The sequence below is a fragment of the Anopheles nili genome, chromosome 2, assembly GCF_943737925.1.
Source record: "Anopheles nili chromosome 2, idAnoNiliSN_F5_01, whole genome shotgun sequence".
In the NCBI taxonomy this organism is placed as follows: domain Eukaryota; kingdom Metazoa; phylum Arthropoda; class Insecta; order Diptera; family Culicidae; genus Anopheles; species Anopheles nili.
Genome location: NC_071291.1, coordinates 58,576,308 through 58,648,396, shown reverse-complemented (window position 1 = coordinate 58,648,396; position 72,089 = coordinate 58,576,308). Strand labels below are relative to the sequence as shown.

The 72,089-nt window shown below is 43.9% G+C and overlaps 2 protein-coding genes across 2 annotated transcripts in view; both read left to right on the top strand.

The window, feature by feature from the left end:
* Positions 1-30,845: 30,845 nt before the first annotated feature.
* LOC128732182 (transcription factor SOX-1) lies at positions 30,846-51,715 on the top strand. Its single transcript, XM_053825351.1, has 5 exons — positions 30,846-31,158; positions 31,287-31,435; positions 40,608-40,802; positions 40,888-40,970; positions 51,023-51,715. Exons 1-5 carry the CDS (start codon positions 30,932-30,934, stop codon positions 51,713-51,715), a joined length of 1,347 nt encoding a protein of 448 aa, XP_053681326.1. The 5' UTR covers positions 30,846-30,931.
* Positions 51,716-64,759: 13,044 nt separating this feature from the next.
* The window catches only part of LOC128720153 (transcription factor Sox-14), a 7,742-nt gene continuing 412 nt past the window's right edge, over positions 64,760-72,089 (top strand). The window contains exons 1-2 of the mRNA XM_053813807.1: positions 64,760-64,977; positions 72,075-72,089. The exon at positions 72,075-72,089 is cut by the window's right edge and continues 412 nt beyond it. Of these exons, the coding sequence (XP_053669782.1) occupies positions 64,760-64,977; positions 72,075-72,089 (233 nt within the window). The remainder of the gene's footprint in view (positions 64,978-72,074) is intronic.

Genomic DNA, 72,089 nt, shown 5'->3' with positions numbered 1-72,089 from the left:
CGAGGTGCAGCATTTACTAGCCCGGTGGCCTTATTTTGGATGATCCCATTTCGGCACGGCCCGATGAAGGGCAGATCACGCGAAGATCCGTGCAGGGAAGATTTGGCGCCAGACCGAGGGCAAGCTGCTCGGATGCGAATGAAACGATTTTGATTAAAATTTATTAAGATGTAAACAGGGCCAATCCATTTCGCGCCAAGGTGTCCCGATTGTCCCGGCCTTGATGCATTAGCATACTGGCATTTTATTGCTGACTTACCTTCTGGTGGTCTTTCGAATTTATGCACTGCCAGAACCTCCGTCGTATTTGGCGACCCGCGAAGGACCTTCCTCCCGGTGGCTGGTGCCGTGTCGTGGTTTAACGGATTTTAACCGCGTTTTCTTTTCTGCGCTCGCCATTCTGCCAGAACCTTGCAGGGAGATGTTGGTTTGCACGGGACGATGTAATCTTCGCACAGCCCTGCTGTAGTTGGCCGTTGGGAATTAATTTGCGTGCGATTGTGTCACAAATTGGTTGTTGGGTAGCTTAGAGCTGTTTGGTGCCGAAAAAAATGGGTGAGATTTTCAACCGGAAGCGGCTTAAAGCTTTCACTGGAAGCAAAACAAACTATAATTGGCGGTGAAGTGACGTGTGATAAGATGAGAAAGAATGTCCGTTAGAGATCACGTCAGGCTGACAAGCCCACAGGAATTCCCTGCAAATGATGTTGCACGGAAAATGGGTCGCTTATTGGGAGGAATTAGTTGCGAGAGCTTATCAAGGGCTAAGATGCAGCGCTTAACTCAATCGTGTTGTAATTAAAACATTCGTTTTGATATTTGATTGCATTTAAATATGAATGCCAGTATCCGTTGTTATTCTAGTACAATCGAATCTTTTCATAACGGTTTCTAAGCAACGAAGTTTTATCTGAATCCAAGTATGCTGGAATGCTTGACGGTTTTAATTTCTTAAAACTCACTATTTTTTTCGTATACACGCATTGAAAAAGCCCAAAACGAAGTTTTTACTAAGATTGGTTGTGAATTCATCTGCCATAGGCGAGGAAAAAAAACCCAACAAGTATGCTACCGAATCATAACAGTATCGATTCCTTTCTCCTTGAACGTCCAGCTTCTACCCTATTATCGCCACTTTATAAGCTATTACCGAAACCACCAGCGATAATCAAACGGAACTTGAACGTGTAGCTTTTTCGCCCGCACGCCCTGAAAGGGAAGCATTTAAGGACGGTTTTGGAGAGAAAAGCGGGATTAAGTTCGTAAGAGCATTCTGAGGGGAGGCGATCCAACAAATAGCAAACCGTTGACCATTTCATGCATCAGAAATGATGTTGAATGGTCAAAGGAAAATAGCCGTCTTGCAGGGGGACGGAAGGAACATGGGAAAATTGGCATTTCCATGGAAATAGCTGGTTCTGACCGTCACTGGTTAGCGAATTATCTGCCCAGCGTGTCCGTTCGAGTTTTCTTTGGGAATCGAGCATGGAAATCATTACGTATTTTTTCCCTCACGAGCTGCCATATGTATCTTCGTTTTCGTCGGTCGTGTTTTGAAGATCCGGCGTCTCAAGGACAATCCCGTTCTCCACGCTAATATGTTTTCTATTTCGAGCACCAGCGCCGCGAGAGTCTTGGACCTTTTTTTACCCCCAAAAGAAGCCCTTGAGTTGAAGTGGATTTTTTGATTATATTTGGCCACTGGATAACGGCATTATTTGGGGTGCAAATAATAAAAGAGGAGATTTTCTTTTTCGTACGCTTGTGTATTGACATTTTCTCTGGAACAGGTGTGAAGGAGAGCATCGTTGCTTTCTGGTACACTTTTCTGTTGCGATTTTTTTTTTCGTAATATAGCAGGACTTTGCAAGGAAGAACTAATCTTTCCTATCCATCTCAAGCGCCATCGTCCACCCTCGTGTCAGGCGGTTCATGAAGTCCACTCTCGGCCACTCGTTTTCTAGTGCCACAGATAAGAGGATGAGTTTGAATAGCAGTGTGTTTCGACAATAAATGCACAGATTCGTATCAATGTGAATGGCATTCTTTATCAGAATCGAGTGATTACGTGGCACATTTCGGTTTTGTTGGAGAGGCAAAAAAAAATAATTGAAAAATGATGCAGCAACACGAAATATGAATCAGTAGCAGCATTGAGGTTAGAGTCTGAACCTGCTCGCACCATGCAAATTGAAGGAGATTCCCTTTCTTCTCGTTTTTTCACGAGCAGCCGTGAACCCCAAGGGAATATCACGGCCAGGTATCGACCGGTCATAGCATCCATTAGTGAGAAATTGACCAAAAGGCCCTTTTTTTAAGGGATTCCTTTTGTACACCTCCTCACCAGCACGATGATCAGGGTTTTTGCTTTCGGTAAATGGATCTCAGTCCATTTCTACCGCCTTTTTTTTGGCAGTGTCATTTGGCGCATCGAACACCGATCAGACTCCGCAACGGGGCATCGGTTCGATTTGAGGCAAACTTTTCTGCCCCGTTTTGTTGTTGTTTCAGTTTCTGGCCAGCATCCTTTCTTTTCGAAACGCGCACGGCGTGCGCATTATGTGTGAGAGCTTTCGTTTATCGAGGGTTCCGATTCCTTTCTCCGCTCCGGCAATAGAATGGAACTGACCGATGGAGTGCATTCATTGATGAATTTCACACCGTTTTCGGTGGTACGAGGAATTCCTAACAACGCCAACGCGACAGGAAGCTATTTCATTCTAAAAAAACCGGGGCCGGCTACACCGTCCATTCTGCTCGTCATCCCTTTTGCCGTCAGGATGCACGGATCGTTATAACTGAGACCATACCTGTATCGCTTTCGAACATGTGTATCATATATCATTCGGGATGATAGTTTTCTTATTCATGCCGAGCGGTGTCTTTGTGCCGCACGCAGTTTCATTGAATAAATAAAAAAGGACTCAAAGGACCAAACGGAGCCGGTGGAACGTAAAGATCGCTGTGAGGTGTTGAAACTGATTTTTTTTTACTATAACGTATACTCTTTTCTACTTTGTATAAAAGCCATGTTGTACCATTCTGTCTCAGTAAATGACAAGTTATGGGTTTCTCATAGCCTTTGCGCTATTATAGAGGAAAAATTCCATTCATAAAACTCCAAAAGAAACTAGTTATAGAATCAGAAGGTATCAGGAATAATGAATTATGTACGGGTGTATAAAAGCAGTGAGAATGTTGGATGATGTGTTAAATGTTGTATGCACTTGCTTTTTTGGGAGTATTGAGCTACATTAAACAATTCCAATTCTATCTATCTCCTTTTTGGACGACCACTATAATCCAAATTAGAAAACATTCTTTTTTGTAAAAATCGCAAAGAACCATCTGTAAAGTGTCGTTTAGAAATGCTACCATTTGTGGTCTAACGAAGAATATTGACTTGAACAAAATTCGCCTAAAAGACCCTGAAGTGATCCATTTAGCTGAGGAACATCTATCGCAGAATCGCCATAAAATGAATCCCGGCTAATAAGCATGCTAGGCTGCTCATTTTACAGTATTAAACCAGTCATGAAGCAATCATTTCTGAGCTCGCGGTGGGCGCGGAAATATGCAAAACTTTATTATTGTTCACCTTTGTTGCTTCACTTTTTTATTGCCGGTCAATAAAGCGCGCTGCTAGATCGTCGATTCTATATCGATCGGTCTGGAAAACCCGATCAAGGGTGTGGCTTTTCTCCGCAGCAGAGAGCTGTTTTGCATATTGGGTGTCGTAAAATCTAAAGCTTCTTCCACGATCTTGAATTAGCACTACAGGTTGGCTGCTGGTTCAGCATTCGGTTTCCCTCGAGTAGTAGCTTTATGATCAGTTGTTCGGTTCTGTTCTATTCGCATTCCCAGTGGTATGTAGAAATTTTAATGTTTTGATATAGAAGCACCGATCGGTGGAACCGTACGCGATATAAATCGACTGTGCAAATGCTTGTCGATTTTCTTCGGCCAGCCGCAACGATCAGCTGCATCGTAAAATTGGTTAAGCACTTTCCTTGCGATGTACAGTGAGCATAAAAGAAGCAGACGGTAGAATATTTAAAGCAATATGGTACATAGCTGATCTTCGAGAGAAAAGAGACTCATTCTTTCAGCTGTGATTATCCCGTCTGCATCTGTGCCTTTGTCGATCCGGCGATATGTAATCCGGTGTGTAATTTGAATGTGAATGTACCCAGTGTTACGTCTCGGGGCTCGACATTTATGACCCCAGCTAACTTTAGCTCGCGAGAGCGGAGTTACGATCGGTCATGGCACAATATTTATTGCGTGCAATCTGGTGTTTAACGGGGAGAAGTGCTGTAAAAATGTTCTACCACGAACGGACGCGATTGATTTTCACGTTATTGCCGGTTTCCCTTTCGATCGCGCTGTGTCTAGATCGATCCCAATTGCAAGGGATGAAAGATGTGCAAAAACGTTCCGAAACGATAGGACAAAAGCGACAGGGTCTGGCAACATTTCAGGCATATCGACGAGTTTGAGCAATTGATACGCAAATGAAATTAACTGATTCGATTTGCATATGCCAAAACGGGTTCGTTGTGCGTTTTGGTTCGCATTCGAGGTATAATAGGCACCGGTACGAGACGGTATGAATCGGTCGAAGCACGAAAACATCATGCCTTTACGGTGGCGAAATGATAATGTTGCTTTCTACCTACATACGAAATTTACATTCGCGAGGGTTGCAAGAATGAACAACAAGCTTCAATTATATGATTTAACCCTTCCAAATCACCCCTTCACTATCGGGGGTTGTTTTCGTACAAAGAGTCCTGGAGCATCCCTTCGAGTAAGGGTGGATCGTGTTACATCTCAATTTAAAAGTTATTCTCCATGCAAATCAGGTCATGTACATGATGCGGATGATTGGCATACGTGAATCAATGAAAGCAAATTTTCATGCATCATCTGGTTGATTTTTGTAGCCCCTTGATCTAGTTGAAATCGAAACTCATCAATGAAAGTACGAATTCGGTTTGTGTGTGTGTGGCTTACAGCAGCTGTCTTTTGAAAATTCCCTCAAAAGATCATCTTTTGCGCCTTAAAAACTGAAACACAATTTAAAGTAGTGAAAAATAAGATGAATATTTCGCTTCATCTGGAAAACATGTTTTACTGAAGTGGAATAAAATTTAATTGATATCCTATTGATTTATTGAATTTTGCGATTAACATTTTACGATGATCATGCATTAGTCATGATTAGTCATATTGAACTATAATAACTACAAAGCTATTTAATTTAAATTCCAAGCTGGCACAAACCATGCAATTGTTTATTTAGAAACAAATCTGTGTTGATTTTTGCGAATAATTTAACAGCACAAACGGTTTTACCACAACAATTTTAAAGTTTAAATTATTTGATACAAATTAAAAAACATTTTCTACATTTCCCCACACTAGTTAAAATAATCGTATTGAATTTGAATCCTAGTCCCTGCGATGCAGTTTTGATTTACTCAAATTAATATTTGGACATAGTTAACCTTGGTAAAACGTCCGAGAGTAACTCTAACAAATTCAAGGAAAAGATACAATCACAAACTTGTATAAGTTGCATAGCTTAATATGGCCTCGATATTATATCGCTTGACACCATTGCTAGACGCTGCACAAAGAAAAGCCATAAGAGAACAAACAAGAGCATTTCCTTCATTGTGTGAAGGTGTCAAATCGCTGCTCGAATTTCATCCGGCAAAGTTGCAATTTCACTGCATGTCTCGTATTCCAATACTTCGCGTTTCCTTCGCACTACCATAGGACAGATCGCATCAGGAAATCTCATCGATATAAGAAACGAAACCTGAATGCCTGCACAAGAAAACTATGGGCGTTTGCTGATTTTTTGTTCTAGACATTTTTTGTCATTCTTTTTACAAGCGAGCTTTGTCGGATGTTATTTGAGACATGAAAAGCACCTTTGTTTCAAATTACGCACGCTGCATCCATGCGATCCAGGACGAACAAACAGTGATATCGTCTTTGTAGCAGATTGACTATATCAATATCAAGCACGTTTCTTCCCAGCATCCTGTTGGTATCAGGGGTTTTCACGTACGTGGAGGCTGTTCTAAAATTTGCTGAGCTTCTTCATCGTTCTGAAAGATGAGATCGACGAAGCGAGGCGAAAATCTGACAGGGGCAAGATTAGAATGGTTTCTTTTCCATCCATTTTGAACACCTTAAGTCGGCGAACAGTCACCGAAGCTAGGACGTTTACATATCGCACAAAACAGAAGACACAAATGTCCTCACGGTGACCAACGGAGCACGAACACAAAATGATAGAATATTGATGAAGTATGAAATTGTCTTTCCGACAATCCGGACAATTGTCACCCGTAGGTAGATGGATACGTGCGCTTTTGTCGTCGTCCTTTCGGTCACATTGCTTGTCGTTGTTGTTAATACTTGTGTGGTTTGCAGCAGCATTCGTTTGACATTCCCGCATTGTTTCCATATTGACCCACGCCGGTACACCTTTTGCTCAGGGATTAGCTATTGAGCACGACCGGCTTTCCTCATGGTGGGGCTGGAAGAATGCTGTTGCTTTGGCGCAGCGCCGCCCGAACAGCAATATCCCGCGCATTGTTTCGATTCTTGTAGATTGCTTTCACTCCGGCCATCGCTCGAGAGGATCTGTCACGAGAAGAATCGATCTAGCGTCCTATTTAGGAGCACGTCAATCAGTCACGGGCTGGACAATCGATTTCTTATTTCATCTGGAATTGCCAGCGGCACAATCGGGGAATAGAATATCTAATCTTTAAATCTGATGATTGTCCCCTTTGTGGAGCGCTGGCTGTGGTGCAATTGCACGGAACGTATCCTTGGGCGAACTGTTCTCGTTTTTTTTGTGTCCATCTTTGTACAGCGATTTGTGTGAAGAAATCTTGAAGTGAAATTATGATCACAATCCGTATCGGATTTTTGTTCAAAAATATTCAACAGATATCGCAGGGAAATTTTACTCAAAACTGATAGTTTAAAGAAAAGTTTACTTACGTATTCGTAGGCTAAGGCATTAAACTAATTGAAAATAACCGGTGACAAACAAAAACTAGTAATTAATTATGTTATGAGGTAAATTACTTGATGAAAGTCTCGCTGCGTGAAACTACAAATCAACGAATATTTGACACGATTTTCTACAGCTTTCATATTTTATAAGCCAACCAAATTAGAAATGCGCATGTATAAAATTCGGAAAATGTGTTAGAATAGACTCAAGAGAAAGTACAATCAATTGTTATATTAGTTTGTAATTTTCAGTTTCTTAATATTTTTTCAAATATATAACGTTTTCAAAATATTTTTTTTCTACAATTCATTATATTTCTTCATTTTATTCATTACCTCTATAGTATGCCTTATTTGTATCGTACGTTTAATCAATTCATCTGCGTGAATTTCCCATTCTGCTGATTCGAGTAAAATGTGCAGCTATAAATGCTGTTGGTACAAATTCGGTTGCATGCATTTTAAAACACAAACCAGCGCAACAAGCGACGCGAACGAATTATGTCCCATTCTTCAGAAGCTTTTCTTTAGTCGATCATTGAATTATTGATCACTCTTTTCAGCTACACCGCACCGCACCGACAATAGAAAGTTCGTTAACTTTACCAAACCGCCGTGATCTGCTCAAAGGCTCATCGATTAATCAGAAGTTTCTCACGCACCGGTGAAAGTTGTTTCTGGATGCTTTTTTTGCTAAATTAAAATTCATATCTTACATGCAGCGGGACCGTACCCGTTTTTGGGATCACCCCTTTCGCAATGCGCAATCCCGAAAAGCGGCACCTAACTAGTGCACTTCCCATCAGCACCGATTTTCCGACAGTTCTGCCCTTTGGTGCAACAGAATTGCACGCCTTCCGGTCTTGTCACCAGGTGATTGCCAACGTTGCTTGTGGAATTAGGGGAAAGGGAGCAAATGGATGAAAAGGAACAGCGTGTACGTGTGTGTAGAAAAAGAAAACGGAAACAAAAATTGCAATCGACCAGCTCGCATGGACCGTTGCTCGATTGCGCTTCAAAATCGGCTGAAAATGACAATCGCATAAGGATGAAGATTATATTCGTTGCTGGATAAAGCAGAAAGGAAGCTACCAGAAAGAGATTTGTCCCTTCAAAAGGCGTCGTTTTTTTGTTGTTGGCATTACATTGAATGGCTTGAATCAGACATGGATGATAGCGTGCTCTTGTGGGCAATCTTCTTGGTGCAAATGATATGCTTCGTGATGTGATTCTTTGCACAGGCCACCGTTTGCCTCCAGCGAATGTGATCAGCTTCCTGTTTATGCTTCAACGCGCAGCTCCCTTTTTTAAATTCCTCTTCCCGGCTTCCTAATCACGTTCTGGGCAAACGATTGGGCATTCCTTAGTTCCGCTTCTTTGCGCTCATTTCCGACCGGTGGCATAAAACACGCCACGCCATCGGGCGAAGGTGGAAAAGAAAACCCATCCTTTATCTAACGCTCATTCGCTCCATTCAGATCCGTGTGCATTCGATCGTCTATTCACGTGTCGTGCGTTGGAAACGGAGCATTGCGCGGGCGGTACCATGAAAAAGGTGATTTCCTTATTTTTTTTCACTCTCTCTCTTTCCTGCCAGGCCACGCGTTGATGAGCGCGAACACGTCCGCGCGGTGGCGTTCATTATTGGCCTCAGATGGCCGTAAAGTCGGGCTGATTTTTTTATATATGACCATCAACCGATTGGCTTCAGACATTCCGGCGCGGTGTGAATGAGAGTGTGTGATTTAAATAAAGAGCATTCAAGAAGGCAGCCACAAATAAAGCCCATTCAGGTAAGGGCAACAAAAAAAAACAGGCTAGCGCTAGGGGTTTCTTCTCATTTGTTGCATCGGGCGATCCTTGGGGGAAAAAAAAGGGAACAAACAACGATCCCCCGACGCGCGCTGCGGTTTTATTTGATGGGTTTCGTAAGGTTTATTGATAGAGTTTCGGGTGCGTGTATTGGCATTGTGATTATCCTGATGAGCCGCCGAAATGCGGACGAATGTGCATCAAGCGCAGATGGCCAATGCACGACGTTCGGTGCATTCATTAGCGCTGGTAAGCCGTGCGTTAATTAAAAGCAATATCACGCATGATGGGGCGCAGAAAAGAATGATTGATGACTCCATATGGACGGAGCGCATAGTGAACAGACAATGCCAGCCATACACCTGAGGGAAATTTTCTTTCGGCATTGATTCAGTCTGTTAAATGGTTAAGAAACGTTGAGGTTTGGTTTGTGAAGCGTAATTATCACGATGTCAATCGAAATAAAGCAGTTTTGAAGCAGAAAATAAAACAAAAAAACGGTGTATTGCTCAACCATTTCATCAAGCGACCACCTGCGAGATTCCCAACATAGAGGTTAACAATAGCCGTAAAAGCTTTTGTCGTTCATCTTCGTGCTTGCTTGTAACGCTCGAAACTTTCGCACCAAAGTCATCGGCAAAGCTTAGTGGCGATTACATCCAGCTAATCGTTGCTGTGTCCTTTTCCAAAATGTTGCCTAAACCGCTCCAAACCAACAGTTGACAGACGGCGATTTACGGGATTCATTTTGGCCTTCGCAGAAAAGCATCCAGAGCGTTTTCGATTTATTTGTTTTTAATTACGTGCTTTGTCGAAGGCTGCAGATTTTTTTTCACTTTATCTCTCTCACTCTCTCTTTGCTCTCGACGCAAGCATGTGACAATGCAGTTGATTCAAGCTCAATGCCATTCGGCTCAGCTCGTACGCACGTAGGGATGCTTTTTTTTCCCGCGCTAACATCCCTTTCGGAGGCTCATTGTTTCCTTGTTCGTTTCCACTTTACACTGCTCGATGGTTATTTATTTTGTGGACACCCTTGTGGATCTAATCTACCTCTCTTTCTCTCGCCCGCTCTCTGTTCACTCCATTATGCTCTCTCACAGTCGCCCGCTATCCATCGTCCGCGCTGATCCTATTGTAGCTTTTCATGGCGAGCTTTCATTCTTTCACCGTCTGCGATTGTCTGCCCCGTGTGTACTCGAAACCGCTCGTAATCCTTTCACCATTGTCGAACGGCTTTCCCATCGGCAACGTCTAACGAGTTTCGGTTCGGTCTCGCCGATTTGCACTGATTTTTGTGTTGGTTTTTATTTTGCCTTCATTATTTATCACTTGTAATCCTTTAGTTTTGGGGATTAGCCAGCATTTGCTTGCTCAGGGTGCCCGGGAAATCGGAGCTTCTCTTCATCGCAGCTTTCTTTCGGGGTGCTTTGTGGGGCATGTCACCATTCCTTTCTTTCGACCAGCTGGAACCATCTGGAGCAAGCGGATTTTGACTGACCGCAGATCAGTTTGCGAGGCAGCGCTGGCTTAAACGTTTAACTCATTACCTAACTATTTTCCCGCTCGGTTTTTGGGTGTTATTGTAGGTCACCGCCAGCTGGGAAGCGAGGGTGGACCCATTTGAATAATCCCGCCTTTTGGCTCTCCTTGGCCGTGCCAGCAGCAGCGTACATTTGAGCTGGATTCTGATATCCTTACCGAAGGGCTTACCGAAGGAGAAGCAATGTTTTCGCTTTTAAACGACCCTTCGAGATCACACGTGACGCGGTGTGGTAGCGCGTGTAAGTTGTTCGATTCGCTTACACGCCATCGCAAGATAGTGACCCTTTGGGCAAAGCCGATCATGCAAATGAGCAGGCAGGAGGATCACTTCTACCTGCTGTTGGGCGGGCTCTAGCTGAGAGCCGTCAGACAGACTGTCGCCGCGCTGGAGAAGATCGTGCCAGGTGCGTCCGGATGTTGAAATTTCAGGTAAAACACAAACAGCGATGGTTTTTGTTTTAACAGGTGCTCTGTTTTTTCGCGTTCCATTTCGTTTACGCACACTGGGGAAATCTAATTCCGGCTTGCAATATGCAGGGACGTGCATCAATGCGTTTTTTACCATTTAAAAACCTCCCAATTGATGCGCGTTGAAAGAACAGACTCACACAGGGATCACACATCAAATTGCAGCCGGGGAAAGAAACCGATGCTACAAATCGATCCTGCTTCGGCGTGGGGAGCAGTAGAACACTGTACTCGTCGGGAAATAAATAAAAAGAAAACAAAATTACACACAACCCAACCTCGAAGCCTCATGCTGTGAGCGGATCCCATTAATTCAGCGTCTCATCTGGCGCACAACGAATGCGATGACCTTGCGAAAAATCCACTTGCCCAACGGTTCGTAAGTAATTGTTCGTTTCCGAACATCAGGACATCAGCTCGGAAACGAAATAAAAATACATCCAACGCAACGCAACGCAACAATGGCACGCAATAGTGCTACCGTGCGTGGAAGAGGCATTTTTCTACACTCTCGAAAAGGTATGGGCTTTTCTTTGGACCCGAGAAGAGCGAAAGCCCTCTTTTGCGTGGGAGAGGGGTATCAACAATGGCACAATCGATTTTCGGAAGCCACATGCAGCCTGACGGAGAACAGGCAAGGGCCAGGCAAGGGCTAGGAAATAAAATAACATAAAAATGGAGGTTCGAAGTCCTTCTTTTTTGTGAGTTCTTTCAGGCTTTTGTGAATTGTACGGGCTCGTTTCGTGTGGGCTTACTTTGGTATTTGAATTTGGCGGTGTATAAAACATGGTGCTTTGTGTTAGGCAAAGGAAGATAAAATATTCGAATAAAATATCAGAGTTTCGTTTTTATTTGCCGACAACGGTTGAAGAAATAATGAAACCGGACTGAAAAAATAAAATAAAAACTAGTTTTAAAACATTTAGATAATGTTTTAGTAAACGTTAGTCATGCTAATAAACGTTGTATAAAGAGTAAAATTGAAGCTAAATTGTTATTTAGCAACCATGAGCGTTCCTAAACATCCTGATCTCACACAATTCGCCGCCCTGCGGCTGGCAAGTGTTCGACAAAAGCATCGTTTTCGATGCCGCCCAATGCCGGTCTTCTACTGGTGCTCGCTAAATGCCTGGTCCGGACATCTGGCCCGGACGGAGCGTCGAAAGGTTGATCGCGGATGGCCAACGGAAGCCGTTTGCCCCTCGGGGGAACATCATTGTGCGCGGCCGTAGGTGGGAAATAGTTTTAATTGAGTTTCCATTGTTTTGATATCGGCCTTTATCGCGGGTGTGGGTCTAAAGGAATGATACTGCAGTTGTTTGGTTCGATTGTTGCGCGAAATGGAGAATAATCAAATAGGTACAGCAAAAGAACGCCGGTAGCGGCCGGCGAAGAGAACACTAGCGGCCGTTGCGAAGCCAAAGCAGGAAAGACGCCGCACAAACAATGCAAAAGGGAAAAGTCATCACGCAACTTCTGCTCAGTAGCTGCCTCCAGTGCCGATAGAATACTATCGATAAATTGGCTTTTATCGATTTGATTTTCCCCCCGTTTCGGTACGACATCCAGCAGAGACAGCAAAACAGTAGTCGTAGGCATGCCAGATTGAGCTGAAGCCCACCATATGGCAGAGGTGTTCTTTATGTTACGCTTCGGGAAAATAGAGGGAGCAAACGAGATAAAAAAAAATGCTCCTGGGATGTATAAACGATTATTTGAAAGCTCGTACTTGATCATTCTGTTATGTTTTCGTTGGTATAAAATTGAATATAAAATGTATATTGTTAGCAAACCACAAATTAATACCAGAAAAACGTCTTGAAACAATATTTATCATTTTAAATGGAGTTTATTCTTTTATAAATGCGAACTACAATGTCCTGCTGTAGAAAATGTTTTAAACACTCTGGTTTCCGTTACGAGAGAAAGGCAGTAATGATGATACATTTTCAATACACAATGTCGTGTTGAATGTTTCTCATTCATTCAGATCCTGTGAAAGTTTCATTTATCATGAAAGGGCTCAGGCTAAAATCCGGAAACAGATAACCATCGCGAAGAATCACGAGCAACAAATTCAGGTTTGCACTCGACTGTGCACTTCGTACGGCAGGGTGACGAAATTAATAAAGCAGCACAGCGCGAAGAAACGTCGGCAAATGGTTTAAGTGTTTGCTATTAAAAAGGACAAAAGTAAGAAATGAAAAAAAAATGAAATAAAGAACATTACTGAAATGCTGGGTTGCTCTATCGCATGGCTGAAAGTCACCCGTCAACCGAAAAAAAGGAAACCGTTCCTTGCTTGGTTCTCGCCAGCGCGCAGTGGCGGCTTCTGGTCGCCATTAATTAATTACTAGAAAGACCATTTTCCCTGGGCGTCATTTCGCCTGGCGGCACAGCGGTCACTGCGAACGTCCCGGCGACTAAACCGAGAAGTTGCGCACCCCTCATTTTCTGTCGCGCCTCGCTGTGAAAAGGGACGCTCGGTTGGCTGACATTTTGCTGCGATAAAACATTCCCAAAAAGCCATCCAAATGCTTGTTTGAAGTGGTGTATGAATAATTAATTAATTAAAAACCTCAGGTTTTGTGAACGCACGCGTGCGTGCTTCGGTGCTCGTGAATGATCGAGCACACAAAAGGTCCTTTCCAATGGGTGGAAAACTCGACATCATTACAGCACAATAACAATTCGAGACTGGGTGTTTGTGGTTGTACCATTGGTTTGGTCTTTTTTCTAAATTTTGTTATTGTTTTTTTTTGTCGTCATACCATCACCACTGGAAGGAAATAACAAAGCGTGATGGAGGGAACATCAGCGCGATGAAAGATGGATATGTTTCAGTCGTTGTGAAATAATCAATTTTAGGTGACATCGACGGTACGGCTTGGTTTACCTTTAAAATGTTAAGCTCTCTTTAGTTTGAAGCAAAAAAAAAATGAAATTTTGAAAATGTCTAGCAACGGTAAGTAATTGTCGTTAATCATGACCCTTGTACGGTTCTGGTGAAATTGAATTTATGCAACATAATTCGTAGACGAACATTTGTTCACGTGTTCTAGACAATCTGCAAACAAATTATTGCCCGAAAAGTGATCTGTATGAAGCTTCTTATTAACATGTACGAAAGAATTTTCATATATGATAAGAACTCATTTATCACACATATGAATAAATAGCACTCACATAATAGGTCTAAATGGATTAATATAGTAGTTTCCCCTCTCCTGTTAAAATTAAATTATTGTGATTGTACTTTTTGATATACTTAAAAATAATAACATGAAACTCTTGCCATTTTCAAGAAATGCTACGTTTTTTCATTTATATCACATTTATCCCGAGGTCTAAAACCACGAGGGATAGAGAGAAAATCACAACCAACAAATTCGCACGTCGTTTAATCATATAAGAGACTGAGAAACGCAAATGGCAGACAAGGCATAAAAGAAAAAAAAAAGCTGAATGAAGAGAAAATGCGAAAAATCGAAAAAGTTTTATTTGCAATTGTTAAGATGCTGAGTGCTCGCTTGGAAAAAAAAAATAAAACGCAACAAAACGTTACACATACACTCCCTCGGCACAGCTAAGCATCCATACGCCTGCGTCTGGAAGCCAGTAGTGGGAGCCTGATGTTGAAAAAGTGATTTGAAAGGGGCGGCTTTACACGCCATCCTTGCAGGGGTGTTACTTTTTTGTTGCTGAACGAACAAACAAGGATCCGCCGCTGGGGGACGGCAGCTGATAGTGGAGGATAGCAGCATAATGCTCATCATTTTATCGTTCTATTCGCCGGAATAGAATGGAAGTGCTCATATTCGTCTTTGAATGGTAGCTTTCTATTGGTGTCACTGTTACTTCCGCAGACAGCAGCCTGACGGCGATGTGGCAACGAATGGAGAAAGTGATTAATGATAAGAAACAAACTTAACAAGAACCCTGCTGAAGGATATTGTATTGTGTTATTCAATTTTTAAAAGTTTCCAAAGCAGAACATTATGATTTTTAGACCCGTTGTAAGAAAATCCGTTTTGGTTGCGGAATTTATCGACATGACATCTATACCTTGATAAGTTTTCAAAATAAATAAAATACATGCCAAAATCAATCTATTGTAAGGTTTATTTACTGTGAAAATTGCGTTTGTTGATATTAAGAAGCCTTATGTAAGTTTTATTAACGGTTTGTATATTACTGTAACCATCCATACACTATAATATGGATTTCAATATCTCAATGTTAAATTACATAAGCGTTTCTTATTTTTATCTCTGGCGCATGTTTGCATGTATAATTAGAAATATTTTACGACTTATAAAACGAATCCCTCCCATTCGTGAAACTCTTTGCCGCAAGACACGTAGTTCCACGGCGTAGTAACCATTAGCCCTTCCGATGTGGAAATGAACGCCATTTGCATAGAGTTTTATTATTGTCAGTTTTGTTATAATTATTACTTTTATTCCCTCGTAACAATCATCCACTTTCACACAACAAACGCTATTCACTCTCAGTGCCACAATTAACCGTAATTTGCATATGAACCAAAACGTTGGTACGAAAAGGATTCGATATCGAGCCGGGAGACTTTTTTTCGCTCTCTCCAAACCGCTTGATCCTTGATACCCTGCACGAAACGGAAAGTCAACCCTTAAGTGCATCAATTTTGCAGCAAGCACTTCGTGCATTGTGTGCGCACGTGGAAACCATACGCGTTTTGTTGGAAGTTGTATTGTATATTGCCCCTGTTGCTTGGAACACGACGGTGAATACACCGAATTGGTGATAGGTCGTCAAAGTGAGCGGTTCAAGCGCATTTGCAGGTGTTTGATATGGCAGGAGTAACGAAAAGATCATGCTATTGTGGATGTTTGGTTAAAAATATTATTTTTAATTTCAAAAACTATATTTTTAACATTAATGAATTATGACTATCACCTTTTTCATTAGACTTTAATTACTAATTTCATTTTCATTCATCATGACTTTCATCATTCAATTTTCAATTATTTCAGTATTTTATGTATCAAAGCTACAACCTTGATGCATTATTAGTTTCTAAATTAGTGAATAAATATAAGAACCAACTCTAACATGCCTTTGGAGCTGTTAAACTCGACAACAATATAACTTTGTTTGATATATTGTATTGTAACAATTGCTAAGCTCAGGATAACGACATTGCTAGTATGCTGATTCATTCCATTTTATTGCTGACTATTTTTCACGAAAATTGAAATTGATAGCGCCCATCACGGGCAAAGGCTAGAAAACGACGTGGAAATCGATTTCCACCGAAATGGGGCTAAAGGAACGACGAACAATAACGCCAGAATGGAGCCATTATTGATCGCCATCGTTCTCGGTGCCATCCAGGAATGTGCAAACGAGCACAAGTGTACTTTAGCCTTGAATCCATCAAATGATGCAAAACAGTAATCCTTTAATTCTTGCGACATCGGCCATGTCCCAAACGTGCGCTGCAAAACCCCCGTACGTACGCCGTTTCGATTTAAATTCCCTTTTGTCAAGCAGCTTCGATCAGCCTTGGCCGGGGCCATTTCTTTCCGAAACACCAGATGCGCTGTTGCCACATTTGCTACGCGCCACCGTGCCCGCGGTACGAGCCTGCCTGCCTCGTGGAAGCAGAATGTGGAAAAAGACGTCAAATTTTCCCCTCCAGCGACCGGCGTAAAAGCTCGCCTACACGTGACAGCCAGTTTTCTCGTTCGCGCGTGCACGCCACCCGACTCGCGCGCGCTCGCTCGCGTGTTTCTTCAGCGCGACCAACAAAAGACAACGCCTTCTGCGATGGTGCCGTCGACCGCAATCGCCTGCTCCTCGAGACCAAACCCAGCAAGGAAGCCCGTCCGTGCAAACCATCCGCAAGCCAATCGTAGCGTATGAAACAATGCCGCGCGTTTTCGCCCACGGCACATGCGCGCCGTGTTTCTGGTGCTCGTGTGTCCTGGCGTCGTGTGTCCTGGAGAACTCTTGGGCGCACGCGTTCCGCCACTACACGGACGCGTGCCGTTCTGCGGACACCTCTCACCTGTCGTTAAATCTGCGTCGTTGTGTTGGTGCAGAGGCAACGAATAAACAGGTTTCGAACCGCAGTTCAAATCCATCGCCGTCTCCTTTGTGACGGCTAGCTCCATCTCGCTTGGGCGGACTCGTCGACCCCCAAGGCAAATTCACCCTCCAAAAACATCTCCTCCACCAGACCAAACGCTGAAGGGAATTCGAAACATAGCCAAACAGACACACGCACACACAGAACGGCTTCCTCGGAACGGCTTCGGAAACGGCCCACCGGGCAGGGTCAGTGGGCTCGGTCGTAGGGTTTGCTCGGTTCGAGTCCCTGGCCGTTGGCTCCAGCTTTGGGCGCAAAACGGCTCGCAGCAATCCTTATCGCAGCGGCTACCGTACGGTACGACGGGTCACGCAACACATCGAGCTGGGCCAAGGAAAAGCTTTTGCGATCGCTCGACTACTCGTTCGTGGGGGTGGCAAATCGATTGTGCGTGGGGTTGTGCGAACGGTGGGTGGGCGATAAACAATAGTGACCGCTTGGTGCGCGTGTGTTGGTACCGCGTGTGTTGCCATTGTGAAATTGTCCGGTGAAAAGCGTATCCTGAGCCGTGAGCCGGTGCGATGGTGCGTTCCTGTGGTTTTCCACGGCTCGCGAACACTTAAAGCACAACCAAAAGAGCTAGCTGGCCATTGTGAAACAATAGCGGGAAGACGTGCAAAAGGATGGGCTCCCGAATGGGGGTGCTTGTTGCCGTGCAGCGTGCTGGTGATTAACTCCTGTACGTGTTAATGAAGGAAGGCTGATGTGTGATTAAATTGACATCGAAATCGCCTGCCCACGAAGCCCCAGCGTTTGTGAAAGCGGCGTGTTTGCTCACGGCACTGGTCGGTGTTTGCGACACATTGCACAATTGTTGAGACTGTGAACGTCGTGAAAGTGGTTGAACAGTGTTGAAATCGGTGCTCGCGGAATGACTCAGTGAAGCTGTGAATTTTAGTCGATAATGTGAGTATAATTTCTTGGCAATATCTTTGACATTGTGGTGTTGAAACGGTAATAAGTATTGCAACTAAATAACACGCTAACTGGACGACGAAACCAGCAGTTGTTTGATGCAAAATTGAACTGTAAAATGTTGGAGAAAATATAATCATTTACGTTGCCTTGTAAAATTGGGTTACATATAATAAAATTTCAAAACATTTGGCAAGCAGTTAAACCCCATTATGAGCTGGAAGGACGTTGCCGAATCAACACCTAATCGAAATCAAGCTTGTGTTGATCTTCCAACCCCCATTGTACGGGGGGTTGATATGTTTGTTTTCCCTTTTTGCCCTGGTTTTTGTTCACCACCATGGTGACACGCGCACGTCATAATTCCCGAGGAGGACACCAATCGATAACGACGACGGTAAACAGTTTCGAATCAAAATATCGTCGCCATCGACTTGTTCCAAACCCCGTGATGCTCGGGGTTGATGCTCAACATTCGTGCAAACAGGCAGTCGAAGGCATGTTTAGGAATGTGTTTATAGGCTATTAAGGACCGCCCGCTAATATGGTGTTTGTGTCCCTTTTTCTTGCACACTGTTTAACGGCATTAATTTGCCCGTTGGCAACCATAAATCAGCCCGCGAATGTGAGGGTTGTTGTTGGTCAACTGCAGTGTGTTTTGTGTACGAATTGTTATGTTATAAAAAATCAGATTAAAATACATTTTATTTGCGGTGAAATATCCCTCACGAGAAACGAACAGTTCGTTCAAATGGAGAATGATCTTTGATTGAAATGGGAGAAGAAACGAAACAAATGACAACAATCGTCAAGTGAGTACTTTTAACAATACGGATCACTTGTGTCTACAGTTGAAGAGAAGCGAAGATTGAAATGTTGCTATGACTCGTACTTGCGTTGAGTACAAGCACTATTTGCTCGAGCTGCTCTAATTTACACTCGCCAGATCGACCGAAGCGCTGTCTCAATCTTCTGGCTGAAGACGACGCTCGAACGGGAATGATTAAGATAGCGATTCCGAGCCGTTTGAACAAGCGCGAAGAAGCTGCACCCAACCGAGGAAGGCGAGTTTGGGGCCTCGAAACCGATTTCTTCTGTAGTGTTTGCTCAATCTCAGCCCGAAATGCGACTCTCTGGCGCTTGTTTGACCGTGTGCTTGATGATAGCTTTTGATTCCATTTTCAAAACGACACTGGAGTGTTGATGGAGTTGATCCGCCGTGAGCCGTCGTGAGCGATTCAAGAATGGTTGCCGCAACAAGATAGCTGGCCCGCCATCATTTGCCAGCTTCGGGGCCGCACGCGCTCAGGGCCATAAGGCCTTTCGTCTTCGGTTTCCTAAGCGGCTATTTAAATAGCGGATGGAGGCGTTGCTTCGCCCTGAGAAGCGTCTTTCTTGCCAACCACGAAGAGGGGGTTTTTTGTTGGAGGGTTCCAAACGCCGAGCACAATGCTGATGAAAGAAAAATAAACTTCTTCAGCTGGAGATGGTTCGGCGTGCGTGCGTAATTTCATTATCGCACTTCGCAGACATTCGAGAACTAGATCCTTTCGTTTTCTTTTTCACTCTCCCCTGAGCTCGGGTTTTTCTCTCGTGAAGCCTGTAGAATAGAATTGTTGAGCTTGCTTCAGATGTGCTTTGGAAATCTATCACATCTTAGAGCTGGATTCAATGATCATATTCCTTAAAGTCAATAAAGAGATTATTCGAAGTTCAGCCGAGATGTATATACTGTACAACTTTTAAACGTTTTTCTGGTTGAAATGAATATCTCACCCTCAAAAAGGGTCCTTGATCAAGCTGCTCGGAAGCCATATAACTTATAGTATTAATATGAAATTTAAATCAATAATAGCTAAAACTGGCATGAACGTGTGGAGTGTATTTAATTATTGAAGTTGTTGAAGTGTATTTTAAGTACGAGCGACAAATCTCTCAAAAAATATTGCATATAATGCATAACAAGTTGGCTGAAAATAAAGAAAATGGTATTAGTTACTCTTCTCACTGGAGACAAACGTTGAAAACGTGCAGAGTCCACACACCTTTAGAGTACGTTTTCCCAAAGTGTCATAAACATAACCTTTCGTCACAATCACCAAGAAGTCTATTTTCCAAGCACCGCAACGGCGAAAGCAACGAACTATCAACCGAAAACCACCAAAGATGACAGCAAAGGGCAAATTGCCGACGGCAAAATCAGATACCTACCATGCTACCACACTCGCTCACAAACCGGCCCGGTACAATCGACGAGGGAACAACCGTGGAAAACCCCACCCTAGCACGGAATTCCGTTTTCTGGGGTTCGAGCGCGAATTATTTAATCGGATCCGTATGTTTCCGACGGCACACCTCAGAACCGGAGGGACGTGCCAAGCGAAACAGCACGAGAAGCATTAAGGGAAGTGAGCATAATAAATATGTTAAACATTTGAGCCGTATTAGCAAATGTGTGTGTTGTCCGTAAGTTGTTCACACTCGAGGCCCGGCGGTCGCTCGTTACTGGTTTCCCCCGGTTGGAATGGAACCTGCGTGCAAAGCGGAGTGCCGTAAGGATTAACCACCGTCGAGAGGGACTTCACGCGGGAAAGAATATGCTTTTTTTCGGGAGACGCGCACTGCTGCAAGTGGGCCAACGGTCGAGCACGTGTCGTAATAACGTCGTCCGTCGGGGGTGCGCATTCCAAAGTTGGCCCAAAAACCGTGACCAAGAACGAGATCGCGCAACGCGGGTTCGATCGATTCGTTTCTCGACGACAGAGCTATTCAATTAGTGTGCGGTCGAAATTTCCACTTCCTGAAAGTGAAACTTTTTCAATGTGCGGTCACCGTGCGAGATGGCCTTCGGTGCGCTACTATTAATTACAAATCGTGCCCAACAATGGCGGGCGAAGTGCAAAAAAAAATATAAAGAAATCCTTTTCAACCGGATGGGAACCCTTTTCCGCGGGGCCGCTTCAAGTCGCGTGGAGGACCTTAAGCGCGCGAGACAATGGAAAATACAACCAGCAGACCGTAACTTTCTCGTTTGTTACGGTTGCTAAACGTCGGGGAAAAGGAAAGTTTTGCAAATTAACACAATAGATCAATCCCTCTCGGCTGGCCATTTACCAGGACTGATAAGGTGAACGTTGGAAGCGATCCTTTTGAGCTTTGAAACCATACAATTATTAACCCATCATTAGCGTTGAAGTGATTGTTAGCTAAATGAGATACAGTTACGAGATGTTTCTTCAAATTTTAGGCAAATATTTGTTTTCAAAGACTATTTTTAAGACCATTTTTACTCCGCGGCGATGCTCTCAAATTCGTATCATAAGGAAGCGAAATGATAACTCCGAAAACATGCATCCCTCAAGTTTGCCATCAAAAGTGTAAACCCAAAAATTAAAATAGTACTTCTTTTAATCGGCGAAGCGGTACGTCACTTCACCGCATAGAAGAAGGCATTCAAATTGCAAAGCACAAATAAACTCCCACCATCAAATGGCCCACGGTGGAGCTGCAGGACATGGCACGCATTCATCTGCCGCCTCATTCTCGCATAACGCTCCAATGAAATGATAAACTCACAAATGAATGTGCACTCGAAAAAACATCATTAAATAAAACTCCCACCAAACACGGGCCGCCAAATCTCGTCCCGCTGGGCGTGTAAGACTCCTCCCGGGGTGACATCGGGCAGATTTTGAAACATTTCGTGGCTTCGGTGGGAGGGCGCAGCGCCCTGTAGAAGGGAAGTGAAAGAAGGACAAAAAAAAAACGCCATCGCAGCTACGACGCCACTCACAAGTGGCCTCGATGATGGGGACCAACCGATGGCAAAAACCGACGGGAAAACGACGCTTATGATACCATAATTCTCCAATTATCGTCCCCCTATCTTGCGAAAGCCAGCGACAGCGCTTGTGCGTTTTGCTATGATGAATGTAATAATATTTCGTCTTTCAGGGGACTTTTTTTTTCTTCTGGAAAACTGGCAAAGGGCCGCCCTCTGGTGGTGGGAGGATGGCCGCAATGAAAAGGAAGCATCGGAATCACTCTATTTAATGCGCCGAGATGGGTTTTTTGTGTGTATGTTCGTGCCTGGTCCTGAAGCAGAGTGTGGGGCTGAATGCCACTAAGCCGGGCACCGTGGCGGTGGATTGTGTTTGTGTTTGCTGAAAAGATTATGTCGCCTTGAGTGGAGCATTATGACGCATTATTATTTCGGGGCGGCAACCACGAACGATACCGGCTTTAGTCAAGAAGTTACTAATTAAAGCTATAAATTGTACGTGAAACGAGGGCTCCTTTCTTTCGTAGGTCGTGGAATGGGGAGTGCCGTTGTGACGGGTACTGTTTTGTCGATTCGTCGAGAAAACCAGCAGGAGAATGTTGAAGCGAATTATCACGCGCATATGTTGGAGCAATGAAGGTTAAAGTATGATTGTGCTGAAGTGCGACAGCACAAAACCCTCGAAGGAATGCGGCGGAAAACTCAAGCAAAAGGTCTTCCCACTGATAAAGGGGTGGAAATCTTTTCAACAAATAATTAGTGCTCAGCATAATAATCACGTTTTTACAGAGAATAGGGCAGCGGAAAAAAAACACACACTGTTAAACAAAACATGATTAAGACACATCAGACACAATCGGAAGGTACTGACAGGTCCGTATCGATCCCTTCTTAATCACTTTTCTCGACAGGAATGCTTACATGCAATCTCCAGTACGGAATTCAATACGCTCGATACGCATTGAAAGGACATTTGTGGGTGTGTTTGTGTGTGTGTGGGTGGCTGTCTCTAGGATGGGCAAAATAAAAGGACCCAAAAAGTGATGAACAAAACCGAACCATTGACGGTTCTCCAATTCAAGTCTGTCTGGGGCTGAAAAAACGCACGCCAGCCGCACATAATGGCCGACATTCAGCCGCCCAGGTCGGACGTGCACTTCCCGTTGGCATTTTTCCAAGCGTCCCACCTGAAGGAAGCCCGGGTGCTGCTTTTACTACTGGCGCCTATTTTTCTGCCGCCCGCGCGCGAACCCACCCACCAGCATCGGCTTTTCATTAGGATTCAGTTCATTATTTCATTTCAATTTTCCAATGGAACACAAAACAACAGGCCCATTCAGGGCCGGGAAGGTACCGGCGACGGCACCGGGCGACAACAATGGCGACAATGGTGCAAAGCGGGAGAAGAAAAAAGAAGCCGTTCCACCGCGCACCGGCTAGATAGAAGTCCTGCTTCGCCAAACAAACGCCTGTCACCGAGCGAGGGATGCGCATGCCGATTGTGGCGTGGTTTCAGGTGGAAAGGGCGCTTTTCGAAACAATTCCCATCCTCATTATTTCGCTTCCGATGGATTGGGTCAGATTTAATGAAAATTGATGATTGTCGGAGCGATGGGTTCGGGGCCGCGATAGGATTGGCTTTGGGTTTGGCATTATATTTCCGGGCGGTGGTTGGTTTGCCAGAGCCGAACGGGTTGCGTGGAAAGTTGCTTTAAATTAAACTCATTTCATTCTACTACAAAATGAAATTTTAAACACATTTCCCAATTAACCTTGAGAAAATGTCATTAGTTTAAATATAAAGAAGCAAGAAGTACGAGTGTCCTTTTTAGTGCTTTTTGTGGAGCAAGTCAAAACCGTTAAGTGCTTGTAGATTGTATTATTAGTTAGTAAAAGTTTGCGAAATAAATGTGATTTATCGTTTCACCCGGCGAAAGTTCAAACTCCCATAGCGATACGAAAAGTTTAAGCATTCGTTCATTTCATTGAACGGTGGAAATGGATCCCCTTTTATTAGAGGGCTTTTTCTTTTCTATCATCCTTGAAAGCATCACGTTTTGTCTTGCAACGATGGCAACGAATAACACAAACGGCCCAGCTCAAATCGAACAAGTACAATCAATGCAAACTAGCAGCTATATAGCAAAAAAAAGATTTGAGATCTCCGCGATCGCAAGTTCCTCGCGAGGACACAATACAATATTCGCGTGATCGCTGGATTCTCCCCATCCACCCTTTTAGCTTCTTTCCTGGGGTTCGTTGCGCGCCTAAATATAACCTTAATTGACACATTACTCACCAGCCGACAAAGACCGCGCTCTAATACAAAAAAGGCAGCATAAAAAGAGGGCCCAACGGCTGTCGGTCAACTTTGATGATTTTATCATCAATAAGCCTGCCACGTACAATGACAAGCTCGATCAGTGTCAGCGTTGCCGTTGCCCGGTTCCGTGGGTGTAATGGATCGTTGGGGAGCGAGGCGGTCCGTTGGATAGAGCCAACGAAATGGCCCTCGGTGTGGAGGAAAGCCAACGGGTGGCATAGTTATGACGCTTCGCCACGAGATACGCTCGGTGGAAAAGACGAGTTGGGCTGACGGGGCGAAGGTGTGCACGGCAGAAGGTGTACAAATGTCTAATCTACACTAACAACGTGCCGGACCCGTTCGGATCCTTCGGGTGGTTCCGTTGGTGTAGCTGGGGGAATGAGGAGGTGGACCGGGAGCAAAAGGTGTTATGATTGATGCAATAAAGGCTGCACCCCTTTTTCTCGCCAGCACCCCCCAGCCGCCGGCTTTAACAACCTTGTCCAATTCGGCTCGATTCGATCTGTCAGTTTTTCTTCATTCATCGCCGCCTATCGGCATCGTCGTGTTACGTTGGTTGAAAAGTTCCTAGCAGAACGCGTGTACGTCCGTGGGTGCCTGGTGTTTGTCTGCCGAATTAGTGCACTTTTGCGCAAAAAGTGGCCGTAGAAAATTGTCTCAAAATTATTTTCTTAACGATGCACATCATTTCATAAAACAAACCCCTTTGAAAAGGAGCTCATTTTCCTCTGAGTGTTCAACAAACTTTTCCGTTCGCGCTCCATCTTTTGCCACATTCATTGCATTCCTTACGTCACTATGCTTATTTAGGAACCGTGTTTCTTTTTTTATTATTTCATGCTCCCCCTTCGCACCAGCTCACCCCAACCACCCCCACCAGCCCACTCATTTGTGTGGATGATTTTTGTTTTTGTTATTGCTATATGAGTATCAGCATTCTTTTGAATCTTGCGACTATTTCTCGCTCTTTTATAAATGATTAGAAGCTTTGAATGGGGCATACAAAGGCAAACCAGCGACTCCTTGATTTCTGATTCACGCTTCGCGTTGCCATGGCGAGATGGGTTAAGCCGTGAATAAAAATGCATGCTGTGCCTGTGCTTACTGTTGTGCGCCGAAGAAAAGGGTTTACGATCGGGCAGCTCTCGCACAAGCACAAACAGCTACGTTTTATCGGTGCTGGTGGAATTGAAATGAAAATGAAGCCGTTTGTCTAAGGGTTTTTTATTGTTGAAGTTTTTCTTTACTCAAATTAATTGCCCGTAGGAATCACGTGAGTTAACTTTGAAACTGTAACGATGAAAAGAATAACAATCCACATGGTGTAAATGATCGCCACTGGCGAGCGTTTGTGTGTCTTTGGTATGCGCGGGGACGCATTAGACACCAGGATTATGAATAGGATAGCAATTAGTCCTATGGCGGTACTCTAAAAAAGTACAATAACGATCTTTCTGGGGACCTCTGGGGATTGTTTGGCCTCCTGTCGCAGCACGAGCGAAGCAAAAGAACAAACTTTCAACATCGAAACGAAACGGAACAAAACACATTTTACTCGCCCGAGCGATCGAGCGATCCGTTTCAAAAAAAAAAAAAAAATACCAGCGGGGCTGATCGGGGCCCGAACAAAACGAAAACAAACATTTTCGTTAACACTCCCATCCCAGGCCGGGCATCCTGGAAGGCGCAAACGGAAAGCTCAAAAAATGAATCCTTCCCTGATAGTTTGCAGCGCGACGGTTTAACGATTTTCGGGCAGACAAAGAAGTACGAGAGTAAAGTCGGTGCTCGGAACATTAATCATTTTTACACCAGCATTTCAACAACCATTTCACGCACCGTACCGGGGCCGGGTTAAATGTGGAGAAGCACACCGAGAAGGTGAGTTCCGCGGCCGAGGTCAAACCCAGAGTTTCCTCTAGACATTCTGGCAACGTGGTGTGGTGTCTATCACGCATAATTGATCGATTTCAGCGTCTGTTTTGTCTGATGCAAGCGTTGCTCTATATCTCTTACGGTATTCGTGTTAAGCAACATACGAAGTGGATAATCTAATGTTAGCAAAGTGCAATGATTCCGCACAGTGCGTCCGATATTCGATAGGCAAATTGATGCAATTTTCCGTCACCAATGATTGCCGGCTGTTAGTAGCGCAAATTATTTCATCCACCGATCGATCGCTCTGGTAACCCCTTAAACGACTATGCAGCGACGGTGCGAAAATTAATTATGATGAAATTAATTAATTTTTTTGTTGTCGTTCACCTTTCACCCCCTTAATGGGCACTCGGGCAGCTTTCACTAGACCGGTCCATGTTATCACCTCTACATTGTACCGGCCTGCGTCACCGGCGGACAGGGTTGGAAAATTTATTTGCCATTTGCATCATTAGCGCGCCCCCGGGCTGAAGTGCGAATAATGGGGCAAATAATTAACGATCATTTGCGGGCTTGGCCTCAACAAGTCGAGAGCGCGCGCGTCAAGTTGTTTCCCTTCGGCTTTTAATGTTTTGTTTCCCGGCCCATAAAGGGTTCCGGTGGCGGGATTCGCCGCCGTTTCGATTCGAACGTTCGCCGAGATGTCTCCCGACAATGGGAGGGGGCTGATTTTAATTAATCAGAGCTCGGCGGGTTTCTTTGCCGTCATTTGGTGGGTTTGATTTGCCGCAAGTAAACATCCTGGTAAGAGAACCTCCCGCGTTTATTCAAAGGCCACATAAAGGTGGTCAATAAGTAGAAGGAAATTTGCTACTCAAAAAAAAATTAGACTATTAAACAATAAGTCTCCTTTCGTTTACAAATTGTTGTGTTGGCTTTTTTTTTGTTTTTGAAACCAAAGGCAAAGGTAATGGTTGTATTATTGACATTTACGTATATTTCTTTCATTTTGTTAAGCGTATCTGATTTCTTTGGTGAACGTACAATGTATAACACTACATAGTACTAATTTAAATGCTATTATTTCAGTAAAACTTAAGAAAATTGCAAGATCGTACAAATGATGCATAACTACAATATGCAGCTGGCGATGTAGAAAAGATTAGTATGAAAAGGTTTTTGAGCAATTATAGTTTTGTGAAAGCTCTTTTTTTTAATAAAAATAAAATTGTATATTATGCCGTCGAGTAAAGGTAAGAGATTCACTATAGAAAAGCATACGTTAGATATTATTACTGTCAAAAGTTAAAAAAAAGCCTCGTGTTAGCGCACAATACAACAACAAAATATGAATATGTAAAATAAATTTTGCAATTAGAAGCTTAATTCTTTCCAATAACGATTCCGCTGTCGAGAGAGAAAAAAATCAAGTCTCAACAGATAATTTATGACATCATCACAGCAAGCAGCTTGCGTTTTTATATGAAATACAACCAACGACAGCTGGATTTCGTGCTACCAACTACCTTTACGCCGGCGCGATCTAATCATCATGCGGCAAAGGAGAACGAACGTAAGACAATAAACGCAATGTGTTAGAAAAGCCATTCGCCTTTCTTCTCGCGCCGGGGGAGGCTTCACAAAAAATTAGCATACGAACGGTAGGCTGGATGAGCTGGTTCGGTCTTGGGCGTCGAGCGAGCCACGACGATGATGATGATGATGATGATTCGGGCTCGTTCGAAACAAATCTTATGAATTTATAATCAGCCAATGATAAATTTTAGTATTTAATTTTATTGCACCCATCTGTGAGGAATGTTTTATTTTTAGTAGCCGTGCCGCATTGCTGCAGACTCGCGTCTGCCGACGATCACCGCTGCAGACAGGGCTGTTGGTGAAGAGTAGCTGTTCGCCGCACGATCGCAACCTGGCGTTCAGGACCCGACGGTGCTTGTGGCGCAGTTCCCCAGGAGCTTGATTGAGTTCGGGGTTGGGCGGTTTGGCTTTGAAGGTTTGAGCTTTCTGCTTTTTTGTGCCATTCAAATTCTGCGCTCAATTAATATTCAAATCGAAATTGCTACTTTCCGGCGTGTTGTTTCAGTGCGATTGCTGTTTTTTTTTGGTTCGTGAAATGTCCTAGAAAAAACTGTGAAGGTGTTATGACTAAGACAGTATCATTGAGCATGGGATAAAGCAAAGTTACCTGACTAAGGGAGATTTTGTTCAAGACTTTTTGGGTGGTTTTTTGCAGTTTAAATGTATCGGATGAATCATATGTTTAAGTGAATTATCATATATTTTTTGACGGATAAAAGTTTTATAAAACAAAAAGTTTAAAATGAGAATCAAGCGTGTAATGAATGCGATTGAAGCTGAACCCGATAAGAAATGTTGATGAAAAAATTAACTTTGTAATATATAAACAAAACAAAAATATATGCATTTTAAAGATACATTGCTGATTTTGTAAAACGAATCTTAAAAAAACTTGGAAACTATATTGAAACAGAGTAGTTTTACAGTTCATTACATAAAAAAACCTCGTTGCATCGAAAGTTTTGTTTCCGCTGTTGGAAATGAATCAACGAGCAGCATCCAAACCTTCGATAAATAATATGCAAATTGTTATTAATGATGCTTTGAAACATGTTTTGCTGCTGATCCTTCGACCTGTACAGCGCGCTTATGTGCGTGTCTTTTCTTTCGCTTATAACGTGCGAGAAAATCATCGCCACAAGATTATAAGAAGCTTATAAGATGGTTCCTTTTTTATCGACATTCATGACACACACTTTTGTTTGGTGTTGCTAAAGCGGGTAAAACAAAAAATAGCATTTTATTATTTATAATGGAACAATCCATCGTTCCATGCGAATGCATCAGCAGTTTAACCTTCCGCCGGATTTGAGGATGAATGGAATGCTCGAGTTAAATAGACCGCTTGATTCATGAACAAGAGCTCTCAATTTTCATTTCTAGACACACCAGGTCCCAGGGCTAGCTCGTTTAACCCAGTACAACTTCCTACCAAGGGATGGCCAACGTCTACTTCAATTTTGCAATCACAACAATCCAATCAGTAATGTGTTCAAACTTTATTGAAAGCATCTCACCGTAAAACTTCGAGGCCCTTGCAGCCCCAGCGCCTTTGTGCCTTGACATCCGTGCGGTCCACAAAACGGTCGGTAAAGTCGCGCTGGACAGAAGAACGAAGCAAACGAGATAGTTCGAGGTGGAACCGTCGGAGTAGGTTCCCCACCGTGAAGAGGTGCTTAAATCTGTCACTCAGGAATTCGTTTGATCGGACCATCGGATCGGTGTGGCTGCCCGGTCTGGTCCAGGGTGTTGCGCGATGGGAATGCAGACACGCATTCCTGACCCTCGCTGGGAGAGCAGATTGTTTTTTGGAATGTTTTATCCTTCGCTACGGCGTGCCCGGTGGGATAAAGCCGGAACAGAGACGAATGCCTGGTACCGGGTCGCAGGCAGACATCGAGGCGTCGCGTTTTGGGTACTTGTGTCTCGGAGGGAATCGAGGGAACTGTCTGAGCGATGTTCTAGAGACGAGTTGTACTTGCTTCAGTTGGAAATTGTTTTTTTTTAGTAATTGAGGTTATTAAGCGTTGTAATTTAATGCTTAATGTAAAGGATTTTTAACGAATATGCCTATGTTAATCGATCAAATTTTGCAAGAAAACAAAGACTTTTTATAGGCTTTAAACAATATTGTACTCGAAGGAAAAAGCTTCCCCACAGTAGCTACTACTGCTTGTGTACCCATAGATTGGCAGTTCAGCATCACCGGTAGCCAAATCGCGATACTGGGCAATTGACCGAACCCATCCGTCCGGTCCGTGACAGTGACCGACTAACTACTCGACGGGGTGTCCCACCGTTTTATGGCTACTTGAATTTTATTTTCGTACATCCAATCTCCCGCATGCCGGCCCGGGTGTTGCTGCCGCTGGTGGGTTTGATTGGATGTTAAAGTTAATCATGATTCGGGCTCCATCTTGGGATCCGGCTACCGCCACCAAAACCACGAACCGTCGGAACGCAAGATGACGCAGATAACCAAGCGTATCACTTTCAAAGCCCGTGCCGTGCGGAAAACCATCACGCAGGCAAGCAGGCAGGCAAGATTTTCATCGTAAATTGGATATTTTACAATCGTGCCTGTGTGCTGCCAGCGCGTGCTTGAACCGCTACGGGTTCGTCCGGTCCAGCGCAGGATAAGTAATCAACTCTACTTGGGGGTTTTTAATCGTTTGCCTACGATCGTACCACGTGGGCACGGACCGACGACCGTTTGGAGGCGTGATTTGCGTGATTTTGTGGCTGAAGATTCGTTTTAGTGTTCATGCACGCCGGTGCGTCTGGCTTTCCACGGCCGGATAGTTCTTTTACGATTGCCCTTTTGATCTGTTGCCCTCATGGTTGTAGTCGATACACGCGATACACTGATGAATCTTTGCGTCCGAAAGCTACGAGTTTCCACAAAGGATGCTAACTATTTGAGCTCGTTTGCTGACAATTCGTGATCAATCTGCTTTAGGAATGTAAGAATGAAAAGAGTGCTCAGTGTAGAAGAGCGCGGGCAAGTGTATTTAACGAATGTTTAAATGGGTTCATTTGGTTAAATGGATTTACAAACATGATTGCGTCATTTTTTTCACTTTTAATATATTCCTTAATATAGTATTTAGGAAGGGCATGGGATTTAGTTACAAGCCGATCGAATCAATCACCGAAACTATGCCGATGGATTTTGAGAAGGTTCAACATGAATTGATTGACGTGTTTACGCATCGCTCATAATAGCAATTAGTGTTTTACAATTTCTCGCAAACGAACGCAGTTATGCTAAATTTAGCACCCAACATCGATTCTGGATGTTTTGAACAAACCAAATATTCCTTTTATCCTCGTTCCAGAAGCACGCCCATTGCACCGGTTCCCAAGGACATCAAATCGCATCCCGTCCCGCATTCGTCCTGCATCGCGGTCTAGCTGCAGAGCGGAAAAAATGATGGATCGAATACCTTCGCTATCGATACCGGGCTTATCGCTGTCGCATTCCCTTTCCATACCGACGTCACAGGCCCTGTCGAATCAATCATCGCACGCACTGAACTCGCTCGGGTTACATTCGCAAAATTTGCATGCCTCATCCGTGAACGCGCTACACAACTCGCAAACGACCAACCTGCACCAGAACGTCGGTGGGCTGCTGAATGGTGCGGCTGGCAATGGGTGAGTAGAAGGACTGGAATGGACGAGAACGCACGCGTTCGGAACGCTGGACCCAAATTATCACTTCATAACGGATCCGATCCTTCTCGATTCTCCTGGTTTTCGACCTCGCCGGCGCTGCTGCACAGCCTGCTGGGCCAGGCGATGCTGAAAAAACCTGCCGAGGAGCACATCAAGCGGCCGATGAACGCGTTCATGGTGTGGTCACGGTTGCAGCGAAGGAAAATTGCCCAGGATAACCCGAAAATGCACAACTCGGAGATCTCGAAACGGCTCGGTAAGTCTGCGAAGAGAGCGATGCAAAGGGTGCATAGGAAGGAAATACTTTCAAACGAAGCATATGGTTTTGGAAAAACTAAATTTATTTTTCTTCTGACAAAATGTTTCACAAACAAATTAGTTTATTTTCCAGCTGTTAATGTCTTAGCAACCTTGTGTAGTCATTCTAAGAAGATTCTAAAATACAACAAAAACAAAAAAGATTTTAAAATAACAACGATTCTGCAATGTTGAATTCTAATTTCCTTCCATTTCCATTTCCCAATACATATTTCCCAAGGGTAAGTTTTATGAATTCTAAAACCAAAATCGAAGATGTATAAACCATGGGAACTGCAGAGTGCAATCGCAGTAGGCTATACCTTGTCTCAACCAAAGCCTATTAGTCCTGCGTTAGTCATTGCTTTCGAGGTCCAAAGTCTCTTTAAAAATACACAAAAAAAAATTGCTTTCGAGGTAGTCAAGTAAAAAGAGTGTCGTGTAAAATGCTTCCTATCTGTACAATTTGTAATGATTTTCTGGAGGTTGATGTTGTCATACTAGGATGTGGCCATTTGTACCATGAAAAGTGTTTCAAAGCATTCGGCAAGCATTTCTTGGAGTCGTGCTGCCAGCATCGCGGGAAGCGCATGAGCTTTGCTCTTAATAGTTCAGAAAATGGCGGGGCAATTAGGGTCTACATGAGTATACATGCTTGTGAAAAGGAAATGAATAAGTTAAAAGAATAAATGAAACTTGTAGATGACGAAATCCTAGTTCTTAAAAGGTGGTTGAATTAGATTAATATAATTTAATAAACGAAGTTGATTGCTTATTCAGAACTTGGAGAAACAATAAACATGTCATATTATGTAGCTTAGCAACCGAAACAATAAATTCGGTGTTTAAAAAAACCCCTTCTTTGATATCTTGAAACAGTAGTTTCAAAATTCGTCATTTGACAGCTAATTTTACTTATAAGGCTATGTCCGATCGTAGTAACCCGTCATGGAGGCCTAGTGGGCCTGTGTTAGTCGGCCTACAAAGCTATAGTGTCCTATAAAATGCTACCTATTTGTACAATTTGCAATGGTGTGCTGGTTTTTAATGTTGTCGTTGCAAGATGTGGCCATTTATACCATGAAAAGTGTGTAAAAAAAATAAGCAAGCATTTCTTTGAACCCTGCCAGAAGCAGGGAACACAAAATTTCCAAAAATGTTTGGAACGGTGGCGTAATATTCCCGAAAATATAGAAAACGATGGGCTCCTTCGAACCTACATCAATGTGAATGCGATGGCGTCTGAAAAGACGCTACACAGATATCAGCTGATGGAGAAAATCGAGAAAGTAAAAGAGGAAATCCGAGATCTTCAATCCAAGCATCGAAAAGCCGGTGGACGCTCAAAGTGCAGCTGTGTTTTGCCGAGAAAAAAGGACAATAAGTCCCTCAAACGGAAAGTGGATGACTCAACGGAATTTGAATGGTAAAATTGAATGAAAAATGTTTGGAAGCTAACATGGTTTTGTGGCATTAGTACTTTTTTCTTCGTAATGTCTTCATCAAAAAAAAGAACTCATCAAAATTATCGAACGCTTAGTCAGACCAGAAAAATATTATGAAACAAAATTCATCCTTGCGGAGCTTTCTGTTGGTTTGTCTTCAAAAATTGATTTTGAGTGAAATATGATGTGAAAATGTTAGCAAGAAATTTTGTTTGTTCAAAGCGAATTGTCGTGTTAATTTAAATTTATATTTCAACTGCTTCCCAGTATTTTAAACATATACACTTAACATGAAAATACATCAGAGTAAAGTTTATTAACTTAATTCTCTTTACATTGCTCCTTCCTTTCGTGAACACTAGATTTGGCTCTTTTGTACGCCGATACATTATAAAATCGCCTGATAACACAACACCGTATTTCCGGTTCGAAAATGCGTTCTAAAATTAATCCACACCACCGCCAGTGCGGTCCATTATAATTTTCTGCTGCATGCGATTGCAAGTGTCAGTCAACAAGTGACATCTCGCACTGTACTCGAACGAACGCAACTTAGTTGAAAGGGCTGCAAGGATTCCCGCAAACAAGGACAAAATCCCGGGGGCGTCTCTCGGGGCAATGATTCGCTTCAACGATGTGTCACAAAAACGCACACAGCACCCACTGGTCGCTGATACCGCTGTATTAGGTCAATCGACGGTGGTTGAGGGCGTCAATCGGGAGGGATTTTTCTCAAACAATATCCAAGGCCACCAGCTGCTTTTGTTGTCTTCGCCGGGCGGATAGTGCGAGTGGATTTTTTCGTTTCCGTGCGATCCAAACAATCGGCCTGCGATATCATCTTTTCCTTCCCCGAGAATGGTCACTCAATTATCGATTATGGCTTCATTTATCCAATTTTGCTTGGTTTCACGTGCAGAAAGTACCATCGCACCGGTGTGGGCAAGCTAATAGCAAACAATTTCGCACAAAAGAGTCACTCCTTCCAAACGGATGACCGAGGTTTCGTGTAATCACCCAAAAACTCCATTTCCAAAACCCGACGCGGGTGTGTCACCGGGAAACGTTTGCGAACAAAACATAAATCCCTCTCCAGCGGGGAAAGCTTCGAACAGTGGCCGGTGTTTCCGGTTTACAAAACCGCTCTTATCGGATCTCACGTCACATGTCGCATGCCGTGCGTCAGCGATTCCTTTTCCTGTTTCGATTCGTTTCGACCCCTCGAAGCGCTGTTCGACGGCAGTGCAGCTTCGTTTCTGTGGCCGGTGGAAATGGAAAACGCGCCCCCTGTTTCGCCTTCGCCAAGGTGACTGAGACACTGGTTTGATAGCAATCTTATCGAAACGCCCAGACAAGCATTTGAGAGGTAAAAACCTCCACGAAATGTTGGCGACGTGCACGCGAGTGTTCCGTCCTCACGCACCAAACATGTTACGTTTCGGTGTTTTCCGGAATGCGATCCATATGCGTAGTTTCCTTTCACTTTCCACCAGCGCGTGGAGTAGGGTTATTGTTTGGAAAAAAAATCGAAAAAAATGTCCTACGTCCTAAGCAAAAGGTATTTTCTTTTTGCTACTCCAATGTGTCGGCAAAGGGCACCAGCTCTCGCCTAGCAATTTATTTCCTTTCGCATTGAATATTTGTTCTGATGTTCAGTTCCCGCCGTGTGGCTGGAAGAATCGCAATGGTATGTAAATAAACTGGCGGGAAAGATTTATGTTTGCTAAGCATACCGAGCTAGAATGAACTGTGCGCCAATTTTTGCTCTCGGCAAGTAAAAAGTGTCAATAGAAGGCAATATCTTTTTTTTTTTTAACTCACTAAGCCCATACCGTAAGATGACTCTTTTGTGAAGCAACTACCGTTTGGTTAGCGCCAGCAAAAAGAAAAAAGGAAAGCACATTGTATCGTCCATGAAAAGGCTATTATGCGGAGTTTTTTGAATACATTTTTTCGTCGCAATAAAGGGCACCGGTGGCAGCAAGGATTTAAAACCATTCACAGGGTAAAGGTCACCATGAATGATTTGAATGTCAAACTTAAGTTATCGCAACGGTATGAGTAGGTGCGGAAGCGTTTTCCGCAAGTTTTACTTGCCTAACTGATGGATTTTTGTGGGGATAAATAGGAGAAACTGTGTACTGAGTTCAAACCGGATAAGGTGTGTTATTTTTGCAGAAAATTTGAACGAAATATAGAATACAACAGTATTTAATAAGTTTTACTTCAAACACATTGTAAAAGGTTGATTTTAACCTTTTTTATGCTTCAAGGATCTAAACGCAAATTCAATTTCGTGTTCGTGTTTTAAATGAGAATCCTTCCGACGACCCCATCAAGTTATAACCCATTCCCTAGTGTCACCAGGGTGACATGAACACAATAGATAGCAACATGTAGGCTGGCTCCATTTGAGTAATTATTTTTCGAATGTTTATTGCAAACACAGACCAAGGATGGCGACCGTTCAACAGGCAGCAAGCAGCCAACCGGATGCATCTAGGAGATTTGAAATTTTCCGCCAAACTGACTAGCAAATCCTGGCGACTATCACGGGTTGGCTTTAATTTGGAAAATTGCTCCCACCGTTGCGAGGGGTTTTCCCAGCCTACTGTGTGCACCTCAAGCTGTTGTGGTGACGGCTCCTGGCACTTTTGAAAACGAGGCTCAAACACCGGAAGAAGTGACAGCGACACGTGACACTACGCCGCAAATGTCATGTTCCGTTGTGCATGCTTGCGTTCGGTACAGGGGCAAGATTTTGGACAAGCGAAGGTCGATTTACAAGTTTTAAAATGCAACTCACAGTTTTCCGCACTGTGCGTTAAGGGCTTTTCTTTCGCTCTTACACACATACACGTCGCCCGGCACACAGCATGCCATGGCTCGGCGGGCACTCGTCAGCCAGGAGATTCACAATCCCCGAAACCATGCGGTGGCGTTTTGTCCCGATCGCTATCGGGTGGCCGGGCGGCGGTGAATTCAATTTATATTATCATTCAATTAAAACCGATTTCGATTAAATGATGTGTTGAGAAGAGGGTTAATCTGAGTCACGTGCCGGTAGCCGTCGTTGCCATGCGGCGCTTCTGGGGAAAGGGCGTCTTCAACGAGTCCATGAGATACACGAGGCTATTCCGAGTTCCAGCGAAGGAAGTAGGGCAAACACAGAACGCTACTCGCCAATGGAAATATGATAATTTGGATTAGTTGGGTTTGAATTTATTATCTCGTCTCTCGGGCTGACGGGTGCCGCATCCCGCTGGTGGCCCGCTCGTTGCGCTTCGTCAGGATTTCGTTGCCCTTGGCTGATGGGTCTGTTTGGCAACATGTCACGGGCAGAGCCGGGAATCGGTGTTTGATGACGTGGCTGAAATCAACCGCCCGTGCAATATGACGCCGTTGTTCATGGGAACGCTCGTGACGTTCGTGCCTCAATGGCCATCGATTTTTCGTGGGTAAGTTCGACGATTGGAACATGGAAAATGCGCTGGTTAACAATCCCCCTTGATTCACGATGCCAATGGCCTGTTGTATGCAAAAATTGTTCAATGGTGCTTTGCTATACCTAGGCTAGTAACATATACGCATTTGAGCAGGTTGCATTTTTATGATATAATAGATAAAAACCATGGGATGAGATATAAATCATAAATCGTACACTCTGGTACATAAACATAACCTCAAAATTAATACACATGAGCCCAATTTAATGAAACTGAAATAATATCCATTCGAGGTATTATTTCATTTATAACATATCATGTTATTGTACATTACATACATTATTTGACATAAATTTAACTTCCCGAACCAATTTCGTATCATTTATTTTTCACATAGCAACTTCACTACATAAATCCTGCTTGTCAAGGTATTTAATTTTGCATTTTATTCACTCATTAAAAACTCCCAAAAATGTGATGCATGCCAACAGTCTTTTATGTGCGTAGATATTTTCATTATCGGTAAAATTTTCCCATGTTTTTCATGGCACCCTCCCATTAACGAGCGCTTTCCGATTTGGGAAAGCACCCAGCACCGTTATGGTGAAAGGATCACGCTCCTGCACAGGATTTTCACTCTCAACTTGCTCCCTCAAAACCACCATCAGCCATCCCCACGCACAACTGCTTTCACAACCGAACCGACAATGCGAACGAAAATGTCCGCTCAGCGGAATGGCTGGCAACAATGGCACAAAATGCAGCATGCATGCGCCATTGTTCCGAATTTTAAAACATTATTCAAGCATAATGAATATGGCACAAACGTTGTTGTGTGATTGTGTGCCAGCATTGTACCGTTGCGCCGGTAAAAGGAGCGCCCGAACAGGTCCGGACCGCTCCAAGTCCCGGCAGTTGCGCTCACATTGTTCTGCCGCCCTTTCGGAACGTCCGCATCCTGGCACACACATACAACCTGGCACGCATACGTGTGCACAGGCAAAAAAATGGTTGAAAATAGTAGCCTCGCCAAAAAGGACCACAGCATCCGGCAGATTGTACACAATTCGCATGGATGCATGGAGCAGACGGTCGGTCCGTCGGACAGTAGCGTTGTCAGTACCGGAGTGGCATCCGTGCGAGCGAACGAACGAATCGGTCGATGCGTGGATGCCGGGTTGCAAAATGGGCATTGTCTCCAGCCGAGCGGAAGTGAGTTTTCAGCCGGAAAACTTCCACTGCGATGCACGAACCATACGCCCGTGGCTGGGTGGGGCTGGGATTGTTGTTTCGGAAGTTTTCCATCCTCGTCGTCGTCGTCGTCATCGTCATCGTCGTTCTGCATGGAAACATGTGTTGCGCCGGTATTGTGCGCATTGTGCCGGAATGCTGGATAAATTCGGTCCACACCGGCAGGTGGAGCCGTATCTTCGCAAGATCGAAGGCATTGTTGCGGAAGTCGTCCGGCACAGGTAGAGCCACGTTCCTTCGCGATACTTCCAACCGTTTTTGCTTCTTGTGGCCAACGCCTGCGATGGAAAGAGAGGCACGTTTTCTTTTGCTTTTCCACGTCGCAGATGCCCAAGACAATGGATGGATAGGCCCCATGCGATGGCAGAGGAAATTAGAGGAAGTGTGCAAGGATATCCGAGATTATTCCTCCATCCGGTTGTGACGGCGCTTGGTAAAGATTTCTCGTCCGCTCGGTTCGAAGGAAGCGCCATTGAAAGCCACCCCCGCGTGGAAAGCGGGCGGCACAATCGGAGAAAATGGAAATGGAACTGCAAAATGAAGGCAGGAAGGCGGTGCGCTGAATGTGATTGAAAAGTGCTCCTTTCAGGTGGAAATTCGCCATTGTTAGGCACTCGTGCAAGGATGCCGCTAGCTGAGGAGCCCTCAGCACGAAGGATACATCGCTCAAGGACCCTCGGCAATGACACTCCGTCCGTGGGAGCTAAATGTAACGATGCTAAGCGACCGTTTCGAGCGCGGTGGCATTAATATATCGAAAGCAAATCACATGCAGTGCCTCGGGCGCTAGCCCGGGAAGCTACGCATGAGCTCCCAGCTAACCGGCGCGTCAAGTAGATTATATTAATTAATTGCGATCGTGCCTATCGCTTACAAACGCCACTCGACCGCAACGTTTCAGTGGCAAGCGCAAGGCCAGGTGGCAACTGACAGGTGGGACAATTGGGAGTCATTTCACTACCGACTAATTCCATTGGTAGCGCAGTGCCTCAGCAACGCGAACGGGCGTGGATTGCGATTGTTTCACGCGCTTTAATAACACTATCCAGGTTGAAAAGTGGCCGCCAGCAACTATCGACCGCCGGCTCGAATTGTTTCCAGCACGCTGAGTGGTGTGTGGTAGATTTGATTAACGAAGTGCCGGTGGTGTTGAAAGTAGTGAAGATTTCCGCCGCAAAATTAATGGGTAATGTGTTGTTTGAAAGTAAATTAAATTTGAATATAGTTATGGAGAAGCTGCTTATTGACGCCACAAAGAATGCATTTGATTTACTATTAACCGTTTAAGTACCGTTGACGAAAGTTAATTCAAATAGTATATTTTTTCATACAATCTATATTTTCAAAATTAAGTTTAGAGTAAGAAAACTTTCAATACTCTGATATTAAAACAATATTGTAATAATATTCTGAAACTCACGTGGCAATAATGTGGTAGAGTAAAATACAGAATTTCAGGTCGTAGTTTTTTATGCATTCTATCGTACTTTACCTTAAACTCGCAAACATTGTACTAGGCTATAAATATGAAAAATAGGATCATGAAAGTAAAAGAATAGTTTAAAACAATGCATGAAGTTTCATATACGCTTTCGACCGTTTGCTTGTAGTCTTTGCTTTCGTAAGCATCATAACGAGAGGCGCATATTAAAACTTATCCAACTTCATACGAACAGTTTGGAGACGCCTGGTGTATTTTAGCAGTGCTTCTAAAACATGTTTTTGGCTGTACAAATGTGCGCTCCGGTGGCCATTTAAAAATCCTCCACTTGCGCCGTAAATATCAATCGAAGCGATTGCCAGCCATTGCAATTTGCAGCTTTTATTCGGTTGGCTGAATCCGGACTCAACCTAGCAACTTTCCACCTTGTTGATAGATATTTTCTTGCATGGCCTACTGCATGCGCCATAACACGTCAGCACCCGGTACCGATGCACTCAACAGCCACACCGCCCTGGTTGCTTCCATCAAAAAACTCTCCATAAACCACCGCTCGGAGCTGGTAGAAAAATAAATCCAGCGACTCAGTTAAAACACTCCTGTAATCCATCCGTAATCCGTAAAGCTCAGTGCGGCGTAAAAAAGTGCGCCATACTACACGCATTTAGTAAACTTTTCACCATCGAACGGTTTCCCGCATTCGATACGCGAGTGTAAACTCTTCGCGCTCTGACATCCTGCCCACGGATACGAGAGGGTGTTTTTTTTCTTCTCTGTACCCTCGCCCGAGAGGAGCAAATTCACCAGCCACGGGGTGGAACAAATGGTGCAGCGTCATTGTTGTTAAGGATGTAAGCAAATATTTGTAGTTTTCCCGGGCCGTGACGTGTAATCGTGCCTGTCCGCCCTCCAGGGACGAACGCCCCGACCGACGGTCCAATTTCCGGAGTGATTCTCATCTTTCGCCTGCGCCACCGAGGGGGCTTTGGAAAACAATGGTGAGATTTGTTTGCGATTCGGCCCCCGGGCCGACTATCGCACCAGAGGAGACGGCATATATGTGCGTCCTGTTTGCACTAAAATCAACGACAGCGGCTGTGGACCGACGTTGCAACAATGCACTCCACTGGCAGGTTAAACTGTTTAGACTGTCGGGTCGGGTTTCGACGTCAGTGTGGTGGGGCGCGCGTGTGTGTCATTTTCAAATTGTTGGTGCACTATGTTTGCGTTTGCTGTTTGCGTAATTAATGTGAAACCAATCTCGCAGTGGGGACGACGGGCAATGCGTCGAACTGAGGTATTCTGCTTCAACAATTCGCGTCGTTTAGCGATTGGTTGGGGCATTAGTTAGCGGTTACTGGACGTGGGTGAAAACAGGAATGTTTGCAGACCTACAGGAGCTTTTAAACCCATTTTTAGGACCATTTGTAGTGTTAAAAATGCAGCTGCAACATCATTAACGTGCCCTGCTGAATCGCAAACACCTCATTATTTGCTTGGTTTTGGTTCTAAAATTTAACCTCAAATTATTCTCTCTACTCGGTGCAGGTGCAGAGTGGAAGCTGCTGACAGAGGACGAAAAGCGACCGTTCATCGACGAAGCCAAGCGGTTGAGAGCGATGCACATGAAGGAACATCCGGACTACAAGTACCGACCGCGCCGGAAGCCAAAACCAATCCGCCGCGATGGTTACCCATACCCGATGACGTACCCATCGGTGCCTGTCGATGCTCTGCGAGCCGGTAAGATCGCACCATGCACAGCTTTTGCACATGCACGTTCCACCTTTTTTTTTCACGTTTATCTGTTTGTTCCCCAAAACTGCAGGGATCACGCCGAGTTACTTCGCACCGGGCGCTCCCTACCATTTAGGAAGCCATTTGTCACAGGCCAGTCCACCTACGACTCAGGTGAGTTTCTCGGAGATCGGAATCGTACAGCTGTGGGGGAGGTTGTCTCGAGATTAAAGGGATAAAACTCATCAGCTGGTGGATGTGTATGGCGCTGGGAACGCTATCCGATGGCGTGCGAATCCTTCGACGAAGTCTTTGTTCTACACAGGAAAAAAAACAGAAGAGACTTGGAAACAATCACACGTTTGGCTCAAGATGATAATTGGACGGCTTTTTTATTTTTTTTAAATACACCCCCTGCAACGTTGAAGCATAACCCAAGAAATGCGAACCGCCACAATGACGCCACTCGTTTTGTGTCCGCAGAAGTGCCACTCCTGTCAGCCGCGGCGAACGATTATTACCCATTTGTTGAAGGAACGTCTCGAGAACCCCAAAGATCCCGACTGCAGGCCAGGTAGGCCGCAACGGTAGCAGCTTGATTGAGAAATTTGTCACTCACATGATTAGTTGTTTGTCATGGTGATTGCTTCTCGAGCATCTCGTTTGTCGCGCGAACGGGAAATGACGCTGGTCGTGGGGTTGTGATTTCGTGGGAGTTTGAGGTTTTCCTGTTCGTCAGCCTGGTTCGTCAGCCGACCAAGCGCAGGAAGCCGTCATTCAGAAGGTGAAGTTAATGGGCTTAATTGCACGCACGCACACACCCACCGGTGTGGAGAAGAGTTACTTTGTTTGGGAGCTTTTTTTTTTTTTGAAGGGATCCAATCCGAACGGCAGATGGCCGTTGTAGAACCGAGCGTAGAGAACGGTCGAGCAGAAAAGCGAACACACGGGACCCGTTGAAGGGAAACATTTTGACTGTGAAATCATCTTTAATTGGAGCCGATTATGATTAAGATTTCTTCTCCGGTTGCTACTCCGGTGCCCTTTTCCAGGCATTTCTCTGTCCTTTTGGTGCCCGCGTGAAGTTGCGAGTGGCGTTCCAGAGGTTCGGGAAGTAATAAAAGCAAGTTCCTGAAACCTGCAGCACAACCAGACACCTTGTAAACGGGTTTGCGGAGGCTCCCGAAACGATACCTTCGAAAAATCCACCACCAAAGCACACGTGCACGGTCGAGAAGAGGGCTTAGGACCACGCCAATGAAGTTGTCTAGGAGTCGATCCTATTTGGAAGCTCCGCACGAAAGGAAACAGAAGCGAAGAGACATAGACGAGTGAGAGAGAGAGAGAGAGCGTGCATAACGCTGTGTTTAAAATGATTACAAGATTAATTTGATGATTTAACACTTTAGGTTGTCTCGTATTTTTTTTTCTCTTGCTTCCACACTACGATCCGGCCTTTCTTCCGTAGGCCCTTTTTTTGTACGCCTTGTCTTACGTTTCGAGGCTTTCGCGCTTTCACGCCGTTTTCGTTCTCGGCCGCGCGCGCTCAACCATCTTCGCAGCCGCAGTTAATCGCGGGATCGCGTTTTTCGGGCTCGGGAGGTTTTTATTTTCCTTTTTTTTCTTCATTCTCTCCCCCTCAATTTCTCAACCAGCAAGTGTAGCCAAACGCTCTCGAGTAGGGCCCGCGGGGTGGAGTTTTAAGTGATAATTCGACGGTTTCCACTATGACGGATCAAATTATAGGAATTATCGGCTGTCGGTCGGTAGTTATTTTCATTTATTTCGATCGAACGGAACCGGGATAATGGCAGGTACGCACCGCAAGCGCTGGGATGATGATCATGAAGTCTGAAGGCGCTCGTTCGTCTTCGCTCGTTGTTTTATTTTCTCCCTTTTTGGGCCCCTTTTGCTGTGCCGTCAATCGGCTCTCACACGGTAGCCATCGATCGGTAAACGGCGCTAAACGGATGGGATGATTGTTTTAAGCCGGCTTCGGGATAGCGCAAGTAAACGAGCCTCGCAGGCGGCCTATTGATGGGGTTTCAATCGCGTTTCAGCCACGCTTAGTTAGGATGAAGGTGTCGAAGATGTGGCGTAAGCGTTGAGTAATCCGACATGATATTTCAACACGCATGACGGCCGATGTTTGACGAGACCCACTGCCGGGGTCTTTACTGCTGTAACGTTTCGCGATCACGTGGAGGGTGAAAATTTCAAGATTTAAATTTTGGAAAAGAGCTCCCCACGAGCTTGGGAAGTGGGAATAGATGACTTCTTCACAAGCCGAAGACGTGATGCAACGCCAACACAACAAAAAAAGGCCTACACAGCATCCCTGACGATCCATTCAAGTTTCTCACGACCTTCCAGGCGTAAAACATCATCATCAACAAAAACTCCCGATTAGCTTCACCTCAGGTGCGATTGGCCGAAAATCGGTCATCTTTCGGTGAATGATTCGAGGCGTTTTATTGCGGTTGCGTTAAGAATTTCTCCTGGGAAACACACCAGCCAACGATGAAGCGGTTCTCGAACCGAAGCCAAAGCGGGCTGCTTATTCGGAAGGTCCAATCGATTTGAAGATCGAATTTTCCACCACATTTACCACGGCCGTCCGATTTCCCCGGCGGTGTTCGGTTGCCTCTCGGTAACGTCTTCATCTAACGAGTGGCAATCGATTCCCGGCCATGGCAGCGGCTCGTAACGGATCGTACGGTATGAAATCAATCGCTGGTGCTCGATCCACGGTTTCTGGAGCACACCCGACGATCGGTCTCTCGGACGGGAACTGGGAACAACAGCCCGCTCAGGATGATTGGGATGATTTAGCTCCGTGGACCGACGTGGCCTGGTAGCAGTGCAGAAATCATCCTCGAATAGCGCACAAAGTTTGTTCCCATGGTGCTTTGGTTGCACGATGACGTTCGCTTGTTTGTGTAGCCGCGGAAAATAGCGGAAAATTACTAGAACAACAACTGCCGGCTGGATACTTCACGAGCTAAAACACCCACCGTTCTCACGGTGACGGAGGAAAAAAAATTGGGAAATGTGTTGAAGGAGAAAGCAAACACAAATGGCGGGCGGCGAAATCGAAATATCAACAGCCGGGGTGAATAAGAGCGCAAGGTCCCTTTGGAGTGTTTCTCAAAAAAAAAAAAACATCTATATATGTATCTCGCACCCGACGTTGCAGGGTGTAGTTGACAAAATCTAAACAACGCATTGTTCGAAAAAGCAAACACCTTCACCGCATTTGCGTACAATTATGGGCCAGGCTTGAATCGTTGGTGTAATTATCACTAAACAGCACACACCCCGAAAACCGGAAGCCCAACCCCACGAGGTCTCGAAAAAAAGGGGTGCCACGGTGGTGATGATTTTCCCCCATGCACCCTCGAATCGGGGGAGATTTTCTTTGCGTTTTCGCCGTTCGGTTCGGTGACAAACGACAACAAAAACTGACACAAAAAGCGTCCTTGTTTGTTTAGATGACTATGGATGGGTTGGATGGGGTTGATAAGCGAAGCCTTAGGGAGAACCTTTGGTGGCTTGTTTGTACTCGAGGGCTGCAAATCTATTCCTCCAACGAGGGAAAGTTGCCCTGGGGAAAATTGAAAATTCAATTGATGACCGCAGAAGGAGAATTGGACTTTCTTTTTTTGGAAGAATTGTCAAAGCGATATTGTTGGTGGAAACATTTAGAGGCTTCGATTGGCGCATTACAGCTCCTCAATTTTGGCGTTTTATGTTAATATTGCATTTACTCGTGGAAAATAAATTGCATTTCCTTTTGGTATGTGTTTGCGTACGAAGTAGAAAGTGATAAAGGTTTAAGCGAATATTTTTAATGTAAATGTTTTGTGTCGTGTATAACAATTGAGATCCTTATGAAAAGGTCCTTATGAATAAGATACACGAGTAAGCATAAAAGATTTCCCCGAGTTCTGTAAATGATTTTCACTGATTTTAGATCTTTAAAGTGATCCATTTCCCAGGCTCAGAAAATGAAATTCAAGCCTTAAAGCGCATTCCTTAAAGCCAAACGATCGTTCTAACACTCCTTCACAACCCATGAAAATGAGAGCCATTGTCAAGCTTTCCAATGCCATGGTTATTTTCCCTCCATCGGTTGCAGCTCAATTGCAATCTCCACAATGGGATGCATCAATCACTCCCTGATTGGGATCGATACGACTGCAAATGGCATTACGCGCACTCCTCCCAAGACAAGTGCAGCATAAAACGAAGAAATAGGACACATCAACACCAAAGCGCTCATTTCCATACCAAGTGGGTGCAAAATTACATCCCGCTGCATGGGAACATTCGTGCTTCAAGGCTATCCAGGACCCACAACCCCCTAAACTTGCATCGCTGGTCCACTTTTCATGGTCAGCTCGTAGACAACGCCGCCAACGGAGCCAATCAGAATCTCGTTCGTCATCCTGATAAACGATAAACGAGACGTACCAATGGCCCTGAAAACAGCAACCAGGCGCACCAATTCACGCCCGTGAGAGAGAGAGAAAAAAGAAAAACTCCCTAAATGGCAGCCCTCCACGCCCGGTGGGGCCACATTCCGAGGGCGAGACCGAAGAAGCGTGAAGAAATGGAAAATATTGTATTTATCGCATCATTTCTTTTAATAATACACCATTAAAATTTAATCATCACCTTATTTGCCCTCCCAAGGAAAAGGGCCCCACATTGCCGGAGGCTGTTTGTGTGTTTAATAGGGGCTCCAGGAATCTGGCCCGGGGACGTGTACTTCTATTTTTTTTTTCGTGCCTCCCGGTGGTTATTTTAAGCTCCCGGCACTGATTTCTCGCGTAGGTAATGTTTCAATCTGCTGCGGTCAAGCGCATGATTTTTTGAACGCCGTGTTTGCTCAAACCGAGCTCGCTGGCTCTCTATCGCGCGTTCGGTGTGAGATATAATTATGTTTTTAACACTTTGTTTCTTCCTACCGTATCATTATTCATTCGCTACAATTCACGCCCACTTTCGGTGTCGAGGGGTTTGGTGAGCTTCTGGGGATGCTGTGTGAACCATCGGGGGTTTTTCTGTTGTTCTTTATACCTAGTGAGAGATACTTCAATTCTTTAGGGTGTTGTTAAATATTCCCTTGGTCTTAAAACTGCATGATTTCGTTCTCCCAAAGAATACAGAAAATTCACGTCTTATGTTCAGCTTATGCTTAGAATGACTTGTCACAGTTTATGCTTAGAAAGAGAGTGCATTTTTAGCACCACACGACTCGACCTGGGACCTTCCTTAGGTGGCGAATTCTGAGAACCTAAGTTCCCCCTTCACTAAAATGGAATCGCCAACCGCACAAGCCAACAGCTCTTGCTTTCACGCCGTGCCACTGACAGGGGGGTTTGTTTTGATTTGATTACGGGTCCTATTGCTTAAAGGTGTGCCAGATAAGGTGTTTAATTCAAGAAAAACACACAGGGTGGCGCCTGGAATTAACATCCTGTCTGGGGGAATTTGGCCCGCGGGCATGCGCAAAGGGCGCAGGGCTTTTCTTGGGTTGGGTTTTCCTTCCTTTCGGTGTTGCATTTGGCACAAAATCCGCAAACATCTGCCACACACACACCCCAGAGCACAGGGTGCGCCGTTGTGGGAACGTTGTTGGTCCGTTTTCCAAGAAGCTGTTCCCGCTGAGGGTGCTCCAAGGACGAGACGCCCAACATCCGGCCCCTGGCGTTACAATGGCGCGCTGCAAATAAAGTCAAAAGCCACTCAACGAGCCACGCACAAAAGCCACACCGGAAGCTGACCAAAAGACTAAAAACGCCCCATAAGCCGGCTAATTATTCGCCATTAGCTTGTGAATGGTGCGAGCGCGCGCGCGCCGCGAATACTCACAGGAGGGAGTGATTATTTGTGCAAGATTTCGACGCATTTCGCGCGTCCGTCGGGTTTTTCTTCGCTTTTCACATCCTTCGTGGGGCAATAATTCTGGCATTCTTCATTTCACAACAACGAAGAACGCCACACCGAAGACGACAACAAAGGACGTTTGGCCTACTGGGTTTTCCCGCAGCAGGCGTGTTGCAAACATTTGCGCATCGCGAGTGAAGTTAAAAATGTGAAAACTCATCGCATTAAATTGCGACACTCACAGGTAGAGTGATGTGGTCGGTGCAAAGCGAACAGAGTGCTAATTGGGTTTGGTTGTTGCGTTTGGTTTTTGATTCAAATTGGCTCAATTCAAGTTGAATCACGCATTGCAAGCCTGATAAAAGGCTGTTCTTAATCGCTTCAAACAACTCTAATGCACGCGTAAAAGCTACACAATTTCTTACGAAATTTTACAAAATTGATCACACTTAAAACTATTGGTGGAAGCTCACAAAAGTATGTCTAAGTGTTTTATAACTTTGCATTGGCCTAAAATTTTGAAAAAATATTTATTTTATTAAAACAACTCATTAGTTAGCGCTCGATTCAATAAACGAAAGGCCACATGGCGTAGGATATTCAGTAAGGCAACATAAAAAGCTCTCTTGCCGTGAAATGATCATAAAAACCGCTCTTGGAATGGAACAGCAAAAAAAACAAAAATTTAAAAATGGCTGGAAAATCGATCGATGAGATGCACCACTAAAAACAGAGATGCAGATTACAACATAGCTTTAGCATGTACAATAATAGTGAGCAAAAAAAAACTCCATCCCAACGAGTGTAGAAATGGAGAGCACACGGATAAAAAAAAAACTGCACACGGCCGAGATCTGCCGAGAAGCCACAGAAAAAGGCCCCAAAGACGCCAAAGGAGTGGAGCCAAATGGAAAAGAATGCACTGACAAAAGATGACACTCAAACAATGGTCGCTTAACGAGCGTCTCGTTCACGCTCGATCACGTCCGCGAATGCGGTGAGGTGTCGAAAAAAAAGGGCACACACACACACACCGATCTGAAGGGAACGCGACTCCTTTTGTCTGACTGTCGGGCAGGAGCGAAGAAGGGATCGGTAAGCGAAGGTGGTGGGTGGTAGGGAAAGAAAAAACACAGAAAAAGGCAGCGAAATGAAAAGCAACAATAACGGCGCATTCATTACTGGTTATTTATTTGAAGTTATTTATTATTTTCTTGTTATTTAAATTCATAAGCCCCCGCCAAGACGGACGATCCCGCGAGACCGCGTACAAGCGTCTCCGCCCCCTCCAAAGCTCCAAACGGAAACGCTCCATTCGGTGGTGGTTTTCTTCGTTCGTTCTTCCTCCCCCACGGAGCACATTGCATTCGTGCATTGGCAGCGAAACCGGGCCGGATGCACTCTCCGGTTGCAGCCTCACGGGATGACCTTCGCGGGAGTTTGCCCCCATTGTTCTACGGCGTAGGTGTGAAGGCACACGGACGCGTGAACCATTACGTCTCTATTCGCGCGTGACAAATGATGGGCCTAATCGAGCCGCGCGGTGGAATGAAGAAAAAAAAAAACCCATTCCCGTGTTGTGTCTCGTGACAAAATCGCGATGTCTTAGACCGCGATGCGAATGACACTAAGTAGAGGGAGTTGGGGTGGCTTTGGGGAGGGATGAATTATTAAAAAAAAACACACACACTCACTACAACAGGGTTAGGTTTGGAAAGCAATGATCGCATGTTGCATGCATGTTTGCAATAGGGTTTTTGTCGATCTGTTTCGAGCGCTTTAGAAGTATCTCTAAACATCATGCTAATGTAGGTTGCTATAGTGACCGAATAAGCATTCAACCACATGCAACGTCCTTTGTGTATTTAACAAAGGCACTTGCAATGGTTGCTTAGACAAATTAAAGACTTCTGATCAAAGTTATTGTGCGTGCTAATGATTTTACTGGTACGCTGCCGCACTAGCTTTGGTTTTTAATTAAAAAGTATATAATTTTATTTCTTTTCTAACGTGAAACAAGTTTTACTTATAAACTTGATCACTTCGTTTTGATGTTAATAATCGTGAAGTCTAGACAAAAATAACTTAACCAACGGTTATGGTTCATAAATATTGTATTATCATTCGACTTCATAGAACAATTATCGTTGGTATTTTCCATTGGTTTCTAATACTGCAAGCATAAATATTTGTTATATTTTTTGAATGTATGCTCATGTAGGTCACAGATTTTTTTTCAAAATTTATAAAAATTATATACTCAGTAAGTAAGGTTAGTTTTTGCTACAGTAAAGATTCGTCAACATCATAAAATGTTGTCAGTCAGTTGCCTGCTTGGTGTCGTATTCTGCCGACGACCCACAAAATGGAGATTCCTCAACAGAGAGCCCTTCAATTCCCTATCCGCTATCGTTTTGTCAACGAATGCCCAACGGATCAAATGGCAGATCTCCAGTGACGATCGAGCGCGTGCTACGCAAAGCGTGGGCCAACGATCTACACGATCTACACGCTTCTGTCCTCGCTGGTTCCGGTTGCAGACACTCAGATATCCCCTCGATAAGATAAAGCCCACCGCGTGTAAGCGAGAGCAAGATCACGTGAAAAGGATGCCACTGGATCGCACCTAGACGCCACCTTCTGCTTCATTCGACACCCGGGCGGGGACATTTGCATATTTGTTTCTTTTTTTTGTCTGTCTCAAAAAAAACGACTGCACCCCAAGGCGGCAGCCGTGAGGCGTTTTATCTTTATTTTACACTCCGCAACGTCGTGCTTCGTTTGGCTTCGACACTGACAGTGGCATGTGGCGATCGAGAGCCACCGCAGTGTGGAAGCTTTGTACCGAACAGGGAACCATATTTTAGCTTCTTGTTTTTGGGGGATTAGCGAATTTTTTCATTCCCCAACCTGGTGAGTTTTGGCCCGGGAGCCATTTCGGTTGCGTGGTGTTGCAACGATGCGTCAGCTGAGAACCCCCGTTGAGGTTGCTTTACACTTTGGTTAGGGTGAAATGGGGTGGTGGGAGGGGATGTTGAAGGCGAAGAAGAGAGAATGAGGATCGGGCTTTTTCGGTTAAAAGCGACTTTTGGGATCAGCTGGAAGATGCTGGGATAAATTCGACCGTTTTAGGCATTAGTCGATTGAATTCTAGCCAAAAAAAAGGTTATCGTCATTTAGTTATTTGAACCTAATAAAAACTGATATATCCTTTGCATATCCTTTGAAATTTATCAGAAATTGAGAAGCTTGATTATTGCATCATATTCGATTTAGATAAAGAAAGCTTATTTCTCATATTGTATTATGTTTCCTTGGAATCAACTATACTTCACCAAACTGAGATCGAAAATTGTGGTAAATCATGCATTTGATTTTCTTTCTAAAACCAATATATCTGAAGGATAAAAAGGGATGTGTATACCTTATGGAGGTAATCTTTGATTTCTGGAGATATCTCGATTTGAAATTCCTTCATTTAAACGTATTCGAAAGCTCGATAACCTATTGAAACTAAACAGCCCGTAGATTATGATCTAAAATTATGATTTGAGGAAATTCAAGCATTTGTAATACTCGGTGCCACAAAAGCCTTTTGATCAGAAGTTCACTTCGTGATGACACGCTGCCAAGAAAGCTGATTCCTTTCCTCGACTAACCATCTTCCGAAATCGCCCTTCGACGGGATGAAGATTTATTCGTTTACAGTTTTATTGATTTCGCCACCGCCACAAAGTACCAACGGATCCCTTCGAGATATGGCTTCGATCATGCCAGCAGCTATGCCCTGAACCAACCAAACGGGTCAATGCTTTTTACACCCCAACCGACGACGCCCCGGATCGATTCCGACGCCCTTAAACAATCCAAAACCAACCACTGAAATATGATTTGTGGCGGATTAGAGTGATCCATGTTTATGGCTCTGTGTGTTTTTTTTTCCAATCCACACTCGATCGCACGCGTGACCCTTTTGTGGGGTCGTCTCCGGAAATTGGATCCGTACGCCCGGTTTATGGAACAGTTTTCAGATGGATCGACCATAAAGTCCATCAGATCCATCAAAAGAAGGAATTGATCGAGTCCACGTATCAAAAGGGATGGAGATAAAATTGTGATGCCAGCAGAAAATCAGGAACAAAGGCTTTTTCTTTGCCGTCTCGTGGATTTATGTATAATACATTATGTCTTATTTGCGTTTAAAATCTTGGAAGAAAAGATGCTAGATTTTTGCTATTAGGTCTTAGCTCTTATCCCTTAGATGTTTAGCGAAACAGCTTCTCCATTAACCATTGTTGTGATGTATCCTACAATATATCCCGTTTTCATTCCAGTCATCGATCGCCTCCCAGATGGACGTCTCGAAGTTCGCCCTCGATCGGAGCGCCTACCTCAACACGGCCGCTGCAGGCGCACTCTACGACTCGACGAAAGCCCAAAGCAACCCATACAGCGCCTATCTCGATCCGACCTCCGTCCTGACGAAGGCCTACTTCGATTCAAAGATGTACCAGGATCGAGCCCAAGCCGCCGCCAACTACGCGTTTGACATTTCCAAAATCTATGGCTCCTCCGCTCAGCAACACCACCACCAACAACAGCAACCATCGCCCCATCAAAAGCAGCAGCAGCAACACCAGCAGCAGCAACAACAGCATCAGCAACAGCAACAACACCAGCAACAGCAGCAGCATCAGCAACACCTGCACCATCAGTTGCACCATCAACATCAGCTACAGAACGGTGGTTTAGATGAGCGAGAGTCAACACCTCAGCTGAGTGACGTCTCTGCGGACATCAAACCACAAATTGGGGAACCTTTGGATGGGTCACCGCTACACAGCCACAGCTACGGGGCAGGTCTTTTAGGTGGAGGAGCTGCTGCTAGTGGCCTGTACCAGTACTCAGCGGCTGCTGCAGCTGCGGTTGCGGCCACAAGTGGAGCTGCTAGTTCGTCCTCTTCGTCCGGTGCTGGTGGTGGAGGATCTTCCGGGGACTACCGGCGGCCATTGACTGTCATCTTCTGACCCAACTCCGAGCTGATGGGTGACCGAGGCGACTACTAGCCACGTGTCGATGGGGTGCCAAGGAGTTTGTTTTTAAACAGCGCCCAATAAAGCGATAGATCCCGGTCGGCTTCAGTATTAGTTATTTATTGTGTGGGTTTAGGTTGTTTTAAACGCGTAGACGGAATGTGGACAAATGAAGGTGTAATTGAGGATAAAAAAAGGGGTCTGTTATCGACGGCTCAAAGGGGAAACGCTACTCGAGGACATGCGGAACACGTTGTACGAACTGATCGTTCAAACCGGAAGCACAACACAAGTCAAACGATTGTTGGTGGTGAAACGATGGAACCGCGCTAGTAAGATATCTTAGTGAATAAGCTTGCAAGCTATTAAAGTATGATGGAGCGTGAAAGGAAGGAGCTAAACCGAGGAAATAAATTACAGACAAACAATGACTCTAATTGGTAATGCATATAAATAACGAAATAGTTCAAGAATTACAACATCACGAACGATTAACATTACAGTTGAATAAATGAAGCGAAGTAATTTCGGAACCATTTTAAGAGTGCGTCGTTTTATTTGAAGGTGGGTGTAGTGCAAATCGATTACTATTCGTTTTTCTTTTAGGTTAACAGCTAGATTCATATTTGTTTTGTTTGTATAATGTCTATTGAACTGTTGTTTTAAATTAATTATCAATATATTAGTTAAGTTTTACATTATTTTCAAATAATAATCATATTAAATTATATTTTTGAAATAGTATAAAAATGTGAATTTATGGTATTGCTTATTGGTATGGTATGACCTATTACGAAATCAAAAAGTGAAATAATATTTTACAGAAACCGTAAAAAAGGATATTATAAGGATCAAGCTGAAAATCGAGGTCTTGAATTACTTTCTTACCTTTTTCGTCCCTTTTGAACAAACCTTTGTTGAATTGTAACTACATCCGTGCTTTGTTTGATTCGAATTAGATTGAATTCTTACTACCCGTCAGCCATTGTGATTCAAAACTGGATTTAAAAAATTGTTAAAAACTCAAAATATCTGATTCAAAAAATTAACTGAAAATATTCAACTATGTTTTTTGATCAAATGAAACAAGGGAACGAAATATTTCAAAAATCGTTACGCTTGAAATATTTCAACGTTAGAGAATGTTTTGAATTCTGATAAGTAAAGGGCGCTAATAACGGTTAACAGAAAAATCGTTTTTTTTTTCTATTCGCTCATAGGTAGCGCTGTCGGAAACATTTTGAAATATATCATTGGATCGAATCCGATCATTGAAAATTTACCGTTATTTTTTTAATCAAATTTTTGTATTTTGAACAAATTTCCAGATTTGGATCACAACGGCTGACGGGTAATAAGATACGAACTAATTTAAATCAAATAAAGTGATTAAAATGACAGCATCGGGACAGTTAACCCTAGTACAGTTGGAGTCATCGAGTCTGGAACATAAAACTGAAACAAAACTGAAGCTCTTCTCGGACATGCGTGTCTGTTACTTTTGCGAATAATTGTCTTTGTTTTGCTTGCGAAGGTTTTGATGTCCATTCTTTTATTCATCGTCGCTTTAAAAGTCATGGGAATGCTTACATTCTATTAGTATTTACTTTGCAAATAAAAGCAATTGCAATATTGAGCGCACATCTGCATGGTCGCCCTGTTAGCAAAACTAAATTATGGAGGCAGTATTAAATAAAATAAAAGTTCTTGACAAAAGCTACATGAGTAACTGAGACGCTAGTTGCGATGTTTGATTTGGGCATGATTAGTTCGAAACAAATAATGAAAAAAAAAACTCATCAAATAAGTCAATTGATATTTATTTTACAATTCACTACAATGACATTCATTTGAATATCAATTTAAAAAAAAATTCCTTGAGTTTGAACAATCTATTTGTACTGTTTTTTTTTGCGTGTATCGTTCGATATCGTGTGTCGATTCCGATATATTCTAACCTTAACGAAAAAAAACTATTTCTAAATGTACCATCGATCAACAATAGAACTAAATAAAGTAATCGATAAGTAGAATAATGAATAACGAATAATATAAATTATTCATAATTTTTCCTTTCCATTTACCAAAATAGAAATGTTTATTTACAGTACCAATTTGATGTATATAATATTGTGAAAACTTAAAGACTATCGCAAATTGCTTTATTTACATAAATTAACAAATACATAATACATTTTTCAACAATTGTATATACAAGTTTGGTACATATGTTCGGGTTGTATATAAAGTTCTTTATTCAACGTATACATAATAGGTGATTTTACGTAATGACAATGCAGCAAATTCACCGGCGTGGCTTAACATAATCACATTAGTAATAAGTAAAAAATTCAAATTAGCTTGAATGCTTTCTTTTTGAATGTTTTTAAAACTTGAATCATAAATCAACTTAAAAACTAATCGCTGTCTATTTAAAATATGCAAAATACATATTGAAATAGATATATTTAATGCAAGCATATTAAATGCTTATTTAATGTTACATTTAAAGAATAAGACTTTACTTTATGCTTGTTTCAATGATGCAGCAGCTCTGATCTTTCAGTATTTTCTTTCATATTTTTCTTTCATGTAAAACAATGGTTAGGAATCGTGTTTGAAGTGATTAGAAGGGATTAAAAAATTATAACGTACATTCAGAACTATCAACTTGTTGAAGTTGACCTTTAATAATGCTCCTGTCTGTCTCAATTCTCCTTAATTTCTTTCGTAATACAGCAAATATGTACATTTATTATGGATGTTACCTGAGTCACTGAGACGACGAAGTTTTTCGGATGTTGTGCAGCAAAACTGTTTGCTCGTTCTTTCTTTCTTCTACTAAATAAAACGACATTTTCTGTCTTTCTTCTCGTTTATCTTTCTTTGTCGATCTGCGTCGTTTATTTTTTTCTTTAATTGCTTTCTATTGCTTTAATTGCTTTAATTGCGTTTATTTCTTTCTTCAAGTTCTCTTAAAGATTCTTATCCTCCAATATTAGATCAATTTTATATCATGCAAAAGATTTAAAATGACATCATACACAAGTCACAATCAACTCAGACATCAAACTACAGACGGAAAGGGACAATTTTAGTGCCACAAATAAGTATAAATGAAAAGGCATCTCCACATAAGGTTGCAATTTTCCATCGACAGACAAGTATAATGGTACAAGTTTTTTTCAACAAATCCATTAGATAAACGAATGCACATCTAACGACCACAAATTATTCCACACCTGAGCCATAGCCCTTTTGTTGAATGTTTCCGTAAGATCACATCCGGATGCCTTCACAAAATGACCGCATTTGTCCGCGCCACTTATCCAGCCGCAAAGAAGCGTTTGCTCATTAGGACCACGCAAATCGAACGCAATCGCCTCGTCGACGGTGGCGTCCATTTCTCGGCGCAATCCTGCGACATCACGCACGCAAGAAGCCCTCGTCCCGGGGCCAAACCAATTGCTGGATCGGTGGAAATTTATTTAAAAAGGAAAAACCTCCTCTTCAATTGGCTATTGTCGTCGTCATAGCCGTCGTCCTTCGTCGTCCTGTTCGAGCCGTTCGCGTGCGTGCCTGTGAGGATGAATGCGGGTTTTGGGAGGAATTTTCCAACCCCACCCACGATCTGCTAGATCTTCCAGAAACCCCGTGAAAAACCCGGGAAACCCCGGGCTCCAGTTCGCGGGCTTCTTTCCGGTCGACGTGCGTCAACCAATCATTACGTGCCAGGATGGCGCAAAAGACGCGAGGTTCCGGCATTGCGGGAAAGGATTGCCTGATTGGATAACAATGATTTCTTCCTGTTTGACGACCGGGCGGTCGTACTTTTAGCGCCCTCAAAAACGGGCACCCACACGGCCACCTGCACCGGTTTGGAAAAAGCCAAACATGGTGGAAAAACGCCACGTCGGCAAGGGAAAGCGCACCGTCGTTAAATTAGCGCATTTCTCGCCCCAAAATAGCGAAGGTAGACGAGACAATTTTCCAATCCCTCCTTCCGTTGCTAGGGAAACGATGGTTGGCAATAAAATCAGAATAAACGCGTTTGCTTGCAGTATAAAAAAAACGGAAAGCTTCTCCGTTTTTCCAGCCAATGCCTACTACGGTCGCTGCGAACGCGTTTGTCCTCCAGGCGACCGAGGAACGATGACGACAACCACGACAAGGACGACGACAGAGGACAATGTTTTTGTTATCAGAATAACACAGCGAAGCCATTTGTTTCCGAATAATGGACATTATTCTCTATTATTCCCTTTTTATAGCACACCCGCTGCACCCGACTGGGGCAGGATGTGTCGCCTCGCAGGTCCTTCTTCTGGTGGTTGGCTTCAGCACAAAGCCGCCGCTCGTGGTTTCGCTGGCTCCTGTGGTTATAGACGTGTCTGTGTTCGGGCGCATCCTTTTTTGGGGCGTGAGTGTCGGATTAAATCTACATACTCATACGCACCACCGGCTGGTCCTTTTTGGTCTGCACAGGGGGGAGTTGGTGTGAAAAACGGCCACGAGGAAGAGGGGGATAAAAAATGTGAATTTTCCGCCACGCATCGTGTGCGTGTGTGAAGGGTGGGTTTTCCCGTGCACCGAGTGCGAATGGGAATTGTGATTTATTTTAATCCCCTTGACTTAATAGAATTCGATTTTGAAAGACATTGCATCCGGCGTCGGTGGTGGCGTCCATTTCCGTCGATCGGTTTTTCTCTCTCGAAAAAGGAAAACTGGGGGGGAGAAAAGGCTTACACGATCGATTTCGGGAAAACGACGAAGGAAACGATACACACATAATCCCACTTAGGCTGTCTGAATTTGGTAGCGGGAAAAACACCTGACATGGTCTTTAAGATGCTGAGCGACACGCTAGTTTGGTTTCGCGGATGTTCGGGGCGCGTGAATACAAAGAATTTTTGCTTTTTTTTGCGGAAAATTTCAACCTAAAACTGTCGAGTAGCTGACAAATCATAAACTTGCATCGGGCTTCGTTCGTCTGTAAGGATATCTATGGTATCCTTATTCGTTTCTAACCGAATTCTAAGAAACTAACCGGTACCAATTTTGTTACAAGGAATTTAAGTTATTTTTTTAGCAAAATGATTTAACATCCTATTTTAAAACGCATGTGTATAAAATCTCTCTAAAGTAATTCAGATCCCTAGAATAATTTTATTTTATGTTTGAATTAACTACTTATTGTTCGAAAATATTAAAATGAAAAAAACGCTTACCAAGGGATATGCATTTAGCGATTCAATTCTCTAATTTGAGTCAATTTTTTTGTATCAATTCAAATCTCGAGAGAAGCATGTAATGAGTAATTGCTTTGCATCAGCTCCGTATTATCAGTCATCAGTTTTCCTGATAAGATTGGTTATCTCTTCAATGTTGAAATGTTGTTCAATCAATGTTTTTGAGTCACAAAAAAAATATTCTTATCGCGCGTTGTTTAAAGGAGGCTATTGAAACCTGCATACTCTATTACAACTTGCTAAATAAAATATCCGTTTAGTTTCAATCTTAAGGAATACTTTATCAAATCAACGGTGAACTGTTGGTGTTAGAAATGGTGTTAATTATCGGTTTGTAAATAAAACATAAATAAAGTTGATGAAAACTATATTCATTTTCTGTTTCTATTTGCTTATTTATTCATTGTTGTATTCGTTCAGTTATTATACGCTTGAGCATGAAATAGCAACTAGAATATTGTAAAACTATATTTATCCTATCAATACTTTCAAACCTATGTGATTTAAAGACGATTGAAAAAATATGACTAACAATTTTATGAATTTTCAAACATGTTTCCAGCTAAAATGTAATCGTATCGTGATAAATAATTTAACAACAACAGCCGTTACTAACGAGCAGAATACAAGTTTAAGAGTTTTCAGGCAACGTGAAGAGAAAAAGATAATACTGTATAAATGCCGGAGAATTGCCAAGCGGAAAATGTGATGAGCAAGAAACAATAAACCACCACACACACAAAAAAAACCCACTCGCATTTGAGTTTCTTTTCACCCCAACCTGAACCTCGGCAGCGGAACAGTGTCCTGTGAAAACCGCACCGTCCATTTGTAGCCCAATGCGGTTCAACCAACGCCACTAAAGGGCAATATTTATTCGACCACACCGCAACGTCTGCGTCCGCGTGGTGCGTCTGGTGGAAAATTCAATATATCTGTCGCCACGGGCGAGATGGTGCTTGAGAAAAGGGCACCAGCGTCGTCCTCTGGCATCGGGAATGGAAAATCAATTGGATTCCTTCCAACGCGCGCAGTACAATCGCAAACAATCGCACAAAAAAAACACAGCATTTAGCCACAATATCCCAATTCAATGGGCGGGAGTTGCTACAAAAGCCCGTCACGACACACGAAATCGAAGCATCCTTCGCGTCCCGTGAAAAAGGACACGCAGGACTATTTCCTTAACTTCCAACGAGGGCGTGAGAGAGAGAGAAAGAGAGCAAGTGAGAGTGAAATCCGATGCCTTTCGCCATATATTTGCCGTGCAGTTATCTTCTTATCAATTTTTTACGCCCGCTTTGCAATGACCCACGCCGCGTGGGCACGTGCGGTGAGCATAAAAAAAAGAGAGAGAAAACCCGGAGGCCAATATCGGTGCGGCCACAATAAATTTCACTTCGGTTAGCTTTGAATTCGATATTCGACCAGCGGTCGTTTCAATTCGACCGAGACTGGGACTGGTTTGGAACTTGGCACTTTGTTGGGCATTTTGCGCCCACCAGGGATTAGTTTTCACTCGCCCGATTCACACGTCTCTTTTGTGTGTGTTTTTTGTGTACTTTTTTACACCCAAAACAGGATACTCCCATTCAACAAAGCACCAACACAAGGCATTATTAGTAATTGGCTTTTCGGGAGCAAACAGCAACAGTTTTGGAAAGGGGTTTATTTTCTTGCTTCCACCAAATCGAACACTATAGCTATTTGTGGTTTGTTTTATTGGTCCCTCAGGTTGCAATCGGCGAGCGTGCGATATTGTTTAGAAAAGCGGCCAGAATCAACTCCTGACCGGCCCCGGTTGGTGGATAGAATTTCAATTTTTCAAATTGCCACAACCATCGGGAACGAGCACAATTTACGATCGCCGGCGCCGCTCGATTCTAACCCTTTTTTTCACCCGAAGAGGGCAGATGATGCCGATCCCAACGCACGCGAGGATATCTCTATATCCTTGCGTGGATTCACCGCCCCACGGTTCGTACGTAATGCGCGGACCGAGACGCATTCGTAGCGCTAAGCGCCTAACTTATTGTTATGGCATTTATAATCTGTCCTTCAGCGTAGATTAGAATTCTTTATTGGCTCGATGCTTCGGGCGTGTGGTTCGAGCCGGAAACGCACTCGGTGTGCCACCCTCTTGTGCAAACGAAGGTCATGAAGCGCGTGTTGCGTCCTCGTTCCGCGTAAGGGTGCCTTTTTTTCCTGCCCCTTTTCCAAGCGTTTTCCCAATCCCGAGCACGAATTCGGGTCGGTAGGGCGATGATTAGCCTCCGATAATGACGGGGATTGTGTTTATTGTTTACAGTGCTTGTGATTATTCATAACTATATCTCCATTTTCGAGGTTCCATCCACGCACGGGGAAGGGTTCTGTTTGGTGCGTCTGAGTCCTGGCCGTTCGCTGCGGAAAGGCTTGAGATCGAGCGAGCCGAGGGTTTCGATTGGGAAGGCGTGCAACGACGAATTAGTTCCTGCGTGCACACCAGAAGCACGCAGGCTTGCGCGTGAATACGAGAGATGAGTGAAATTTTCCATGTGCTTCCGGTGGCTGCATTACTGACCTTTCTTTATGGGTGTTGGGCGTACCGGTCGGGGAAAGTCGTACATCTTCGAGTTGGTAGAAACAGAAGCATACAATGATTGTTATAAACAATCGTGCTTAAAACATAGGAAGGCGCACAAATCAATAATTAAAATTTTTATTGTTGTGTGATAAATATGCCATTGATTATGGTACTATTACTAAGGGATATTTTTAATTGAAAAGCGTTTGAGTTTGCTACTTATTCTATTTATATGTTTAAAATATACAATCCATTTTACTTTTGCTATAGCATATTTCGAATGTAATTGGTATATTTATACGTCGACAATAATAAATATAAATAGCATAAATAAGCATAAAAAAGGTAGAAATCTTTGTAGTTTACTTTCACGAATTAACGAGAAAGTTAGCCTCGGAATGAAATATGTAACAATTACAATTTTCACATTATTATTGGTTGTGGAGTGTCCCAAGAACAAGTAAATATTAAAATGGTATAATCTCTTTTTCATAGTTTTAGAAAATAACCATTTAAATTCATAAAATAAATATTCAATTTTCCAATTTTTTGAAAAAACAAATAAAAATAAAAAACTCTGGTTTAATTTTATTTTGCGTAACTTTTCACTTAATTGAAGCATAATTACTACATGTTTGTTGATTTCAAGAGTTAAATCAAAGTTCATTTGAAGCTAAGATTTATAAGGTGTGTAACCTAAGTATTAGCTAGGTTTTGATAAAACCATTAAACAGTAACTGCAATGATTGAACAAGTTTAGATTTTTGCATAAGCTTTCAGAAAACGACAAAGTATATTTTTATAAAATAACTAAGTTGTTTTTAACAAATGTAATGTGTTTTATTATAGAACTAACATCACGTTTCCACAAACGCTAATTTCCATGTATTAACTAACCCTGGACATGTTACTATATATTTTAACACATTTCATTCTACGGTAATGGAAAAACATACTATCCAATGATGGTAATTTCAATGATTTTGTTAAGCTATTGCATGTAACATTATCATACTTAAAGAGACATTCTTATGATTGGACCGTTGAAATGTAACCCAAACTAATAACAACAACAAAATATTTCATACCTTATCGCGTATTGTACAAAATGTTGCTGATAACTTTATAACAATACAAACTGCCTACTCCCAACATTTGAGAGCCCTAATAAGACTGAAGATAAAGTCAAAATACATAAAATAATTCTTCGTTAAGCTCTTTTCTTTCCTGTGTTTAACTTGTGTTTAACAAATAGCGCTTGGTTTGTTTTATTCCACCAAACAATTTCGCTCATATCTCCATATATGACCATTTTCGCAACAATCTAGCATCGTTATAACGATTAGTCATCGTGGTCGGGTAACCGGTTTTATATGGACCCAAATACAGGCGTAGATAGATGAATCAGCATTATTAGCACGTTCGCAAATCGTTTGATAAGGTTACATTTGTTGTTTGTTTACCGATTTGTTGAAGAGAATGTCACGCTTTTTCCTACATTAGGTTAGGTTGTTCCCGCCTTCAGAAGTTCCAGCAGCAAAAACCCCGGCAAAAGAGCAAATGCATTATCGAACGAATATCAGCAACATTCCAACAAAATGCACCAAATCGCTCTCCCAGACAGGCGCTTTACATTCGCGCCCAGAAAACGTCCCTCCCCGTTTCGAATTTGTTATCTAACGCACTCCGTCAATAAACATCGACCGCGTGCTTGGCCTTCGCCTTCGCTTTCGCAATCGCACCCGGAACCGGAACCACGTGTTGCGCTTGTTACAACAATGCACAACTATATACCACTCACGGGCTCAACTCTCGCGTCCTTTAAACGACGACATTGTCCAGCCGATCGCGTGCACTCGTGTTAGTGCCACTCCCGGCGCGTGTTGGTAAGGACATTCGCAATGTTGGTGTGCGTCGGCGTGGTGTCGCTCGTCCACATTTTCCCACCCAACCCAACTCGCACTCCATTGTGCTCCCGAATTGTCGTTCAACGATGCTGGCTCCCCCATTTCGTGTCGACCGAGCGACGGCATAAAGGGCGGAAAACCACACCCGCTAATTTTTCTTATTGGCTGCTCCGACGGCTGGCACCGGGGGTTCAACCGACAATGCCTGGCGCATGGAAAAATGATGCCACTCTCCGGAGCTGTTTCGCTCTCGCGCACGCCCCCACACATTCGCTGTCCCACTCGCGCACAATGATGGCCGCCCGTGTGCCGGTTGGGGGCATTGTGTGTTCGCGCACGACACTTTTGGCACCAGTTTTCCAGCACAAACGACAATGGGTGCTGGTCCTGCTTTTGTGAGCCGCCATCGCGAGAGAATCAGCTCGCGAGGACACGATGGAAATGTGATGGGGGTGAGGTTTCTTTTTATGTTCTCAAGTTTTTTTTTGGCTTTCCTCCCCCTCTTTTACGATCGCAGCTACTCATAAGAAGCATACGGCTGACTTATCGATTGTTTGTACAACAACAAACCGTACCGACTCGGCCACTCGACGTGAAGTGCGTGTGTGCATGAGAAAGGAAAACACCGCTCACGGTTTTGTTCGCGGGGAAAAAGACCGAAAAGAAAGAAAGGAGAGAGAGAAAAAAAAGGGAATAAAAAGGAACATCATGGTGGGAAGGAAAAATGACGATCGCACAAAACGCACGAAAACAGACGCTTCGATGCGAGTGGAGTTTACTTTTTGATAAACAGTGTTGCGGTTCATAATAATCATGTCGTGTCTCTCGCCGGCGGGTGGATGGATAAAGAACAGATAGAAGGAAAGAGAATAATATGTAGAAACTGTTGAGGGAAAATTATCACACGCACGGCGCACGGAGGGAAAACAAACTCTCGGTTTCTCGAAGGCACACGCACACACACAATGCTTTATCAATTGGCTCCTTCAAAAACGCACCGAAAGGATAACGGGAACAGTTCGTCTCAAACACGAGCGAGCAAAGTTATAAAGGTATAAACAAATCCTAAACAAATTTGAAAGAAAAAAACCCACACGAAACGCTGATCGAATTGCGGTTGATTCTGGAACCACGAGAAAGAAAGCAAAAGTGGTACCTTTCACGATGATCCTGTGCCTGTTTGCGAAGCCGTCTAATTATCCACGATTTCCGTTTCTTACTGATAGTCCTGATTACCGATCGAAGGCACGACCGGGGCCCACGGGGGATTTTTTTGTGGGGGAAATCATTTTTTTCCCGCCTCTTTTTCATCGTCCTTTTTTCCCGACGGAGTTTTCCGGCCCACATGTTCGCTTTTAGCCACGTGCATGTGCGCAAGACCACAACCTTGTGGTGGAATGTGTTCCTGCGGGACAAAAAAAAAGGCAATGGGCGAATGTGAGAAGGAATAGGAGAAATAAAAGAAAAAAACCTCCAGAAAGCCTCGAACGAAACGAATTTTCCACCTCACATACACTCACAGCTCACAGCGCTGGGCGTCCTGCTCACGCGGAAGGCACATGAAAATGGGGAAAAACGATGCTACCACGGGACTGAGTGTCTGTTCAGCGTATTTTCACACATAGGGAGCTGTTTATGTTTGCGATGAGTTCTGCCACCAACACCAACTAGCCAACTGGTGAGGCTGAGAGTCTGTTTCGGTTGGTGCGAGGAAATGTACCGTCGAAGGCATTTATTACTATTCAGCTGGCTTCAGTCAACAACTATTATAGTTCAGACAAGCCTAGCTGTTCAGAGGTATAATGGAAGTGGAACGCATGGGTAAACAAGGGAATTAAATAAAACACACAAACATAATTTGTGCAACAGGATGAGCTTTTTTCAAGCTCAAGTGCTGTTGCATACATTTAAGGAAAAATGCAGGAAAAAAAATTCAACATTTAAACGCAATGCACTAATGGTAATTGTTCGATTAAATCGCATAGTGAAGAGTGTATTATAAAGATTACATTTCGGTTAAGAGTCTTCTCAAATATCACCTTTTTTCTCTGAATGCCTTCACCCTAAATGCATTTGGTTTCACGCCCGCGAACAAAGGCGCAATATTTACTTCCGCCATTCAAAGTGTGTGGTAATTTTCGTAAGAAAAGCCACCAACAAAAGCTCCCCAAAAAGAAAAACAACAGTACACTCGTTTGTCCCGTGGAAAACACCATTCTTTCTCGAGCCGCTTTCCATTCGCTCGGGACGCGCGCGCACCGCGTGACAAAAGCGAAGCCACTTTTCATGCTCACTCCTTATCGCTCCGGCACGGCCATTATCCAGAAAGCTATCCCTTTCATCCTTCCGAGCAGCAAAACCCAGCAAACCACCGAGCAGTCCTTTTCAGCCCAACAAACACGAACACTGGCAAACGTTTCGCCTCTCGAGAGAAAGGGCCACATGCCGTCTCGCTTGTGCGCTTTTCACTCTTTTCCACCCACCCAGAGGGTGCTTTTCCCGCGCGCGCGCCTGCTCCTTTTTTGTTTGTTTGCCTCCTTGCACCAGCCAGCCAGTCAACAGCTTCAACGTGCTGGTTGTGTTCAGGGTGCTTTATTGGGTGTCAGTTGCGTTTTTTTTTGTGTTGCGTTCTGCTCCTTCGGAGTTCCTTCCCGCTACGCAACGTGGTGCTGTTCGTCCAAGCAACAACCCACACACAAACACGCATCCGAGCATGCCATGGCGTCCATAGCAACCCCGGCGCACACACTAGCGCGCCTGTTTTTTTTATCAAAATATCAACAGTGGAAAAGATTATGATAGGCACCATTATGCGCCCAGCGCCCATCGTGGAAACATCGGAATCTCGACCGCACAGTGTCAGTCCCGCGCGTGATCGTTCGAGCGTTGTTGCGTGTGTGTTTCGAGCGCGTTCGCGCGTGTGTCCTTTTTTGTTTTATCGGTGGCAGAGCGTGTGTGACGTTGAGAAAAACAAAGGACACGCTTTCGGGTGCGATGAGCCCGCCGGTGCGTGATTGCGTGGCGTGTGTTTGAGAGCGTGATTTTTTTTCGAGTTGCGAGCGATTACCGTGAACGAGTGTGTCACACGAAACAATTGCAACCCCATTCATCCCCTTGTGTGATAAGGGATCCCCCTGAGCTGTTGAGGCCGCGTGATAACACATCCGCGTGGGGCAGGTGGCACAGGTGAATGAAAGTGCAACGTGCTGGTACGACAAAGACACAGCACACGTGGAATCATCAGAATAAGGGCGATTTTTCCGTGATCGGAACAGCATAAAAAAAAAATCTTATCACCGCCGGCAGCTGCAGCAGCATGGACATGACGACGAGTAAAAATCACAGCCCAGCCAGCGAACACATCAAGCGGCCAATGAACGCTTTCATGGTGTGGTCACGCGGCCAGCGGCGTAAAATGGCCCAAGACAACCCGAAGATGCACAATTCCGAGATCTCGAAGAACCTCGGCGCTCAGTGGAAACTGCTGACGGAGGGTGAAAAACGGCCCTTCATCGATGAAGCTAAACGTTTGAGGTAAGAGCTCGGTGTGGTGATAAAGCGATCGGTGAATCAAAAAGGCTGCGAATTGCGCAAGCATTCACGCTGCCCAGAAGAGTTGAGTCATGAGCGCTTAGTTTGCATCGCTGGGTTGAGACAAGCCCTTCGATAAGGCTAACACACCGGCCTTGCGATGGTGTTCCGGTTCACGTTTCGGCCAGCAGCGTTATCGATCACCATAAATGTGTTACGCGTGGTTTGGCGAACGATTTTAGAACGATGGCGTGTTCGGTGGGTTTTCCTCACACGCAGTAAGCTTCCGTGGGCTCCAAATAAGCCGATATAACAATCGTTTTGGGGGGGCGAATATCCACGATATTCCTATTATTGTAGTTTGCAAGCGCGCAGCTCGTGTACAGATTAGCCGCCATGTGAAACGATTGGGGCACGATTACTGGGCAGAAAAAGGCCAATTTCGCTATCTTGAGATTGGGGGAATTCAATTTGGTGGCGTTAGTGTACCCCCGCAATGGGGCCAATAAATGCATTCGCTAGTGTGACAGTGTACCATTATTTCACAGCACACTACGTCGACTTTTTTATGCCTTGCACCAGCTGCCAGCGCCTACTTTTCTTGAAAATCATCCAATCAACTGCAAACAGTGGGCAAACGCACAGAGAATAAAAACGCACTTTGCTGTTGTTCATTGAACGAGATGTGATGTAAATTCCCGAGGTCTCTCAACGCACAAGCGAACAGTACTTAAATCTCTCCAAGCGTGTTGTGAATGGGACAACAACAAAAACTCATCATTGAACGGCGCATACTGTATTATTTTTTTGTCGTCAATAAAAACCAGATGTTTTCGGCCAACAACTGCCAACGGTCGTCCATCAGGACGGCCAGATGAAAGAAGCGAAACAGAACTGTTTTCCTCCAACGCACCGCTACTGAAATTTGAAAGGAAGAAGCCGATGAGAGAACAGAAACATCACACGAAACATGGTGCACACATACACATAAGAAAAGGAAGGAAATGAGCTTGTTTTAGGCTGAAAATGGAATGTTTAGCCATCACGGAAGCGGAAGAGCGTTGTTGCAGTTGTGAGTAACGCTCATTTCGAGGCACAACTTGTGACAAAATCAGGCTTCTCTAGACACACTGTCGATGGATTCCGAGTCATGCTAGTTTGCTGAACGCATTCGGCTAACTGAGAGAATGAAGTTGAGGACAAAATTAAGACACAAGGATGCTTTAAGGCATATGTCCATATGTACACCCCACAACGGTAACAGTCGTCTTAGTCTAAACGACAAACCGGCTGAGTGAATGGCATGGCACACAAATCTGGAATGATTTAAATTAACCATCCATCAAGCGACGGCAGCGATCCCGGGACGGAAGTCCCTACGTGCGCGACATACGGTGGGATGTTGATGATTTTCCTTCATGTTTGGGAAATATTTACCACTCACAATCGGGCCCATTTCCCGAGGAACCTGAGCATCCCGCCGGTTTCGAAGGACTTTTTCGCCCGCTCGCTGTTTGCATTCTGCTGCGAGGTTTAGTGACAAAAATCCGCATGGGGGACAAAGTGAAGCAGCGGTCAAGTGCCTTGCTGTTGAAGCGATATCCTGCTGGCAAGGACGACATTTCAATCGTGACAAACGACACTCTTACATCTGTTGCAGGAAGGAGGTTCTTGTACGAATTTCTGTTTTGACTGTTCAATTGATTTAGAGAGAGAAAAAAAAACAGTTTTGAAAAGGAGTTTGCAAACGCTCGTTGACAAAATGCATCACAAATTGAATGTTGGATGCAAAATGTTTAAAAAGCAATTGAAAAAATGCTGTAAGGGGGATGGCGTAATTAATCTCATAATTAAAACGACTGAGAGTGAGACTGTGACTGAGTTGAGAGTGTATTAAAACACACACAGCGTTCAGAATGGCAAATAAATCCGCCTCGATGGTGACATAAATCATCCTCCCATGAACTGTTTGCTTCTCTTTCACGCTCTTTGAGCATTCACTTGATCGTGTGCTTTTTGATGCATATTTTCCAAGACCCACAGTACGCGCTGCTCATGCATTCCTTTTTGCCGGACGGTACAAAAAGTCCCACCTTCCATTAGCCCTGTGTGCGGATGTCCAGAGAAATCTAGCCCTTCCGGAAAGGAAACGAACCTTAATTAAGGCGAACGAAACGACTTAATTGCTTCCCGCGTGCTTCCGGGCTGGCGGGGAACGATGTCCACTAGCAAGAGAGCGGGCACTAACGAGAAGATTTGTTTGGATTATTAATGGTTGGGCAATGGGAACTGCAAGGACGAAAGCTTTCCAGAGCTTCACGAGAGGTGAATCGGGGATTGTGATTAACCTACGTACGTTTTTCGCGTGCTCTAGCACTAATCGGTGAAGGTTGTCGTTGCAAAACAGTTCAGCCACCCTGCTCGTTGGCATTTAACTGACCGAACAAGGATCCCATTCGAAACGAATGGCCGATAATCCGATGACAGCATCGCCGCATTGTCACCATCGAATAAAGGATTCATTATTTGTCGTTCCGGTTAACTGTCATCGGCGCGTCATCGGCGCATCATTCTGATGCACTCGTCCTGTGCAGGACGAAATCGGATGCCTTTTTGCACGACAAGTGTTCGCTCCCGACCAGGATGCACTCCGAATCCGTCGAAAATCGTACGCAACTTTTGCTGGCACCCTTTACGTTCTAGTCAAACACAGGGTGACGTTTGTTTGGGCCCATTGTATGCGGCTTAAATGTTCTCATCGTGAGCCAGCCCCGTGTTGTTGTGTTTCAATTTTAAGCCTATTGTGCCCGATACGCACCCCCCCTTTGCGAAAGACAAACACAATGGCGGCAGTAAACGAGCAAGCCGAAACGCCGGACAGCCCAGTGCCCCTCGAGTGCCCGACGGAGCCTGGCTCTGATGACTCTGGTGGTTGCGTTCAGATGGAGCATGGCTTGATTACATTAACCTTGTGCTTTGTGCCGGCACGAGGATGCGTGCGAGGATTCGCCCGGCAAACGTCACCAACGGAGAGGCGAAATCTTGTTTCATTTTGTGTGCGATCATCGGACGAGGGAAAAACAGAAAACCAGATAAAAGACACTCGTGGTAGCAGAGCAAATAAACAATGGCCGGTTTCGAGCGTACACACACACACACATGTGGCTGCGTTGGTCGGTTCTCTTGGCAGCCCAAAACATCTGGAGCCGTTTTGGGACGCTTTTCCGAGCGAAGGTGGTGAAGGCGAAACAATACACACGCACACAAAAATTTATTAGTTTTCTCTCCACCCCCGGCGTTCGATACCGCACGAAAAGGAAGTCCTTGACTCTCGCCACATTATCCTTGCCCGGGCAAGTGGCAGCGAGTAAATGACAATACGCCACACAGAAGACCGCGGGAAAGATGCAATGGGTGGAAAAAGAGAGAGAGAAAAAGGCAGCGAGGACGAGTGAATGCGCGACCGCAAGGATGCGAACGCGTCCTTATCGGGGGTTCGAGGATTCATGTTACACAAAACTAATTTCGGGCTCATGTTTTGCGCACACACTCGAGTCGGGGATGCTGTTTAATGCGTTTTCATGGTTGATCTTTTTTCGGTGGGGTTTTTTTTTTCGTCACTTTAGCCAGCCGCAGGAGCCGACGTTCCGTTTCGTATTTAATGGCCTACCGAACGGAGACAATCCTCACAAGGGAAACTAGAGGTTTGTTCTTACTTATGTGTGTTTTTTTTTGTTGTCGGAAGGCTCGTATGACAGCGTTTGGAATGATTAGGAATGGTTTTCTACTTAAGACCCTGGAAGATGCATTGTAGTTGCAGCATCTCGAGAATATTACGGTTAAAATGAACACCACATCAACTCACCAGGAGACTAAAAAAGGTTTCCTTTCCATACTGCCATTTTTAGAGCATTATGCTACCGCACTCGCCCTTTTGCCCATCAGGCAAAGATAACAAGATGAACATAATCATTATCATGTGTGTGTGTGTGTGTGTGTGTGTGTGTGCCCGGAATGTCCTGATGGTAGACCTGAAGTACCGAAACGCAGAGATAAAGCCCCGCTGAACTGATATTGTTTTGGTAGCCCACTTGCATTCACCGCTCAAGAAAAAAAAGGTGCAGCTGAGAACGGCTCAGGTTTCAAAAAACAATATCATGAAACAAAATTACGATCGCGCTTATTGTGATGGCAGTCGGAATTCCTTCCACAACGCCGAACGGCACTCCTATCGCACCTTTCGAAAGCGACACTCTTTCGGTGACAATAAAGATGGCGCTGAGTCGCGTGTGATAGTATTCGCGATTCCCGCCAATCCGGAACACGACCGGAAACGTGCCAGCCTTTACGTTGGCGCACAAAGCGATAGCGTGCTCGTGAGCGTGAAGATTTGCTGTGTTATGCTTTTTTTTTTTATTACAAAAATCCCGCCCCCATCCGGGGCGGAAGAAACACGACCGACAGCATAACACGATCGATCTCTTACACAAAACACGGTTTCTGTAGCTCCTGCAGCTACGAAATCCGCTTATCTGACGCATTCTGTTTCCCGACCGAACGGGGGTTAGTTTCTGCCGCCGTGCACGAGCATTCGAACTGAGGTGGATTCTCCTTCCGTGTTAGATCTTGACACCATTACACAAAAAGAGATCCTTTCGGCTCGTTTTCGTTTCATTCAACAGGAATAATAACGTCATAGGGTTGCAAAACCAAAAAAGAGCAGGCCATGGAATTAAAAACAAGCCCGATCGGAATCGTTCGGAAATGTTGACGTGAGAGATTGAAGTTGACTCACTGACGGTTTTGCTAAAGAAACAAAGCAATTGTAGCTATTTATTTCTCGCACAATTAACCACAATCAATGTAATCTTCCCATTTATATGAACAAATCAAGTTAAAATATAGAGATACTACTACTACTACTCTCGCACTAATTTTCTTTTTTTTCCTTTTTTTTTACTACTAATTTTCAAAGAAATTCAAAAATTGAGTAAATCAAGCAGAAATTCTATAAAATTGATTGCCATTTAATGTGTAGAAAAACAAATCAAAAATAAACAATAACAGACGTATTTAATTAAAGTAATGCGAAAAAGCACTGATCTTTTATATGCAAATAGATAGACTGCAAACCTTTTTAACAATAAGATCAATCTTAAAAAAGAGAAACATATATGTCTGTCATGTAGCGACACAGATAAGATTTTAATTGAGTCATTATTGCTTTGCGACTTAAGCCATTGTTTAAATTAGATAAAATTACTGAAGAATGATTAGCCGTATGAGCTGTCCAATAAATGGGTAAAATTTATCTGTTGCCTTCATATTTTGCTTTGCATTGACGCTGCGGCTACATCGGGATTATCAATATCATTATAAACGATATCGTAATGCTAACCGCTAATCCTCGCGAGCATGATATTGGTGTAAAATAAAGCGTTCATTAATTGTACCGCTTTCGTACATGAAAGATACGGCTGGTATGATAAGAGTTGTCCCCACAATGTAGTGAAGTAAAGATAAGTTAAATAGCGAAAAAAGATTTAAAAGATTAAAATAATATTGCTTTTTTTACTTCTAAAACAAGAAAACATTCATTTTGGCAATTTTGAAAAAATAACCACAAATATATTTTGACATTTTACTTAAACTCTTTCGATGGGAGTGTAAAATTTTGAAAAGAAACACTTGCCCCGAGTTAATCAACGATTATTCCTCGGCATTCTACCAGCACACCCAGCACCCACGCGGACTTGCGGGCAGTACGAGCTAAAATAACAAGCAATAAAAGCGAAACAATCGGCTCTCCAAGCGTAACAAAAGTAGCATAATGAGCGAACAAATGGCACGCTCGATGAAATAATGAAAAACAGGATCAAATTAATTTCCCCATTGAAGCCCTGGGCCCGCCTGGCTGCGAGCGAAAGGCACAACCCGGCTTGCTGCGTACCCAAATCGTGTCATAATCCTTCTCACTTTGTAGCGCCCGCCTGAATTCGTCCTCGCCCACGGTCGGTGGCGTGGGTGGGAAGATTTTCCGCGTTTTTCAACGGTGGCGCGTCGGTTTTCCCCCTGGCAGGTGCCTGGCGTCGGTGGCCTGGTGGCGTATTATTTTCTTTCGTTTTGTAGTATTTTATTCCGCGCGCAATTAATAGCGCCATTGTTACGCATTGTCATTCGCGTACCCGTTCGCTTGGCACTTGTTGGCACGTCTGTTATTCGTGCGATTGTTCCAATTGAGTAGTGCCGCCACTAAAGCTCGTAATACGGACGGCCGGAGTTGGGTGGAGAATCGGACGGCTGTTTGGGGAGGGGCACAAACATTTATTTGATTATTTTATCGGATTATCCGGCGCGTGTTCATTTCGTCGAAAATTTGACTTGAAAAAAGGAACCACGTGGTACACACATATTTTCGCACCTCCACCCGAAACATTTTCATCTCTGTCGGTACAAAAATGTGCCAAAAACGTCCTCCTATTTAAAGTATTGATCACTCATTTATGGCGAAATTGATTCGCAACAATGCATACACTAACAAAGCCAGCTTAAGGCGGGGAATATTTTCCAAATTGGGCGTTTTTGTAGAGGCAATTCAAACATACTGGGCTTCTCAGAAGTAACGTGAGCCAGGGTACTTAAATGACTTTAGTATTATTGTATCCTTGAGCTTTCTCCTTTGGGGTAAAGATTTGAAAAATTAAGAGAAAACTGTAAATCAGCGAATCAAAACGTACTGAAAGGAATTGTACTTGTAGAAAAATGTTTTATGTAGATTTTCTTTAAGCTGCCTTTCTTAGCCAGATCTAGGCTAATATCACCTGCATTACTATGTATGTATCAGAGGAGCTCTTTCCGAAACTAAATGACTTTTCTCAAATCGGAAGAATCAAACCAGAACCGACTGATGTATGTATAAAAGGGCAACCAGATTGGTTCTAGCTCTAAAGATCAGATCCGAAAAATGTTCATATTTTACGATGCTTTCTTGCTTTGTAACAGTTCCCTGTCACAAGCGCAGTGTTCAAGATCGATATTTTCCCCACAAAGCAACCCTTCTAAAGGTGTCTGATCGCATTCTACTGCTTCTTTCGCTTCAGAGCCCTCCACATGAA

Coding starts and splice junctions, on each gene's coding strand:
- LOC128732182 (XM_053825351.1), top strand. CDS start 30,932: ATGATGGATCGAATACCTTCGCTATCGATACCGGGCTTATCGCTGTCG. Junction 31,436..40,607: donor GGAGATCTCGAAACGGCTCG/GTAAGTCTGCGA, acceptor TACTCGGTGCAG/GTGCAGAGTGGAAGCTGCTG. Junction 40,803..40,887: donor TGTCGATGCTCTGCGAGCCG/GTAAGATCGCAC, acceptor CCAAAACTGCAG/GGATCACGCCGAGTTACTTC.